At 37.5% G+C, this 71,728-nt stretch overlaps 6 protein-coding genes across 6 annotated transcripts in view; 4 read left to right on the top strand and 2 right to left on the bottom strand.

The window, feature by feature from the left end:
- Positions 1-2,920, top strand: part of LOC145779741 (uncharacterized) — an 11,605-nt gene extending 8,685 nt beyond the window's left edge. Inside the window, exons 5-6 of the mRNA XM_082591380.1 lie at positions 64-123; positions 798-2,920. Coding sequence (XP_082447506.1) covers positions 64-123; positions 798-976 — 239 coding nt within the window. The 3' untranslated portion in view covers positions 977-2,920. The remainder of the gene's footprint in view (positions 1-63; positions 124-797) is intronic.
- Positions 2,921-9,417: 6,497 nt separating this feature from the next.
- LOC145780181 (1,4-alpha-glucan-branching enzyme-like) lies at positions 9,418-16,565 on the bottom strand. Its single transcript, XM_082591887.1, has 14 exons — positions 16,453-16,565; positions 16,192-16,358; positions 15,471-15,580; positions 14,686-15,050; positions 14,233-14,442; positions 14,029-14,147; positions 12,959-13,086; positions 12,674-12,772; positions 12,212-12,322; positions 11,824-11,986; positions 10,791-10,975; positions 10,486-10,616; positions 10,147-10,264; positions 9,418-9,849 (listed from the first exon to the last, which is right to left on the bottom strand). Exons 1-14 carry the CDS (start codon positions 16,563-16,565, stop codon positions 9,418-9,420), a joined length of 2,451 nt encoding a protein of 816 aa, XP_082448013.1.
- A 1,959-nt stretch (positions 16,566-18,524) lies between these two features.
- Positions 18,525-27,892, top strand: LOC145780180 (1,4-alpha-glucan-branching enzyme-like). The gene is made up of 14 exons (XM_082591886.1): positions 18,525-18,637; positions 19,617-19,783; positions 20,034-20,143; positions 20,400-20,531; positions 20,838-21,064; positions 21,717-21,926; positions 22,012-22,249; positions 22,477-22,575; positions 23,075-23,185; positions 23,537-23,699; positions 24,946-25,130; positions 25,231-25,361; positions 27,026-27,143; positions 27,476-27,892. The coding sequence occupies exons 1-14, from the start codon at positions 18,525-18,527 to the stop codon at positions 27,890-27,892; spliced, it is 2,421 nt and encodes an 806-aa protein (XP_082448012.1).
- A 13,761-nt stretch (positions 27,893-41,653) lies between these two features.
- LOC145779437 (gamma-secretase subunit Aph-1b-like) lies at positions 41,654-43,295 on the top strand. The gene has a single exon (XM_082591027.1). The coding sequence runs from the start codon at positions 41,806-41,808 to the stop codon at positions 42,511-42,513; it is 708 nt and encodes a 235-aa protein (XP_082447153.1). The 5' UTR covers positions 41,654-41,805; the 3' UTR covers positions 42,514-43,295.
- A 318-nt stretch (positions 43,296-43,613) lies between these two features.
- On the top strand, positions 43,614-50,392 carry LOC145780178 (uncharacterized). The gene is made up of 2 exons (XM_082591885.1): positions 43,614-45,135; positions 47,300-50,392. Exons 1-2 carry the CDS (start codon positions 43,614-43,616, stop codon positions 48,331-48,333), a joined length of 2,556 nt encoding a protein of 851 aa, XP_082448011.1. The 3' UTR covers positions 48,334-50,392.
- Positions 50,393-50,462: 70 nt separating this feature from the next.
- On the bottom strand, positions 50,463-67,750 carry LOC145779436 (translation initiation factor eIF2B subunit epsilon-like). The gene is made up of 16 exons (XM_082591026.1): positions 67,598-67,750; positions 66,537-66,682; positions 65,721-65,885; positions 65,208-65,388; positions 64,486-64,644; positions 63,917-64,079; positions 62,916-63,104; positions 61,143-61,267; positions 60,762-60,854; positions 55,584-55,698; positions 55,255-55,392; positions 54,842-54,918; positions 54,347-54,475; positions 51,768-51,893; positions 51,260-51,376; positions 50,463-51,124 (listed from the first exon to the last, which is right to left on the bottom strand). Exons 1-16 carry the CDS (start codon positions 67,718-67,720, stop codon positions 51,068-51,070), a joined length of 2,103 nt encoding a protein of 700 aa, XP_082447152.1. The 5' UTR covers positions 67,721-67,750; the 3' UTR covers positions 50,463-51,067.
- Between the last annotated feature and the right edge of the window lie 3,978 nt (positions 67,751-71,728).

Genomic DNA, 71,728 nt, shown 5'->3' with positions numbered 1-71,728 from the left:
TGAAGAGGCAGCATTTGTCTACTCCTGTAGAATTGCCAAATAATCAGTTACTTTAAATTTCAGGTTGCACAAAAGCCTACACTAAAAGTTCCCATTTAAAGGCTCACCAAAGAACCCATACAGGTAAGCATTAAGCCAGTTTCCTAAGAATTCGAAACGAATAATTAACATTTTGTTCATAATTATGGATGTTAACATTTGGTAAATGACAATAATTAAACATACGAATGCACATCAATCTTCAGCGGTCAACTAATCGTTAGAATTTAGATCACGTTTTCTCTAAGTCTGTAAAATTTTCCGATGTCACGGCTTTCTCCGACATCACTGTGGTTTTTGCCAATATCATTTTTTTGCCATGTTTCGCCGTTCACAATTTGAGCAGCTGCCTACGTGCAGCAGTATGACGCGAATACGACCGCAAGAAAATCTGCTTTGCGGTCAGATGCTGCTGACATCTGTTTAGCTTTTTTTTTGACATTGCCAATCTGAAGTGGTAAACGATAGATCCTCTCCCCTAAAGGCTCAAACAAAGCGACAAGTGTCACTGAAAGTGCTTTTGATAACAGAATTTGGTTTATTGACAATAATGAGTCATTTTGAGGGACAATGAAAGCTTATCATTGTCATTGGTTTTTAGATAAGTTGCAATACGTTTTATCGGCTCTCAAACAATCAGAGTCTTTCACTACATTGTTCAATGTTACCGCTTGTTTTTAAATCTAAAGGATTGGATTGTAAGCAATTGTTTCTGAGGTTTTAAGATCCTAACGTTCTGTATTGCTTTCGTTTTCCAGGAGAAAAGCCATATACCTGCAACTGGCAAGGCTGCGACTGGAGATTTGCGCGCTCTGATGAATTAACAAGGCACATGCGCAAGCACACCGGAGCAAAACCATTCAAATGCCTCGTTTGCGGAAGATGTTTTTCACGATCCGATCACCTTTCATTGCACATGAAAAGGCACCAAGCATAATGAAACGCCTTAAAAAGTTTTCAACGCCGCTATTGACTCAATGGCAAAGCGATGCTAGCCTATTCAGACGCCAACCAAACATTCAACTTCTGTGAACCAGTTTTCTTTTGCAATACTTTGTTTCTATGCTCACTTGATGATGAATAAAATCTTTTTGTGCTTAAATTTAACCGTTTCGCTAAAATTATTCTGAGGTATTTGTTTTCGTCAAACTGAAGTTCTTTTCAACTGCAATTGAGGTTTTCTCTATGATGACGCAATATTTACAACCGATGGAAATTTAGAGCTTTTGAGAAAACGGCAAACATTCTTTTTCTTCAACTGTGTGTGTTTTTCTTCAAAATCCAAAATATTAACGAAAAACTTATTCCACATTGCAGTTGGGGTATCAACAAGCGCTATGCTTGTTTGCTTGCTTAAAACTGAAAACGACAACAAAAGGTACCGTTTTGTGCCTTTGTTTAAACTTTTATGACTCAACGAAAGTTTTTGCAATATTGTTTTTTCAGATGTTTGAAGCTTTTTTGTTCACGACTATGCTGACAAAACTTCATTGTTGCTGAAGAACGTAATTACTTTCGCGTAAATGTCACCTCAAATGATGCTGTATAAATACAGTGAATGTGGTGATATTACTCTATGATGATGGAGCAAAATGCACTTTTCCTCGAATTATAATCAACGAGCTTTTGACTTTGTCTACCAAGAACTTAGCAATCATATAGCAAGGACGTGTACGTAGAGGCACTGCCTCATACCAATCCAGTTTCATTTTTCTAATTTGCAGAAATTATTGTGTTTTGGTATGACAATGACACCAAAAATATAACTCCGCATTTCATTTTAGCATGAAATGCTGTTATAAAAAAACATTACATGATATACGATTCAAGAAAACCGACTAAAGCATAGAAAAACTTTCAAAAACGAAACTACTCTAAACGAGCGTTAGCTGCGTTTCGAATACAGAATTCAATTCAATTTTTTACACCCCACTTTTAATTAACAAAGCGTAGTTATAGTCTTTCTTACGATTCGTTGAGTCAAAAGCCCTAAACCGATGTTGAGTTCATTGAGCTGGTAGAAATATATTTACCCCAATCAGTCAGTGTCCATTTTTTATCTGTTTTTAACATCTTATTGTTGTACATGCGTGGTTTCCTACAGATTATAACTCGTTACGATTAATTTGTGCTTTGTATATCCGCACCTTACGACAACAGTGACAGTGGTCATCTGGCAGCTTGTACCGAAATGTAAAAATGTTATTTTTACATGTTTTTACTTTATTTAAATGTGTTTACTTTTTTACCAAGACATTGCAAGTGTATTGTTTTTATTACAAATGATTAATTATCGACAAGGAAAGTGTTGCAATCTTTCAACAGCTTTTGTGCGTTTGCAACTGTTTTTCCGCTTTCTCCACTTTTGTGATCACTTTTTATCGCGCAATGCAAAAGCGTTTCGCTGGTCGCTCAACCAACTGCGTTACTTTTGCAAACTGAGCGTTACCACACGTATCGTAGACGTCAAGTGACAAAACTGATCGCCTAAAATTTACTAACACCACTTACTTACTCCTATGCCAGGTCACAATCTTTCGATGGAGGCCTTTGCATTGGTACACACTTTCCCAGTCAGCACATCACTTTTTTTGTATTGATTCAATGCCTGCGAACGTTGATTCAATGTAAAAAAGGTCTGAGTTGTTGGCTGGGTTACTAACATGCTTTACTTTTGATGAAGGCGATTTTCTCGCCAAAACAAGTTGCCAAAATTATGTTTGTCTTCAAATGTTTCGTTGATCTTTGCAGTAAATCGAACAACAACTGTCTCTGTGTTCGTGTCAAATTGCAGAAAAACTCGTATTCGTTCCGTTAGTTCGAAGCTTTTTTGTCAATTAAATAGTGGTGACTTTGAATTAAAAGAAAGAGAGTCATACAATCTGTTCTTCGGATCTATCCTTTGCATAGCTTGACATAGTGCGGAGGACTCCAAGTATGCAACGCCTGTCGTGCTTAATTGTGACGCGCAAATTCAAAAATAAACAAATGAAAACACATACCAACCTGTCTGTTTTGGCCAAAATAATGCGATTTCACGGAAGTAAGGGGAAAGGATAGCGAAGGTCGTTTCAAAACCAAAAAGGTAAATCCTGTAAATGTAAAATGTTAAGAGACAATTTGAATTTAGGCGTATTTTTTGTTAGCTAAATACGTACACCATCTGGCTTTTATTTTATTTAGACCAACGATTGGTAATTTTTAAAAGCGCAAGTGCTGATAGGTAGAGCGAAAAGCCTGCTGTATATGGAAAACCGAAACCGTAACTTTCTTCAATTTGTTCTCTTGTTAAAGAGGGTGATATGAGCAAAATAAGTGAATCCACGAATCTATCCATGAAAGTTTGCTTCTCAAGCGCAAACCCAGTTTAGGTAGAGAAATGGAGTGCTTTTGCATTTTTGAAGTTTGCAAGACCTTGAATTAATGTAAAATAAACCTATTTTCCTAGAAGATAACGTTGATAGAAAACAGTAACACAAAGCCTTCATTTGGTGAGAATTCGGGTTGCTTGTTACTGAAGCAATTATCTCAACTGGCAAACCAGTCTATTCTTACATTGATTCAACGTTTATTGATTCAACCTTTAAAGACGTTAAATCAAAGTAAAAAGGGTTGGTATATGACTTTATTCCATGCGGTTTATCGGCATTGTGGCTTCATTTTTTGAGGCTAGAAAATAGTTGTGCTATTTGGAAGCTATTAAATGACATTTCTATATGCCTTGTTGAAACTTTGAGTTCAGAAAACAGTAATTGTGCATTAAGCAAAGATTTGCTTTGATTTTAAAGCCGTGGGTCAATCTAAATTCAGGGATCAGTGATCTTGGCTTGTCTAATGTCTTGAAATCGGAAAACGGTGCTTGAAGGGCAATGATTATGCAGACTAAGTGACTTCATATTTGAAAACTATTTCTATTTTATCTTCTTGGGTTTGTACAGTTTCATAATATTTTGTTATAAAATGTCAGCTAAGTTTCAAGTTACGCTACAGTGCATAAAAATGGATATGGAAATAGCAAAAATAACCTACATCGGAAGGACGTAGCCATGGAATAGCTGGAAAAAAGTAAACTTTAAAATTGCAATTTACTCCCAAAAATTGCTTGAGACTAATTTAACAATTTGTAATACTTTTCAACGGCCATTAAATATGAAGTCATAAAAAAAGCTTCTTGTACCTTAAATTTGTACTTGGTGCTTCTTGAATTTGACTTTATGACTAAGCCAACGTTTCGTCATGATGAAAACAAATCACTGATATAGATAAATTGAGTGACAAATAGCGATATTTGAATGTTATGAAATTTTGATTTTCATCTTGTTGAAAGTAAAAAAAAACGATCAATATTTTATTTGTTTTATTACTATTATATTCAGGAAAGGCATGTGCAACAACAGACATAGGTTTATTTGTTTTCGGATACATCTTATAGCGTTCAAACTCTCTGCCAGTTTGAATTGTTGTGGCTAACACCAGAAGAGTTTTTGTCACATTCCTCGACGGAGGTAGCATAGCGCCAAAGGTGGAAAGTCGTCATCTCAATTTATGTAAAGACTTAATATTGTCGTAGAATGAATTGCGTTTGTCACGCTGTGTACAGTGCTTTCGGCAATTTGATTTGCGTCACATATAAAAAAAAAACGAACACAAGCAACAAACAAGTACATGATATGAGGATGATGCGCAGCACGTTCTTTGCGGTCACGTAGAAGGAGGACAGATCACTCCCAAGAGGTTTTATATCGTGAGGTGCATGGCCATTGGCCAAGTCAGCAAATACTGTTTTGACATAAATTCCACCAGTATGGTTAACATGCAGTCTTCAATTCATTACTCTGCACAACTAAAACCTGCACAAGTTTTGTTGTTGTGCTATTGGAATGTTCAAGATCTTCATCAGCCTGTAGTTTATCATTTGGCTACTAGTCTAAGCTCCTATTGCATTTGCAATGGCAATGCGTTCACTGTCAGTATTTTGTGCCTTCACTTTCATAATGTTTAGGCCTTGTTTCATATGTCGGAAAGCTAGAATATGAAAAACGGGATGTTTAACTTGGTATTTATCTTCAGCAACACCAAAACTGTGTAACCTAAAAAGTTCAAGGTGAGCCCCCTGATCTGCTTTTCTTTTAATGTCGGCGAATCGCCATTTGCTAGAGTAAGCAGTCATAAAAATGGATGTCAAAAGTCATAATTTGATCTGCTCACATTCGAACTGGTCTACTAAAACTGTCGACAGAGTTTAACGCTCATGGACTGGCTGTAGAGTGTAGATCACCAGACTCGTCAAAAAGTGTAACTTAACTTCATATCGGAATATATAGGTGGTTGCAAGCAACGTGGCAGTGAATGTTATTGCAGTGAATAAATGTGGCCGCAGAGAATGTGGCAAAATAAAACAACTAACGAGGAAAAGCGTAGATTAATTGCATAATTAACAACAAACAAGGTCTATGTGCAAGATTGATCGATGGATTAATACTGCAAAAATTTGGGCAGTGTATTGCCTTAAGCATGTAACTTGAATTTAGCAGTAATCAGTGTAGTCAGAGCTTAGCTTTTTTAAGCTCATTGCATCATAAGTTTGTGAGCGTCTATACTTAGCAGAAAACATCAAAGCGCTGATTAATATAATAACAGGTTATTGAAGCTTCTGATGGCTGAATGTTGCAAAAAGACACGCCCAATTGTAATCCTTGCTCACACCTAGAATTGTATTTTTGAGTTGTTGATACGTGGTCACTGATGATGTATTAGTACGTACTATAGTCTATGCTTTCTTGCTTTCTCTGCAAGAGCAGAGACCTTGTGTTCAAGGAGAAGAAAGTAATGTAGTCAGCACCGCCGCTGTCCTGTTCGTAGGCCTGCATCCCGCTTGAGGGCTTGTCAACAATTAGGCTACCTTTGAAAAAGTCAATAAGAGTCTGATCCCATACCAACAAGGTCTGATTTTGTTGAAATGATGTCATATCGCTGTAGCGTACTACTTAACAAACCTTTTCCGGGGAATAATTTCATGCAGCCTTTGCTGTTTGTTGTTTTTAGCAGCAAAGCAAAGAGGCTAAATATAGTTATTTTCTACATAAATATCAATTTTTATACGCTTGAATGGCAGAAAATAGGCCAATGAAATGCAATGTTAGCACACTCTTTCTATAACTCGTCTATAAATAACACATTCCCCTTTCAAACATAACCGTTTTTGGACGCGTCCTTTTCGTGGTTCTATTGAAGACACATTTTTTACGGCTTTTGCTGTGGCACTTTTGATCTACAAATGATCTGCCCCTGTTATAGATGACGTCACGGTTGTTTACATCAATCATAGGCGGTTTGATACATACATTCAGATAATCCGGGATTTCCAAGATCCGTTGTTTGTTTTCCGCAAGCAGCTTCCCTTAAAAATAAAAAAAATATCAAGAAGCATGTCAACCGCAGACCGATAAAGCAGCTTTAAACGATCCTGGTCATGGCACGATTTTGATGCTGAATACTCGGTTTGGATTCCTCGACCACAACTTCTCTTATCAGATTTACTGCTCAATAATTGCTTATCACCGGCTCCTGTTGATAAATATTCGGACGTGCCGTACAGTTGCCACTCTTCCGTTTAGCACGCTTCAAATTTATCATCATTTTGCATGTATTTCACGTTTTTTGACATTAGATAAATGTGTTTTGGATGCTTTTCACAGTGATTAATTTTTCTTCACTGATATGTTTTTAGCAAAGATTTTGAAGAAAAGTTTTTCTTCGGTTAAATGCTTTGGTTTCTAAATTTGCTGTTTCATTGTTGTTTGATGATTGTTTGGTATACGAAGTTATGCTTGAAAACATTACTTTGAAAACGTTTTTTCTTTAGAAAATAGACTTTTAGTTTAGGGGCTGTCCATAAAAGACGTGTGCAGTCAGGGAGGGGGTTGCAAATTGCGGACTTTATGTTGACACCATGCGGACATTTTGCAGATATGGGAGGAGGGAGGGCATTCGGAAAGGGAGGGAGGGCATTCGTCAGGTGTACGTCGGAAGGCGTACACCGATGCATAGCGCTCAAGTCCGCTTTCCCGCAATGCAGGATAAAGATATGACAAACAAACAAACAAACAATTTTTTTTGCAATTTTAATAGGACGTCTCTTATGAACAGCCTCTATAAACAAACCTATGAAATGATAAAGCACAAAAAAGTAACACAATATAGAAATTGTGCAAATAAATCTGAAGTGGATTAATATAATTGGAGCATAAACTAATTTGATAGGTGAGATATCTGAAACGGAAAGGGAAATTTCATTTTCGTTTTAGAAGTGTTTGCTGGTTGCTACTGCTCAAAGCTACTTGCTAAACGTTTTCAATATTTTCAGTAGATCAAGGAGAAAAAAACAGTGCCAAAAGTGCGTTTTATATTTAATTTATTCAAGTTTGTTTATAACCGATATTGTTGGATACCAGGTCAAAATTATTTATTATTTTGTAGCTCAAATATCAAACTCAATTTTGCTCATTGGTTACAGTAGTTTTCGTAGTGTTTTTTTTAAATGCTCCATTTTTTACCAAGAAATATTTCAAAAATGACTATGCAGAAGTGTCTAGCTTCACTCTAGCATGCTATTGAACTGCCATCTTCTTCTTTTTCATTTTTAAGAAGCGAATAGCCTAATTGTCACAAGCGAATAGAATATAATTTTGGTCTGCTAACATTGGTCATACCAAGTAATTAGCTTTAATTACAGCGTTTAGTTTGAATTAATCCGGATAGACAGAACATGATTACATTCCAACTTCAATTTACAAAGTTAACGATTTTGCGTCACAGCTCACAGCCACAGCAAGTTGTTGTTATTTCAAAACACTTGAAAACAAGCAAAACCGACAAAAATGCACTTTCATATTCAAAATCTGTTTCTAGGCCCTTTTTCCTAGTAACGAACTTATAGGAAACCAACTTTTTCTGTTTAATGAATAAAACTTCTAAAATAAAACTTTATTCGCTGAGCTTAAATGTAACTTACTTTTGTTATCTTCAACAATGCACGATTTGCTTTGAAAAAATAATTTGAAGGTTATGATTGTCTTCCATACGTTATATTTGGCTAATATTAATGCAAAAACCACTGTGCAATCCGCAAGAGTTAATGGGATATGACTTGAAAGCGACAAAACCTTGCGATGAAATGAAGCCTAGATTTCTTGTGACTCAACTTCCTTATCTTTCATCGGCATTTCCTCTTGTGCTTTCCTTGCCATTGTTCTACAATAGCTCACCGACTCGTGCAATTTCCGCAAATCCTCTGTCGGGGACAACTAGCTACTTCCTACAACACTTTTTGATGCCAATTATTTACCGTTTCTTTTTTTAAGTTACCGCAAAGTCTAAATGCAAGAGAGATGAAACAACGTATGGCGACCGTTTTGCTTCTTCTGATGACCGTTTCGAGTCTTCTGACGACCGTTCACGATAGCTTTCATAAAAACTGAAATGATCCGCCACTTGTGCTGACAATCGTGTCCTTTACTTGCATTATCGTTTGCATGGCACATTTGTAATTCAGCAAACAAGTTAATTTTTTCAAGACATTATTGTTGCAATAAGATTGCATATTATTGCAAGAACTTAAACCATAATGTATTTTAAAGAACTTGAATCATTAATTTTTTGTTTGGTTGCAAAAAGTATGAAGTCGACAGAGACTTGCATGTTACCTCTTTTAATTTCTTCCAAGGCAAGATGTTCACAACAGCGTTAAAATAACTGACCAATAGTAGGATAATGCTCAAAAACGAATCTCTATCAAAAGTGATGTCTTTTGTTTAAAATCAATCATTTTTTTTTCAAAAGCTGGATACTTTTTCAGTATTGTTTTGTGTAGTGATAAATTGTTTCTCTTTTTCTCTTTTTGCGTCTTACTCGTGTATTTGTTAGGTACAAGATACCATTCCCCTTTGCTACAAAGCTAGAGTCATTATCCAGGCCTATGTCTCACCCTGATCCGCGTATTAAATACGTATCAGCAGCATCGTCTAGCGGCTATATCGGGGCTGATGCTTCCTCCTGTTTTTTGTTTTGTTTTTAAGACAAATAGAGTAAAATTTTCTTTTTACAACTCTTTATTATATTTAGAGACATCTATCACAATAACGCCATAATAAATACGCAACGACGAAGATTTAACACAAGAAAAATTATACGAATTTTTTTTGTGTGATTAGAATATGGACACATTCTTGTCTGATACAAATAAATAATAATAATACATCGTACACAAAACAATGTGGAAACTGATGTGATATCGCATACGACATACAACTATCGATAACACACAAATACAACAGATGCACACCACAATTTGTTACATCAATGAAACAAGTTTAATCATCAGTATTTCAGTCTACAAATATCGTCGTGTTTGTTGCTGGGTAGCCTACAGTTGTTTCGATCGCTGTATTGACAATCAGCTTTCAGGCACTTGCAGTCGCCACCAGCACATGCATTCGAACACGTGCTATCATGTCTGTCGTTGTTGCCATAACAACCTTGATGTTGACCACAACCGGCTCGATCAGAAAAGCTTCGTCGAGTGACGTCACTGCACGATGAGCGGCGTCTTTGTGCGTATCCACCATCGCAGTAGCTCCCGTCTGTGCATGGCTGGGTCGGGTATGAACGGACTGAACCGTACAAACTCATTTGAGATCTTGAATATGAATCTCCATATCCTCTCGGTTGCCTCGTGTTGTCCTCGTAGGAGCAATCCGAATTAAAGTCCTCGTTAACCACTACGAGACCAGTTTGAGATGGCAAGTTCACCTGTTGGCGAAGAGTTTTATTAGATACTAGTACGTTTGGATTATATTCAAACATAATTCTAAAACAACGCACAACGAAAAAAGGTTTTAATGTGGAAACATCAAAGGAACGGTTATGAAATTTTTAGCTATAAACGATAAATATTTTTTTTTTACATTGACTCATAATTTCAGTCAAAATTAGGTGTTTTCAATCATATAAGAAATATTGCATCTTTGTATTTAAAATCACCATCGGACCATGATTAACAACAGAAAAGTGACTCAGTGAAGTCAATTTCTTTTTCAAATGTTTTACCCTAAGTGAGTTCGATCTGTGATCAAAACAGCACGGCTCAGTGGCGAATATCATGCATGGCTGGATCCTTCCTTTTCCACCGAAGTGTTTGTCATCTGTATCCAAAATTACCTTGTACCTATAAAGATAGTGTAGAGTTAACAGTTGCTGTTACTGGAAACCTGAAATTTTTACAGACGATTTCAAAAAATTGAAGTGTTGTTTTGGAAAACACAAAGTTTCAACTTACTCTCCACTGCGGAAAATTTTCATGTAAAATTTTAATTCATAAAGACGATTGACTTCCAAAATAACTGCCAATATTTATTTAGACATTTCTACTACTGACATTGTTTTTACCTTCCAGAATGTTCGACTCCAACTTTGTAATCAAAGTAACTTTGCGTTGGATGAAAGTTGAACATAAACAGAAGTCCTGCTCTCTCGTAGACGAACACTTTGTTTTCATTGTGCTTTTGGCTCACGAACGCCTGCATACAAGTTGTACTTGAACTTTCAAGTATTTGATGGTTGCTTTGAAGAAAGCAGTAAAGACGTTTGCATTTTGTAAAACTTTACTAAACAAAGTAAAAAAGTGATAGGTTTTAAAATGAAGATGAGATTAATCAAATCAACTACGAGAGGACACCATCTCAAATTCTTACCGGGGCCTTTCTGAGCCAACTAAATCGTTTTTCAGCAAGATTCATTGCTTTGTCAAACCGATTGAGATATTTATATCGAAGACTATTGTTATCCGCAAGATGAAATTGTCCTCTTGCTCTTTCCATGCTGTTGTTGCTGCTTGGTGACGACAATTCCATCAAATCGGGATGACCAAATTCGCTCCCTTAAAATATAGAAAGAGTAACCTAGTTATTCAATTTCAAAAATCGCATCCAGGATTGATCATTCGCTAAAACAATGCGATGGACTACACTGGTCTACAAAAAAAGAATTTTTTTTTGCTCCATGAACTTTGAAGACTGATTTAGAGTAATTTTGGGGTGCTGAATCCGAATCTGACCTCAGATTTATCCTATCACGTCAGGTTTGTGAAATATGATAACAACAAATAGCTACTTTCGTCAAAAGTGGAAGATTTGGCGTTGCGTTTACCACCAACATATGCAGTGCTGTAACGAAAGGTTAGTGTTAGACAGGCCAAAACAGCCTAAATATGGTTACTGAACAAGCATTGCCATAGGCTTGCTTAAATCTTTGTGGTTTCATGCAAAACATTGACGGGGGGAGGGGGTCAGTTACACTTATAGCCTCCCTTTTAGCTTGTTATTACTGTCTTGTTAAAAATGTTGCTTAGAAAACAAATTGGTATCAAAATTATAATTGGTAGGTGTATTTCAGCTACTTATGCACCACATGGCCTGGATTTCTGGATCTTGCACAATGTGTATGTGCAATAAACGCAACGTCAAATCTTCCACTTTTGACAAAAGTAACAATATGCTGTTATCATATCTCACAAACCTGACGTGATAGCATAAATCTGAGGTCATATTCGGATTCAGCACCCCAAAATTACTCTAAATCAGTTTTCAAAGTTCACAGAGCAAAAATCGTGTAGACCAGTGCTATCATTAAAGCAAACTTACTCGTGTATCTTTGGGTTGTAGTCTAAACTTGTCAAAAAAAATAATTAGGCCACGCACTTTTGTTTAACCTACGTTTTGTTCTTACCCATTATAGTTAGGTATCCCTCTCCAGCAAGGGAATGAGTCATCAATCGAATCATTTTATACAAACTCAAACCCCGATCAAGAGCAGGATTAGGATGCTTCATGTCGGTCATGTCCTCGCATCCGAAAAGAAGACAACTGAGAGTCGTTTTTCCATTTTTGACCTAAAATTTCAGTTTCAAGAATTAAATGATGCTAGTATCTTATGCACATTGCACAATAGTGAGTATATAAATAATACAAGTCGTAATAAAAATAAGAAAATACTCTACTATGTCGATCCATTAGATTCGTTAGATTTTATGCTAGACTAGACTATTGCTTATAGTCTCTGCAGCATTTTGTTTTGTAGATAGGCAAAGACATTTCTATTTCTTTTGTCAACAAACCTGCTCATAAGTTTCTGCGTAAGCGATACATTTTTCATCCCTTTTACGGCTCGACAGTATTTTGAAAAGATGCTTCATGTCCCAGTCTTCATCTCTTGATTCGGTAAGAAACTTCAAAAATGATTAACAAATTAATGGCTTCATAGAACTATGTTGTGTGCTAGTTCATCAGTGAGGTAATCCCGAGCCTCATGTGCAAAGCATGCAATTTTATTTAACAATCAGTTTAGTAAATGGATTAGGCAATTATATTTTCTTTTTTTGAAGATTTCGTTCTTTTCAGATTTATAAACCTTGACACCTTGCACAAATGAACGAGTTAAGCTACTCGCGCATTCAGCCAGTTTAGTCCGTGAGAAAATGTAGGTTGCTATTTCTACTTTGTTCTTCATGTATTAACCATAGTAATAAAAAATTAGTATCAAGGTTCACAGTTTATGCTATCAAAAAAAAATCCCTAACTTTTCGCCAAATATCAGGAACATTCATGGTTGCTCTGTAATCAAACCCGATTCCTCCTTCATACACCGGGCGACACAGGGTGGGCGTTGCGGAATAGTCCTGCAAATACACAATTGCATATTTAATGGCTGGAATCCAGGATGCCGTAATTGGTTGGCACATTCAAATTGAATATTATTCTATTGAAATACAAAAAATTGCTTGCTCCTAACAACAGAACTATAAACTAGCAACTGCTGATACGTTGCTCAGTTTTGCATCTTGCAGTTTAACCAACATACCAACCTCAGCGATGGTGATTGTATTTGGATACAAACGGTGGATCATGTCGTTGACAAGCATGAGATAAACCATGGATTCAAAATTCATTTGTCTTCCAGAGTAATCTCCACAATTATCAGTGTAACCGCAACCTATGTAAAAAGTACAGTGAATTAATTAATCTTTCAATGTTTTCTTTCATGAACCAGGGAAATCAAGAACATATCGAGAAGCGCAATTTACACCATCTTGGTTCTCAGAATGGGGTGTGTTATGAAAAAGTGTTGCCATATTTTCTGCACATTTTCAGACAAAAAAGGCTATTTTTAATCAAGCAGCTCAAGAATCAGCCAATGATTTCTAGTCAAGCCTCGATTAAAATTTTCAGGAACAGTAGGAATTATCTAGATTTCTGGAGTGATCTATTGTTTACTTATCAATCTAGTGTAAGCAAAGATACTAAATGAATAACTAATCAAAGTATCGATATTGATAAATTTAAAGCAATTATTTCTACAGAAATAATAACTCAAAAAGAAATCACAAATGTAGCAAATTTTAAACCCATTTCTTGATTTGTCCAGTAATGCTATCTTTACATAATCTAATGATGTTGCACAACAATAGCTTATTCGATAAATTTATATTTTTTTAAATTGTAGCCTAATTGCTTTTAACATCTTAAAATTTTATCAACAGTGCTGCAATGATGAGTTGATAAATCAAAGTTGTAATGTTTTTGGAAGTTTGTGTTAGCGAATTTTCTGAGTTGATTTAATAAACAAGCATTAATTTATTTTTGAGAAAGTCAAGAATATAATGTATCCTGAAATAAAAAAAATAAATTGAAACACTATTATTCAACGCACCCTACTCTAAGAAGGTAGTTTTGCATTCCCTACTTCTAGAAATTCATGCCTTGGACCAGTGTTTGATCGAAATGAAAGTTTTAACAAAACTCGTTCACAAATGAACAACTGTTTAATGAAAATATTATTTAATAAGAATTCAAGATGTAATATTGTTCAAGTTTACTTTATAGAATAAGTTTTGAAAAGAAGATTTGTTCAATTCTATAACATCTGAAAAGTTACATTCAAATCCTTGATTGCGATGCATCATTGATGTTATTCCATTGAAACGGAATCCATTGAAAGAAAATTCTTCCAAGTAATATCGCAAGTTCGACATAAGGAAACGAAGAACTTCCCATCTGCAAATGTATTGCAATGATCTTTATTCTTGTGATAAACATTTTCTTTATGATAAGACACATGAATGCAAATGTAAAATCCTACTTTGTGCCATCAAAAGCCACTCCATCGTTTTCTTCACTGAAACCAGTCCTTCGGTGATCAAGATAACATTCCTCCGATCCATCGAACATGTTTATGCCATCCTGGATGTTCTTCGATGCTGGATTGTGCGTCACATCCATGAGCACATACAAACCCATGTCATGAGCTACTTTTATCAATTTTTTCAAGTCTTCTGGAGTGCCACAATGACTAAACACAAATTTTAAATATGAATTAAGTTCAGAATAAATTGCAGGGTGAGTTGTAAAACTAGTCAACTATGGCGCTCAATGCAATGTTACACAACATATAGTGCGACGTGCTTGTTTTTCACAAACAGAACTTTTTGTGATTAATATGTTGATGCATTGATGTTTAAGGTTTATAATAAGCTTTAGTTGATATGCAAACCTTAGCTGTGCTTGTAACTCTAGCAAGCTGGTAGGCTGATACCTGGAAGGTGCAAAAGCGTTTCTTGCTTGACATCCACGGCTGAAATGAAATGATTGATCCATGATCGCTGTAAGGAGCACACAATTGTATCCCAAATCTCGAATTCTTGTCAGAATATTTTGATTAAATTTCTGATTGGTCGAAACCTCATGACCCTTTGAAATGTTTCCAATATTAGCTTCGTAGATTCGAAGACGATCAGGTTTGGGCATGCCAATATGTTGATCTTGTTGCACCCAACGCTGATTTCTTAGTGGATTCCAAAACTTCCAAGCGACCTCCGAACCTTGACATCGATGCATCACATATTTTGCCCATGGAGAAATCCTTTCGATTGTTTGATGACCTTTGGTTTCAATCACCAGCTAAAGAAAAGAATAATGTCATTGCAAAATTTTAATTTTTAGAATAGATTCTTGTTCATTTTGTAGTTAAATGACATTGAAAATACCGCTTTTGTTTAAAAAATTGAATATTTTAGACCTACATTTAGATGTTTCCAATGTATGGGCAAAATATTCTAAACAATCGCCACACAAAAAGAGCTATTTTTCATGGAAATTTTATTCTATATTTGAAAAACTTATTAAAAGTTCGGGAAAAGAATCTTATGTACAAGACCATGATAAACTTGCCATCACATGATAATTAGGCTAGGCTAGATGAAATTTAAAGCTTGATTAGTACAGTAATAAAAAGTATCAAGCGATTTAAAGAGTTGAAGGAATTGAATAGACTTTTTGATAGAATCAGTATTATTATAATTTCAATTTTCGTAAACTTACCTTCAATTTACTTAAATGCTGAATTGGGCAAGAACCATCTCGATTAGGGGGAATTACCAATTCCCACATTCCACAATCTTTTTGCTTGTAAGGTACTTTCTTCCAGTTACCTGTCATGAATGGCAGACTATTACAGTAGTCACATCACCAACAACTGCATTATCGATTTACATTCATATCTTACATTCCACAAAGGTTTTACGGCTTAATGCATTTCAAATGGCAAAAATTGGACGTGATTCTTACAGTACTGTCTGATTGCCCTTATTGCCATAAGAAATGCTACTAGAAGCAAAATAAACGGCTAGAAATGTATGGGTAGTGCTTCACACAAAGAGTGTTGAAAATAAAATTTCTAATATTGTCAGACGTCGTTGCACAGTGCGACTTGTTGTGCATTGCAAATAGTGCTGCTTTATCAGAAGCGAATCTTTGAACTAGATTCTCAAACAACAGCAAAAGTAGCAAAAAATACCAACTAATGACTTTAGCATGCTACATTCAGCTTGTGTTTGGTAAATCCTGATCTGAATATCTTACCCTGCACATACATGTAATTTTTTTGTGATACCATTTGTTTTTGAAGCCTATAGTGAATGACATTAAATGTTAGATCTATGTATTTACTGCAACTATTCTGGCTTCAATTATAACCTTTATTTTATATACAATAGCTTTGCAGTAATATTACTCTGAGCTTAAGTGAAATATATTTTTTTACTGAAGTCTCCTTGCAGATATAAAGCCAAAGCATTTGGCGCCCATTCAACGCATCTCACTCCACCATTCTCCATCATTGCAACACCGTATTCTTCATAGCTCTTTGTGAACCGATCCATTCCTCCCTTCTGTTCAATCGAGCGTTTAATGGCTTCAAACATTCCATACCTTCAAGAAAAACAGACAAAATTCAGCTTCTGATAAACTATTTCAAACTATAATTGCGTTGACAAACGACAAAGACTAATATGAACTTTGATACCTTTTTTTAATGTCCTTTTCAAACATGCGTAGTTCAGGATCGGAGTTGAAGAGATTTTCCAAAGCTGGTGCGGTACAGTCCTGAAAGTTGCTGTTGAAACTTATACAATCCATTTTAGTTGCACTGTTTGCTTGCACAGAGGTAACCTTTACTCTTGATTGGTTTGCGTTATCTACAAACTAGATAATTCAGCATGTTTCTGCTCGGTATATATATGCGAAAACAGTGCAATATAAAAGCGATAAACAGATTTAAAATTTAAATTACATGTACAATATCTTTTTACAATCAAAGTTTTTAAAATAGGTATTTATGTAGCCTTAGGCTATCTACAATAGATTATAAAGTGCATTACAGATTTTCAATTTCCGCTTTAAATCTTCAAATCAGAAATTATAGTCAACTTAATCTTTTAAAAGCTTCAAAGTAAAAGCTATCACTAATGAATGCCACGCGTGGTGTGAATTAGCCTCCTGCAGCTTGCATGCCAAATTCTAAGCAAGACATATGCTTTTTATTCTGGACTCGAGTATAGAAAATCAAAAAATCATTTGAAGTTCAAAATGTAGCCGCATAAGTAGAAATTTGGAATGAATTGTGTTAACAAAAACAAAACTGACTTTCATCAAGATCTACGATAGAGGCCGACAACCTTTTTTTGCAAGCGGCCACTTGGGCACCAAGAAAAGCTGTGGCGGGCCGTAATAATACATTTTTGATTAGGTTGAATCTCATGCTATAGAAAAGAACGCATTTCGCACCCAAAAGCCTATTCAACGCTACATGTTGGCAATATTTATCTTACCGCAGCAATAAAACTGAACTTTGCAGCAACAAAAATAGTCGAACAACGCAAGACCATAAGCCCTTATAACTACAGTTTTAGCTTCTTAAACAAAGACACTTGTTTTGTGTAGCCTACTTATAGCAGACAAGCGAATTCAATAGAATATATTGCCAAGCAAGAGCAGGCTAGTGTTATCTATTTCCTGCACAAATAGGTACGGAACTTTTTGAATAGACTCCAATCCAGCGCAGTTTTTTTAAACTTCGAAACCTAGCGAAAACACACGACAGCGGGAGAAATAGAAAAATGTTATTGAAACACTCAATCAATCCCAGTCCCACCCGACTCCTGTTGGCCTGATAAAACAATTTTTATTCATTTTTTCCTTAGGCTATATCTCAGTAACAGTAAAAAATAATTATTCAACTTAGGCTAAATTTGCCCGTTCTACCTTTAAAAATTACTCAACATGGAGTTTTGGTCAATGCTTTTCAACGGCCCGGAAGCAATTTCTACTTCTGTACACGTTTTTACCAACCCACTATAGGAAAGTGTGGCTGGATATCGCATTTGAACAATTTAACGCTACGTCCTCCTAGAATTACAATTTGATTGGTATATTTGGTCATAGCCTACTTTTGTGTTGATGCCTTCCGCGGGCCGAACATAAATGCGTGGCGGTTTGCCAATTGGTGATTCTTGATGTCCAAAATATAATAATTTTTTATATTACACAGCAATCGCTTTTTTGTTTCATCGCAGCCGAGTGGAGCAAGATTTGATAGCGATAGACACGTGTTTCGCCAATAATGCTATAGGCTCATCAGTATCGCACCATTAATTCATGCCACAGAAAATGTCTTGATGGCTATAGTGTGGAGCTTACACCGATGTGAGTGCCATGGGTTTAAACAAAGAGTGTGTCTATTATAGACCACCGTAAAAATCAAAATCCACACCCACAATCTCACGTTGTTGGATTAAGCCCATAAGATGAGGATGTGATAAAGTGCCCTGGTGCAATATCGAGAATTTAAGTTCTTATTGATCCACGTAATACCTTTTAATAATAAATATTCATTTAAAGTGATTATAAAAAAAAATTAGAGTAAGCCCTAAATTAACATCATCAACTCCTTCTTAGTCTTTTTTAATGTCAGCTTTAAATAATATTACAGACACTTCGTATATAAAGAGGGTTGATACAATATGTTTTCATCATTTGTATACCTAAACTTATTGCAAAGACCAAGCTTCTTTCAAGCAACGCAGCATCTCAGAAATAATGGACTCTTCTAACTTCAATTGCGACTTTGAACATTGGGTGGTCCCTGCCATAGATGGTCTCTTCAACAATGACTCCCAACTTCGAATGTTTGAAAAGGATATTCGAAAGAGGTAATAAATTTTTTTGGTAAATGCAAAACTGATGTAACAAATGTGACCATATCCAGGGCCGTGAGAGCACCATCTTGGGCATCTCCCGAAATCCACAAATGGGCACCTATGTTTAGTGATTGCGCTTAAAAACAGGACAAGAAAGCGTTTACAGCCCCAACATCTTTCAATGTGAGGAAAAATTTACATTTATTGTTTTATCAAAGAGTAAACAACTTTTAAAATTTTATAGAAAAAAAAGTTAATAGGCTATGTCGATAATACAAAAGGGATCTAGAAAAAAGTTAGGAAGGACCAAAGTTTTAACAAAGTAAAATTTATAACATAAATGAACAATGCAATGCAAAACTTAATGTCTAAATAAATTAAACGAAAAGGTGGTGTAGGGGCCTTGCCCCCCAGAAAATTCTGACAAATATGATTTTGTTTTGATCACTTTTTCACTTCATAACTTATCTCGATTCACATTGAAATTTATCAAATTATTTATTATTAATTAACTATAGGCTATTTGAGTAAGCAGTATTTAATTCGGATATTGCATCTTTTTAGTTTTTTTTTTTTACACACAAAAAACTTTTCACTCCCTTTATCCCCAACTACGGTTACCCAAAATTCCCGAGATGAACAAAATGTCGTTGAGCGAGCAAAGCGAGAGAACTTTTTTTTACAAAAATGGAAAATTTTTTAAAAAGTACAAGCCGAAAAACGCTGCACGAACTAAGTAGCCTATGAGTGGGCCTTAGTTAAAGGTAGGCCCCCAGTCGTAGGATTGGAAAGCAGTACGGCCATGCATGATTTAATTAGCTATTGATTATCGAGTTTCTTTAGTATTTTTTTCATTTTTTAAACAGTCAAAAAACATTAAACAGAATAAAATGAGGTCTTCAAATCTTCTGTGGACCCCCCGGCCGAGGGGTACGGGGGCGGTCAACACGGCTCTGACCATATCATAACATTAATATGTTTTATTTTAAAGGTACGGAATATTCGAGAAGACAAAACGATCAATTGAAGACAAAGAAGGCATGGACAGATTTACAAAAAGTTATGAAGAGTACGGAGTTGTGCTAATGGGAGACGGAGGAGTGAAATGCGTAGAATGGGCTCCAAATGCTCTTGCTTTATATCTGAAAGGAGAATTTAGTAAGCTTTAACACAAATTAACAATATCTTAGCATACGGCAGTCAACCGTAATATTATTTTCACCTTACGCTTACCTTCATCTCACATGTTGTGTTTGTGATTTTGCTTTGCATGTCAGTTACTTCAATGAAAACTTAATTATTATTGCCAACTTGTTACTGCAGGGCAAAGCCTACAAGCTTGACATATTTTTTAAACTGTACCGTTCTAGTAACTGATAAGGATGACTAATTTTGGTTGTGAATGTAGGTAACTGGGAAAAAGTAGCTTACAAGCAGCAAGGGTTTGGGAAATGGGAACTACATATTCCTCCAACTGACAGCGGGCTCTGTCCTATTCGCCATTTAAGCGAAATAAAGGTAGGTTTAGTATCACAGCCAAAACAGTTTTCAAAGTAGCCTACCAAGATCTGTTTCTCCTTTATCCAATATTTTTGCATGTCAGAATGAAGCGTTTGTGTTTACGTCATTATTTAGTCTTTAAAGTATGTTTTGTTATCAAAATATATATTTGCGTTCAATCTTTAAATCAAGGTTTGTACCATCAGGTGTCTATGGTTTGTACGGTAGTAGTGGATTAAATAAGCTTTAGTGCTTAATGACTATTGTATTGCAGTTGGTTATCGAAACCAAAGATCACCAGGTTATGGAAAAAAATTCTCCATGGGCGAAGTATGTCATTCAACAAAGTCCTGGATCTAGATTCAATTGGTTATTTTGGAATCCATCAAAAACTCAAATTTGCCAGGTTGTTAATTTGGCAGATTTATGAAATAAGTTTCAAGTTTTTATTAAAACTACCTCGTTTTCAAATATATTCGAAAATATACGTTCAAATGTCAACTATACAGTACTGTAGGTCTACTATTGCAAGTGAAATTAGAAGCTCCAACATTTTTGCATATTTTAGTCTTTACATGAGCTGAACTTACCTCTACAAACTTCAAAATCAAACGTATATTATTACTTCGAAGTATTTTGATTAACTCCAAGATTTTATTGTGTTCTGTACTTCTGTTACGTCTACTAATATGGTTTTCCATTTGCATTTTAGAAACAAACCTTACGATTACCCAAACTCAATGGTCTTCGGATTTACGAAGCTCATGTAGGGATTGCTTCAGACCGTTGCGAAATTTCAACCTACCAAAGTTTTACGAGGAATGTTCTTCCAAGAATTCGAGATTTAGGATACAATTGTGTGCTTCTCATGGCAATCATGGAACATCCTTTTTATCCAAGCCTAGGATACCAAGTCACTAACTTCTTTGCTGCTTCAAGGTGTGAATGTGATAATGCAATAACCTAAACGCTAGCAGTAAAGCAAACTACGGTGATGCCAGCTTTGTAAGCCTATATGTACCCATTTATCAAATTCAATGTTTAGGCTACAGCAAAAATTAGCGCAAAAACATTTTGAAAAAAAACAACATAATCTAACTTGTGAATTGGACGTTTTTGAATTAACTGATGGTACATTTTCTCTTGTACTTTAATTCCAAATCCTTCCAAGTCAACCTGTGATAAGGATCTGTGATTATCTCCATTTATCATCTTATGACATCATCCTGTGTTGCAACTTGGTTGCGTCACTGTAGAAGTTAAAAAGTTGAAACCAACGAGACAAAGCAAAATTTATGAAACAAGACTTGTTGGTTAAACTTGGTTAGACGATTTTAAACTTGAAGAAACAACATACGATGTTTCATAAATTGCTTCTTGCAAACTACAGGCTGTAGACTACTGTCAGCTTACGTGTTGAACTCAGGAAATGAAATAAATGGTTGGTCTGCCGCTGTTTCACAGTACGCTACAGTAGCCTACGGGTAAATGAAACAAAAATGAAACGACGAGCTTTACTATCATATTGCCATATTGGTAACGTAGGAAAAAATAAAAACTAATTAAACTGTTTTACTTTAAAATGTTTTAGTCGTTATGGCACTCCAGAAGACTTGAAAGAATTGATAAAAGTAGCGCATGACATGGGTTTGTATGTGCTCATGGATGTGACGCACAATCAAGCTTCAAAGAACATCCAGGATGGCATAAACATGTTCGATGGATCGGAGGAATGTTATCTTGATCACCGAAGGACTGGTTTCAGTGAAGAAAACGATGGAGTGGCTTTTGATTACACAAAGTAGGATTTTACATTTGCATTCATGTGTCTTATCATAAGGAACATGTTTATCACAAGAATAAAGATCATTGCAATACATTTGCAGATGGGAGGTTCTTCGTTTTCTTATGTCGAACTTGCGATATTACTTGCAAGAATTTTCTTTCAATGGATTCCGTTTCAACGGAGTAACATCAATGATGTATCGCAATCAAGGATTTGAAGGCAACGGAAATTATCAAGATTACTTTGGAACGCAAATGGATTTTAAATCTATGGTTTATCTCATGCTTGCCAACGACATGATCCACCGTTTGTATCCAAATGCAATCACCATCGCTGAGGTCAGTAAAGTTGTAAGTTTATCTATTGTTAATATGTCGTAATTTCAAGTATGACAAGGTATGAAATTACATTATGTTGGACCAACGATCGACTGTAACAGCATCATACCATTAACTGACATTCAATCGAAGCGGTGATTGCGAATCAAAACTTGTCATAAAACTGTTGAAAGGTTATCTCAGAACGTAACTTGTTACGTTCTTTATGTTTCATTTATGTTTCTAAGGACTATTCGGCCATTCCAACGTTATGTCGTCCTGTGTATGAAGGGGGAATTGGATTTGATTACAGAGCAACAATAAAGCTTCCGGAACTTTGGCGTAAGGTAGGCCAAGAAGAATCGTAACAGCAACCTACATTTTGAAGACCTCTGTTCTGTAGCACTGCTTTAGCCTTTTAATATTTTTTTCATGCATGATCCTTGCAAAATATTGCTGAGTAGCCTATAAACTTTTAACAGGTTAAAATATATTGAGGAGTTGTAGACTAAATCTTGGTTAACGGTAAAATGAAACAAACTTTATGTTTGAAGTGAAATCCTGAATGCTCTTTAAAGCATACAGAAGACCAACATACACGCTACACTACATTTACAAGTGTCGAAATTTTTAAAAACACGAAATTGGATTTTTCCTCAAAATGTATTTAGAGATTATGAATAAACGGTTTTGATTTTTTGTATCTTGTGATAGTGCAATCTTTTATTCTTCTAGCTTTCAAAACAAAGTCAAGAAATTGCCTCCTTATTAATAATTTACGCCAGCATGTATTTATTAACTAATTCACAAAAATTGAAGACACGTAGGCTATGTTACTTTTGAAAGTTTCTTGCCGAGAGGAGGGATGAAGAGTCGGATATGGAATTTCTTTACAAAATGCTTTCAAACAGTAGAAGAGGTGAAAAATCCATCACTTACTCAGAAAACCATGAGCAGGTTTGAAAACTAGTCTCAGCTTTACTAATATCTTACTACAGTCGTCAGTACACTTTTACTATAATATCTTGAAAAATGAAAGTGAAGGGTTTATGATCCTAAATCACTATGTCTGTGTTGCTTAAAATGTGATAAATATACAGCAATAAACAACTTAGACAAGCCTATTTTCGGAACGTTTTCGGCTATATTTTAGATTAGATCATATCGGTAGGCCATGTATATTTTGGCTATGTAGATTCTTTAAATGCAAACAATCTACGTTTTAAATGCGGTAACTTAAAAATCATATATAGGCAATAACACATAAGACAAGTTGTTCTCACCTAACTACAGTATAATAAACTGCAGAGTTTAGTCGGAAGAATGACTCTTAGTCGTCATCTTTTCGGATGCGAGGACATGACCGACACGAAGCCTCTTACTCCTATTGTTGATCGGGGTTTGAGTTTGTATAAAATGATTCGATTGATGACCCATTCCTTTGCTGGAGAGGGATTTATGACCTTTATGGGTGGGTAAAAAGCAAAATCTGTCATTTGTACATTGATTCAATATCTGCAAACGTTGAATCAATGTAAAAATGACAGATTTTACATTCTACGATGGTGTTATTAGATTCAATCAAGGCTCAATTTCACTAACTATAGGCCTACATGGATAGGATAACCTATTTTTGTTATGACGGCTATAGATTGCCTCATATTTTTTTGGCATGAAGATAATCGTCTAATCGAGTTTGGTCAAACTATGCAACAACCTGTACGCTTACATTAAGGGGACGTGAAGACAAGAAAACTGTTTAGCATGTTTTCAGATGTGCATCAAAATCTTTTCATGGTCGTTTTTCCATGGTAGTTGCTGAATAATTATTATCCGTTTCATAAAACATCTGGAGACGACTTGCAAAGACAATGTAGCCTATAAAGGAATTTTTGTGATTTAAAATTTTGAAAAAGGTTTATCTATATAGCAAGAAACGTAGGAGTAACCTATGTAGCCTAACCACACGATAGTGGCATCCTCAATGAAAAGTCATTCAGCCTCATTTAGCGACGCTGACGTTTCGTGTAATTTCTTTTCTTCTCTTCAACAAGGAAAATATAGGTTCTACAATCTATATAGTAGCCTACTTGAAATAATATTAATTTCAGTCAAAAAAATTTTTGTACCCCCTCAAAACGTAAGGTAACCAAAGTTATCCGGTCTGCTATTTCAGAACCTTTGTATTGCTTGTTAAACTTTTTAGTAATCATGAAAAGAGTTGCATTATTGTTTCGTTCTTTACAACTTCCATGAGTAAATGCAAAGGTCAGCAAACTCATTTTGGACTTCGCAACAATTGCTTCCACTCCAATGTGATGAGGCCCAGGGCCGGATTTAGCTGATGGGGGGCCCGGGGCACTTTTAGATCTGGGAGCCCCCGCGCAAAAAAAATTTTGCGCCTTTGGCGCGAAAAACCACCTGTACGTCTACAGTAGAATTTATCCAGCACTGCACAGCATTTTGCAGAAACTTCAAAGGCTGAAAGAAAATAAAAAATAATAACATAAATCACTTTTTTTCCACGTACGAGGCCCTTCAAAAGTCGGGGGGCCCGGGGCACTTGCACCCTCTGCCCCCCCTAAATCCGGGCCTGAATTGAGGCCTAGCCAATCTCAAGTCAACTCATGCTTTCCTATCCGAACCATCTTTACTTCTAGATTTCAATGATCAAGACTAAGCTTTGTGGCTCATCATTTACAAACTTTGTTTCACAGGAAATGAGTTTGGTCATCCTGATTGGGTTGAGTTTCCATCACCCAGCAACAATAACAACATGGAGAAGGCAAGAAGGCTGTTCCACCTTGTCAATGATGATAGTCTTCGATATAAATATCTCAATCGGTTCGACAGAGCAATGAATAAAGCCGAAGAACAGTTTGGTTGGCTCAGAACAGCACCGGTAAGAAAGTATAGGCCTATGACTTTGCATGGTTTCATTGCATTGAAGGAAGCTAAGAAACCAACAAATATAAAATAACAAAACGTCATTATATTACCAGGGCTGCGTGACCAAAAAACATAATGGAGACAAAGTGTTTGTTTTCGAAAGAGCAGGACTTTTGTTTGCGTTTAACTTCCATCCAACCCAAAGCTATTGCGACTACAAGGTTGGAGTTGAACGAGCTGGAAGGTTTGTATAGCGTTAAATGAAACTCAAAACCGTAGTCTAAAGGGGAAGATCGGGTTAGTTGAGCCACTGGGTTAGTTGATCCACCCCTTTTAATTCTTAAATGTGGTGAGGTAACCACATTTTATCATCACGTGATCTTAAAGTTTCTCATCGCGTGGTTTCCCATCTGGTTTGAGTTGACGATTGATATTATATGATGATATTATATAATTCCTGATGAGGACACGCGTACGTGTCGAAAACGTTTGAGTTTATTTTATTTTAATTATGTTATATTTTGTGTGAAATAAAGTATGCTAAACCCGCTAAAGTTACTATGTTTTATTGCTCTATGATATTATATGTGGTGCTGAAGTTAAAAAGTTGTGTTTTGACCTTGGAAAGTAGATTTTGAAAATAGAGGTTTGTCCAATAATATTTTTTATACTTGGTTAAGGAGACAGTTTCATTTAATATGTTTGGTAGCTTACCAAACAAGCTACGTTCTGAATAAAGAGCGGCATAGGGTGCCATGAAGTTTTGCTGTAGTACCGGTAGTGTTAACATTTTCATGGCGGTACAGTTATAAAGTGTTAGTTAAGCCAGTGCCTTCGGTGTTAGTTGAGCCAGTGTAAGAAGGGCGTTATAATGCTTACGATACCTCCACACACCTTAGGCTACATTGATTGCAGCCGTTGGATAAGTCTGTTTACGGACTAATAAATCTAATTGAACTACAAAAAAACTCAACAAAGGCACATAAACTTGGTCAAGCTTTAATGAAATGGTGTTATTTGGATGCCGTAGCAATACCTTCATTATTTGATGTGTAGCCTACATTGAGTTACGAGCGACTCTTGGAACAATTGTTAACCTGTTTTCATATATATATTGATATTATTATTTTAAATATAAACTAAGGCTTGGAAAAGAAACGTGTTTAAATTTGTGTTTTCAAAAATAGTAAATGAGGCTCAACTAACCCCAGTCTGTGGCTCAACTAACCCTCACCGTGGTGTTAGTTGAGCCATTTGACTACTAGTTTTTAAACACCTGTGGACCCGGTTGTCGTCGTTCGATAAGGCTTGTACTTCCAACAAATATTGTTTAATATACCCAGAAGGTAGAGCACTGTGAATGAAGAAATAAAAGCAACTCATATAAAAAAAATTGCAAAAATGCAAAAAGTGGCCCAACTAACCCGACCTTCCCCTAAGCCTGACCTCACAAAATTAAAGAATATTGTTCCTTTCAAACGTATAAACAGTCTACACACTTTCTTATACATTTTGTTGACGTTTTCCACGGTCAAATCAGTTTGGAGAGCACCTGTTTTTACCGAGGTACATTGGTATTGCTTGCAGACCAAGGCTACATGTGCTGCAATAGTTTGGAAAATGTGATTTGAAAACAAACTTGCCCCTGAGACCAGGCCTGTAGATCAGATGCGTGAAAATGCAGTAGTCTGTCTATAGTGAAGCCAGGGATGATTGAAACAAGACAAAGGATTGTTGTTAATTTATGGGTTAGAAATGTTGATAAAGAAATCATTTGCAGCTTTCTACAAAGAAAAATTCTCACTTTAAGGCAAAATTATCTACAATCCCTAGGCAAAATGTAGAAGCCAAATGCCAGCCTACTAAAGGTTTGGCCCTGTCATGAAAACTTTGTTTGTTCATTTATAGGTACAAAATTATTCTCGATACTGACGACAAATTTTATGGAGGTCATGGAAGAAATCAATCAGGTGCCACCTTTTGCACTGAGAAGAACGGGTCCGACAACCGATCCAAATCACTGAACGTAAGCTATAGGCCACAATACAGTAAGCTGCACAATTTAAAGTTATAATTATGCATCTAAATTGAACCCAAACACATCAGCCGAAATGCATTTGAACATAAGCTGCATCTTACTCACGGCCCAGAGATCAACCGTTGGTGGCCTATAAAAATAGGCATCATTAGAGCTTGCAAAATACAATCAAATGTAATACGGTAACCACATTAAACTATTTTTTCCATTAGCTTGCAGATTTTGTTTTGAACGAAAGTCATAGCCTACATTTAAATAATTTCAGTGAATTAAGTTTAGTGAATTTGTGAAGACCTAAAAATCTTTGCAATTATTTTCAGGTCTCTCTTGCTTCCCGGACCGCAATTGTAATGGCAAGTGAAAACCACATTTTTTTTGGGCATAGTGATTTCAATAGACGGGAAAACTTCAATACAAATCAAGCTGGCAATTACTTTGAATCACCACAAGCCTCATGTAGTACGGTTCAATCGTTTACTGTGGATTCGCCAGGACGAGGAGGATACAGCAGAAAAAACGAAAGTTATTCTCGTCACGTGACTTTTAATAACGCCAACCAAAATCCATTTTTTGGTGATGAAGGTTGCAACCATCCGCAACGTTGTCAAGAGAGTGCGAAATGCAAAGATGGCCAATGTTTCAGAGCAGAGTCCCATTGGAAATGCGATTGTCAAAAGAAGGCTGATTGCTCAGCAAGCAGCGATTACGTCTGTCGGGAGAGAAAAGGATACTGGTAGATTTCAATATCAAGCTTATCGATGTTGGCTGATTTATCTTTTGTATAAGTAAACTCTTCAGCTTTTGCCGTAAATTTTAAATTATAAAGCTTTGGTAGAGACTTTTCTTTATTGAACAATAGACAAACAAAACAAAGTATATTGCAGATTAAAGTAATTCTTCATGAGGACACACGTAGGCTACGTGTCGAAAACGTTTGAGTTGATTTTTAATTATGTTATATATTTCTTTGTAATACAACATGTTAAACCCCTTAAAGTTTCTTTGTTTTGTTTGTCAATTTTTAATTAAAGAAAATATTCTGTAGTTTGTTTGGACGTAGGCTCTAAATCTGTTGGTGTAGGTTATGTATTCTGTAATCTGTATCTTATGTGACATACTATGAAGCTGATGTAGTTGCAGTAGCCTCTAGCCTAGCTTCAGTTATTTAAACATGTTTGCTTCACAAATTGATGTTGAAAAATAAACGCTGATCATTGTGAAAGGCTTTAACTGTGTGTCTGATGTTTTGATGTGTTAACTTTATCTGAATCTGATGCCTGGTCAAGGAAGATTGACTTCAGATGTTAAGACCTGAGTTTGTTTGTTTGTTTTTCATATATTTATCCTGCATTGCGGAAAGCGGACTTGAGCGCTATGCATCGGTGTACGCCTTCCGACGTACACCTGACCCACGCTGCAGCCGACGGCAATGTCTGTTTCCGGTTGTCTACTCTACTTAGCCTATGACTTAAATTTTGTACTACCCATTACTCGAAATCGATCACTGGATAGAGGCAATTGTCGCAAAGTTTCTTGCCCAGAGAAACAACAACAAGTGCGGGTGGCTGGAGTCGAACATGCAGGCTCTCGACTGCGAGCCCAACGCGCTAACCACTCGGCCACTGCTGCCGACAAAACTGCTTCCACAAAAAATGGAGTCAGTGTTTAGTTTAGAACAGGAGTGTTCAAATTTTTTTCCCTAGCGGGCTAAATTTGCTAATGCAGAAGTGCCCGCGGGCCAAAAATCTATGGTAATCTTGTTTTGCTCGAAGTATGGTGCATTAAATTATATAGTAATATTGTGTTATTTAATGCAGGTTTAAGTAGGCTATTTTGTTGTGTTGAGTGTTGTACAGCTGTGTTGATATTGTTACGGACAATCGTTCCCCAGATCAAACATAAAACCTTTAACGTCATAAATTACATTGCGTCTTACGTCATGGAATATTTCTGTAGGCTAAACGATGAGGTCTTGCATCATTCCCACTCAATTATGAAATATTGCATCATCCAGATTTAACTCGTGTAAATTATAAACTATTGCATCATCCAGGTTTACCCCTTGTGAAATTACCCAACAAACATCTTGACTGTTACGTCATAGAAGCAAGTTGTGTGCGTTTGAAATATGGCAATCGTTTTCGTCATTTTGTAGATTGTCGATGACAAAGCTGGTCAGCTATTAAACAGTTCTGCTTTGCGTACTAGCTAGATGAAACTTCCGTTCTTTATCCAGAAATCTGTCTTGTGGGGACAAGTTGTTTTTTGCGTAGTGCATAGGCTAAGTGTTGCGCTATCTCTTGTAACAGCCCGTGAAGCTGTCCTGTGTCCTGAAATACAATTCGTGAAAAGAATTTTTCAGAAGAGAGTTTCTTTCGGTCATCGCATACAGACGAAAGATTTGGGAATTTCATCCTACAACTTTTCCACGGAGGTATACACGGGCAAAGCCATTTCAAGCGTAACGCACCATAGGCCTTGCACAACTCACAAAATAGTTACAACTTGACGATACAAAAATACCGAAAACAAATAAAAACAACATCATCATCTTGCGGAAATCCAATTAAACCCAGGGATGTTATGTATTGCAGATATCGAGCGTACTTTGATAACTCGTCACCAGGGCCTCTGAGAGAAGTTTTCATCAAGGGTACGAAGAGTCATTCCGGGCCCCCCTCTCACTCCGGGCCCCCTTCGTTTTGGCAGTGGTGCCGAAGTTAGTTGAGGATTGGGGGGGATAAATTAAAATTTTATCAAATTTTTAGACGATTTTGAACATTGGGAGGGATGCTTATTTTTATACACAATTTTAGTGGTAGGCTACTAGTATTAAGTTTATTAAACAATCACCGGACCTCGGTAAATTAGCTGCTAACAGCATAATATACATATAAGAAATCATGGAGATAAAAGTGCTCTTGTGAATGACTGCCGCAAGATTAAGAAAAAAGCAAAGAAAAATTGGTACCTTCAGCAGGATTCAAACCTATGACCTTCCAATGAATATTTAGTTTTTCCAAAAAAAACAAAAGGTATAGCCTACCTACTTTTCTTCTTGCCCTCTCCTTCACTAGAATCACAACACTTAGTGCACTATAGGACAAAGTCACTAGTCAGGAGACTGAAAACAATCGAAGCTACAGGAGAACATCTTCAAATTTATGGCAAAAATGACAACTTTCAAACACATCACAAGAACTAGTTACAACCGATCATATTGCGTCTTACGGTAGTGCGCATTGAAAACTCATTAGCAATTAATTAATTAGCACTGTTATTTATGATGATGTCATTAAGAATAGGCTATTGTCGTGAATTGTCGGCTCTGTCTAAGCGGCCGCCTTCTCGGGAAACGTGCTCGTGGCAGACAAAGAACAACATTTATATCCAATTTCAATACATCAATCAGCCAACCAAGAACACTTTGGGACACTGCGCGACAAAGGGAACACTGGAAAAATTTACGAACTGAGCATCTAGTTCATCAAAGGCCGCATCGGCTATGATACTGTTGATGATTGTCGTGAATGTTGCAAACAATGCTAGCATTCAACCTTTCCTGTCCCAAAGTATTTCTCAGCCAGGTTTTCAATCTACGAAGATTGGAAAAACACCTCTCACAAGCAGCAGAGCTTAACGGCCAAACTAAGAGGATCTTAATCAGCTGGAGTATTTGAGAATAGAGAGGTTTTTCCAACTAGGACAATGCCTGGTAAGCTCTTTTAGCATCGTACAGAGATTTTACTCCTGTTGCCTTTCTGAATGAATCAGTTTGATAACTCATCGATTGTCTACTGTTTATTCAGCTCTAGGTAAGTTTTGACCATTTCAGGAACTAAGCCGGTCTTGAAAATACGTGCAAGTTCTTTATACTTTTCCGAATCACAATCCAGGCTACTTTCAAACCGTTCGGTCAGTTCAGAGATAACTCTGTCCATGAACTGATTGTAAAGTATTTTGTAATGCAGTTGAGTGTCTGCAGTAGCTCGTAGCTGCCATCGAGCTTCCACCCAATCTTTCTGGGACTCTTCTTTGCCGTGGTGCTTGCAAAGGCGTGATAAAATTAGCAGCAAATTTTTCCAGAAGTGAAACTGCATTTTTGTAATTGTTTTCAAACTCCAAATCACGATATTTCTCTCGAGTGATTTTCAAGGTTTGAAACAGCTTTTCACAAGAGTCAATATCAAGCTTTTCTCCTTGCAACATGATACTAAATTGCTCTATAAGTGCCAAAGGCTTGAAAATCAGCACAAGTCCCAAACATGTTTCTGCAGTTTCTTAATTACTGCAGTACCGTGGCCAGTGGCCTGGTCCAACTCGTCCTTAATACTTTCAATGAAGGTCCTTCATTGTCTAGCGTCAAATCGAAGACAATTTTGAACTGTGATCAAACATCAATAAAAGAAAAACAACAGCTGTTCCAGATGCTTAAAAACAACTAAATCGAAGTAAAACTTCATAGCAAATTTTATTTTTTCTAATTATTGGGGGGGATGCTTCCAAAATATTGGGGGGATATATCCCCCCCATCCCCCCCTACTTCGGCACCACTGCGTTTTGGGCAAAGCGCGTGATGTTTGCTTCTAAAGGCGTACCGCGTATTGCACACCATACAACATTTTACTGCAGAATTAGACATCTGTGCGATATAATAGTATCAGGCTGCAATAAAACTATTACTTAATTTTAATAGGCTATGTACAATAATATTGAATATGAAAGATAAATATGTCACTTACCAGGCCTACCCTGCCCTGCTGCCAGATAAGAAAAAACTGAGCATCATAAAATACAAGTTTATAGGAACAGAGAATGGGATTGGCCTATTCTAAATTAAATTCTATTCCTATGCATCTGAATAATGACAGTTCAGTTTATTTTTGTTTTGTTGGCGAAAAAGAAAAGAACAAAAATATACAAAAACACAATAAACACAAATAATTCACACAACAAGGATGGCAGCGAAAGACCAAAAGGTCACCAAAGTCAGCTGCCACCCAAACATTTAAACAAAAGACCCAAAATTAAGAATATTAACACATATAGCACAATACCAGCACTTTACATAATACATTAACAGTGGAGTAACACAGGGCAACATAAAAAAAAAACTGTGCAGAGAAATAAGCAGATGATATGTTTCAGGAGTGATCATTGTACAAATTCTTTAATAAACATTTATATGTAAATTTAAAAGCATTATAACACTTTTCCTGTATTTCTTTTGATATTTGATTCCATAGTTTCACTCCATTAAAACATAGCATCTTCTTACCAGAGTTTGACGTTGCAGAACATAAATGACCGGGCGCCACAATGCTCTGCACCTAAATATGGTGACACCACAGTGTGCGCGCCTATTTGACCGGCGCCTAATTGTCTGCACCTAAAAGACGTGGACCACATGCAGCCAGTAGGCTATTATTGTACAAAGAGGATAATTTGTACAGTTTAACAACTACATAACAGTATAATGTGCTATTACTGTAGAACTCTGATGTAATGGACCAACACTCTGGTCAGTTTTTTTTTCTCCAAGGCATTTGGATGTAACAGATGTCAGATTTCTGATACAGGAAAGGACAAAAAATGCTGCCCATGAATAGTCCATTATATCCAAATTCTGCTAAACATAAAAAATTCACTATTTATATATAGTTATTAAACAATCAGTCCGTCATTTAACTTGAACATGCACAAAATTTTGCTGAGATTGAGAATGACCGTCCAAAAGCAAAAAAGCTCAAGTAGGCTACTTTCAAAAGTTCACGTTTCAACAGGCTCAAGAGCATCAAATTAGTAGCTGTAGTATGGTATGATTGCAAGTTACCCCACAATCAAAACTAAATATACTTTAACACTTGTACTACAATAACTTCATGATCGGTATTTAGTTACTAGTTAGCATAACAGCTTGTTTGGACTTTTCTTTCAAAAACTTTTATAACTTGGCCAAAATAAACTTTGTCAGGGTCTTCTTTAACTCTTAGCCAATGCTTGCATGTCAACTATATACCAAAAGCAGTATTTTGTACATCGCTGAGTTCATTTATTCAGCAAAACAGATTTTTCTTGCCTTTTTTTCTGCAAAAACTTTAATAACTTTATCAAAGTTAACTTGTCTGGCTAACTTTGATTCTATGCTGAGCCTTGCCAGATTGACTAAACGCTCTTCACCTGTTGTTGATCTTAAATAATTTTTGATCAGCTTTAGTTTACACAAACTTACCATCTTGCTTTCCGTTTTTAATTAGTGGTTTGTGTTGTGCATATCGTGTGAATTGTCACACACAATTTGTGTTTGCTAGTTGTTGATGGTGCTGTTGAAAGGTGTCGCTTGTACAGCTTTAATGTAAAATTTTCAAACTACAAAATCGGCTGCAGAGAAACATATTACTTATTTATCTTAGATGTAGCCTATAATTATTCCGAATGAGGACACTATGTGGTGTCGAAAACGTTGGATTTAGTAGTTTTTTATTGTTTTTTTTTGTGTTTAATAAATAATGTTAAATCCGTTAACGTTACTGAGTGTCATATGTATCTCGTACAACAAGTCAAGCTCTCTACCAATGCTCAAACACAACATCAGGTCAAAACATAATCAAATTAATCATCTGACCAATAACCTTTCTTCATTAACTTTTGCATTCACCACATGCTTAGCAGAGGTGAATGAAGCCACTTTTTTTTACTTTGGCTCCGCTCCAGCTCCTTTTTCAAATAGTTTTTAAAAAAAACAAAAACACCCGGGCTTTTAAAAAAAATCTGGCGGGTTAGGCAATCTCAACCTTGCTTTTGCTACGCTATGCCCCCTCCCCCCCGGACAGGAGAGTAACTAACTTTTATGATATAATTTAGGGTGCTTTTAACAGAACATTTTTAACGTAAAGCATTAAATCACCACTTTGGGCCCCTAATTTGCGCACAATGCACTTAGTTACCTTTCCGGGCCCTCTTGCTACATTACGCCCCCCCCCCCCCCCCAGGACTAAATAATAACAACTTTTATGCTTCAATTTAAACGTTTAGGATGGTTTTAACAAAATATTTTTGCGCGTAAACTATAAAATCACAATTCCGGGCCCCCCAACAATCACAGGTCTGGGCTCTCAAGGGTACGCCGTACCCTCCGTACCCCCCTCTCGTAGGCCCTGCTCGTCACGTCCTCCTAAGAGCTTGTAAGGCATAAACCAACCTGAATATGGTTTCAGTGGCTATACCGTCCGATTGTGACCATTCTAGCACTCAGCCAGAGAGTTGATCAGTGCTTTGAACGTTGTGTGGTAGTTACAGAAGAAAAAAGAGTTATGACAGGAGTGGTAACCGAACCCAAGTGTATTCCTATTGCATTTTTATAAGAAATGACTTGATTTGGGTCCGGAGGATCTCATTGGTAGCCCAAATTACAGTGCCCAAATTAAACTTATCCTATCAAAGGTCCTGATGGGCAATACAAAAGTTCATCTTCAAAGAAATGTAGGCTGAAGCCATAGAGATCAGGGAAATTTGTCCCAATCTCCTTCTCGGTCTGCTTTAGGCTTAATTAATAGCCTACGAGTGAAAAAACATAGCCTAAATGGCCTAAATTACCGGTAGGCTATATCAAAAGTTTTCGAAAAAAATGAAATCTTATTTCAAACTAAAATTTCTATTTGTGTTGACTTCACTTTGGCCAGAATTAATTTTTGTCTGAAAGACTTTGATCGTGTGATTGTCATTGCTCATTGTTCTTGTTGGGTGGCCGAGTGGTTAGCGCGTTGGGCTCACAGTCGAGAGCCTGCGTGTTCGACTCCAGCCACCCGCACCTGCTGTTGTTTCTCTGGGCAAGAAACTTTACGATAATTGCCTCTACCCAGTGATCGATTTCGAGTAATGAGTAGTTCCAAATTTAAGTCATAAGCAGAGTAGACAATCGGAAACAGACATTGTCGTCGGCTGCAGCGTGGGTCAGGTGTACGTCGGAAGGCGTACACCGATGCATAGCGCTCAAGTCCGCTTTCCGCAATGCAGGATAAAGATAAACAAACAAAACAAAACAAACAAAGTCTTTCTTTTCATTTCGACCGGGGATATAGATAACTCAATATGTCTCCGATTTCGATGAACAAAATCTACCACTCTCAACAGCCTAGCCTATATATTGCAGTAAATAACTTTTATTGATAATTCTAAGGCTAGTTCTAATGTAGCCTACCAGTACGTTCAGTAGCTTAACTAATCCATGTTAATCGAAATGTAACCCCTAGAAGAGGTGGGCAGTAGCGCGCTACTTTTGTAGCGGCGCTACTTTTTTGGTAAAAGTAGCGGTAGCGGCGCTACTTTTTAGTTGGAGTAGCGGCTGCAGTAGCGGCGCTATTTTTATTCCAAAGTAGCGGTAGCGGGAGAGGCGCTACTTTTTTTCAGTCGCACTCCCGCTACCCGCTACTTTTTAATTTAAATTGAAAAAAATGCTTGTTTTTTTGCAATACTGGCGTGGTCAAGCAGCTATATAATCGGCTTGGTTGCAAAGTTCCGGTCTTTTCTAGCTGACGTCAACTTCTTCGGCGAATATATCCGTGGGATGAAGCCTATCTGCCAGGCTTTAGACATTCTCCAGGGCAAGTCCAAGGCATTACGGAGCCTTGCTTCCAACCATCACAATTTGCGGAAAGAAGTTGACCGAGATCAGTGATCTTGTGACCTGTGAGGAGTTGAGAGTGAAAGTCCTTGAAGGGGTGAAGAAACGATTCAACAAGTGCTTCAACAACACGAAATGCCTTATGGCATCATGTCTTCATCCCTCCTTCAAGACGCCGTGACTACAATTTCTGCACTACGTTTCCACGGATGATGCTGACGCACTGCGAGAAAAAGTCAAGACAGATGTAATTCGACTGTTGCGGGAGACATCAAGCCAGGTTGATACCGAGAAGAGTGACACCAACACTAGTCACGACTACGAGGATGTATTTTTTGAGGTGTTTGCGCCATCCCGTGAAACGTCTGTGCAGAAGGAAGCAACAATTGTGGACGCCTTTTTTTCGGACAAGAGCAAGTGCTTGAGCTTTTCGAATACCGAGTTAAAACCAGGGAGTCAAACCGTTTGATTTTTCCGGTTCGGGTCCGGTTCTGGTTCAAAGATTGTTTCAAAATTTGGTTCAGTTCCGGTTCAGGTTCGAAGAAACTTAAAACCGGTTTTATAAGTTCCGGTTGGGGTCCGATAAAATTAGGCCTAGGCCTACTATTGACCAACTACTAACTAGCCCAATTGGGCGTGAAAACCGCAAGGTTGGCAACACTGATCTCAACACTGCTTTGCTCAATAGACCTTTTGCACATTCAAAATCACCAGAGCGTGACGTTTGAGTTACGCGGAGTCCGAGAGTTAAGAATCGCTTGTTTTCTACGGTTTATGAAGGCGTTTCTTGTTATTGCAAGCAAACGTGAGGTCGCTGGCAGATGAAAGTAAATTTTTTGTGTTTATGAATTGTTGTAGGTTATCGATACACTTCAGTTTTTGTTCGTTTTAATCATAGTGTTGGCTAACAGACTAGGAAAGGCAATTTAGGACGGCATTGTGGAGCGTGTGCATTTTGATTTGACCGGGAATTATGGATCACGTTAGTGGTACCTTGTCTTGCAACATTTTATTTTCATTCTGCATAACATATGCAACAAACCAACCCCACTTCATTGGTGATGCCAAGCATAGTCACTGGTATTTTCCTGTCGAAGATGTGAAATTGACGATTTTTTTTATGGCCCACTCTCTACATGAATGCGATGACGTGCAATACTTCGTGTATTCAACACTTTGTCTTCACTCATTTGAGGCTTACCTAGGAACGGTGAGATATTCAAATGTAGACCAATACCATGGCTAAATCTTTTTCTATAAGAAACCCTTTTTCGGCCATAATCATTGAAGTGCAGTTCATTAGCAGCTATTTTCTGCTTCAAAAGGTGAAAAATCCACTCCTCTGACATATTTCTTTGTCACTCACATTACCAGTGTACAACTGAGATACAAACATAATACCCCCATTTCTTGGATCAACTCCCACTAATCTAATGCCTTTGCAGTGTTCATACTTTTATAGTTCGAGTACGTTTGCGACTGACGGTGCAATGAGGATGGTGTTTCGAGACGTACTTCAGTGCAGTCTATGATGATCATGGTGGTTGAGTAGTCCTTTTTGAAGTCTGGCTCCATGGCTGCTATGATAACATTACGATGAGGGAATATATTCAAACTAATCAACCGTAAATACATGAGATGCATTTATGAATGAAAAATACGGTGTACAGTACGAATGCAGAACTAATACCAAACCCTGTGCCTAAGTCTGTATAAAACAAACCCAGGCGAAGCTTCATCAACACCAAGAAAAATTCATCTTCCACCGCTAGTCTATGTAGCCTAGATGCAGTGCTCCTGTATCATTTTGAGGTATTTCGAAAGTAGCATCGTCATCAAGTTCTGCATCAACATTTTGATTTGCATGCTTAGCTTTTGAAGCTGTATAATATAGGAAATCCTTCCTATCTTTGCCGGGCAAGATCGCTTCCAATACAGTAAAGAACTGGTCGAAGGTTAACACTTCTGTAGCCTAATTTTACAACTTAAAAGAGTTTTATTTTATTGAAAATTATACTGAAAATCTGAAACACTGATACACGCTTGTAAAGACCACAAAACAAAAGCTCAAGCAAACGTTAAACAATTTATTCGCCTGCAAACTACGCCACTAACCCTATCGCACAGCATTGCAAACAGCGGCTGGTCGTTCACGACTCCAACGTCACGCTCTGTTGGTTTGTTATGCAAAAGGTCTATTAACTTGCCTTTGCTGTTTGTTGCAAAAGTTACAATCAAACTATATTGTCTATGATGTCACAGAACAGAAGTTGCTTACCTCAAAAAAATCCTCTCCAAAGCATCGATGATAGTGGGTCGTGTGTTACGGAATAGGCTATAATTCACTCCTACAATGTGGCCTCCAAGATAACAACATGCTACGTACAACTTCACTTACCACAATGCGAACAATGACGTAATGCTAGAGTAAACCGCTTTTTTCAACCGGTTCGGGTTCGGTTAGGGTTTAAGCTAACTCAAATTTTCGGTTCAGTTCCGGTTAAGGTTCAGACAAAATCGCACCAAAACCGGTTTACAAAAATCCGGTTCGGGTTCGGTTCGACTCCCTGGTTAAAACATCTGTTCATTAAATACAACACCCCCATTCCTTCCAGTGCTGCGGTGGAAAGACTTTTCTCTGTTGGAAAAGATGTGCTTAAGCGAAAGTGCGGGCAGGACTTAGTGACTCTCATTTTGAAATGCTCGTGTTTTTGAAAGATGCGTAACAATAAATTTCCCTTAGAATGTGTTTTCTATAACGACGTCAAAATGACAGCGTAAAGCCGTAAATGAATAATAACATTCGTTTTCAAGGTCATTTTTGCGTCACTAGGGACTTGAGCGTTTCCTAGTGTCATTTTAGACAAAAGTAGCGGAAGAAGTAGCGGTAGCGCGCGCTACTTTGGCCCGAGTAGCGGTAGCGGGTGTAAATTGGTAGCGGGTAGCGGTAGCGCGCGCTACTTTGGCCCAAGTAGCGGTAGCGGGTAGCGCGCTACTTTAAAAGTAGCGGGTGCCCACCTCTGACCCCTAGCCTTGCCCTCAACCTACTAGACCACGCTGGCTATGGCGGAATGCTCACTGATTTTGCTTTCTGTGAGAAATGTTTGCGTTTTTTACTGTTACACCTGGAACTTTCTGATTGGTTGAAACGCTGTTTTTGTAACTTCATATAGCCTAGGTTCAATGATTCGTTTGTTTTACCAAAACTTTCATGTTTAAGTGCTTAACAATGTTATCAACCGCACCGTGCGAGCACAGCGCAGAACAATCTGAAAATATGATCAAAATTGTAAAAAAATGTTGTTTTAAAAATCTTTTTTGCTCATCTGGCAACTTAATTTTTTAAATTTGTTGTCTTATCTCATCTGGCAACGCTGCTATTTCTATCATTGTGATTATGAACATGATGCTGGGTAAAATCTTTCAGTCTAATAATAGTCTTTCAAAAATAGCCCAGAATTGATCATAGTCACCACAGTTGATTGTAATTGTGTAATAATTTGGTGGTATTGCTGTGTGTATTAAAATTACAATAGCGTATTCTGTGATTGCTGTTTTAATGCCATATTGCATCCAACTGCAATCCTCTTAATAAAACAATCCGTGAAAAAACATATATATATAGGGTCCCACGAATTACCCATAAGCCCCATAAGTACCCATAAGCACCATAAGTCGCGTCGAATTACCCATAAGTCGCGTCGAATTACCCATAAGCCCCATAAGTCGCGTCGAATTACCCATAAGCCCCATAAGTCGCGTCGAATTACCCATAAGCCCCATAAGTCGAGTCGAATCACCCATAAGCCCCGTAAGTCGCGTCGAATTACCCATAAGCCCCATAAGTCGCGTCGAATTACCCATAGGCACCATAAGTAGCATTGAATTACATAGAAGTAACGTCGAATTACCCATAAGCCTGTAGAGCGTAGTCTATAGCCGTCTAGAAGCCTAGTAGTCGGCTGCATAGCCGAGTGGTGAAGAGCACGGGCTGGGCGTTCCAAAATATAGTTCGACACCGCTCAAGAGCAGGACACTTGAAGGCATGCCTAAAGGTGGACACGAAGATTGGCTTCGTTGCCTTCCCGTCCGCTTATGTGTAATCTGCAGTTTGCTGCAGCAGATGGAGTGTTTTGTCCGATAAAACACCTTAACATTGGACAATTTTCCCTATGAACCAGGTGACTGCAGCATAGCAATCGTTCTCGCACTCAGCCAGAGACTTAATTCTTGCTTTAAACTTGATAATTAAAGAAAAAAAAGAATAATGGCAAGGGTGGGAATCAAACCCGTGTCACCAAATTCAATAGCCCTTCGGCTATACCATTCCGCCACGCAAGCGCTCGTGAAATCTTCGCTTAATTTGGTTTATATCGGTAATGTTTCGAGAACGCTCACAATATTATCAGTTTAGTTTGTTTTTATTTCTGACCATCACAACGAAAAAACAATATACGACAAACTTGGCAGAGGTCTATAAAAGGTAGAAGCGACAAAACGCGGACGTTATAACGTGCATGATACCAAAGCAGGACAATCAGTTTAAGTGACACGATCGCAAGTCGAAACAGCGACTTGCAGATTACATATACGCTGACATGAAGGCGTAAGTAATTCCACATTGCTTATGGGTAATTCGACGCGACTTATGGGTAATTCGACGCGAGTCGAATTACCCATAAGCCGCGTCGAATTACCCAAATGCCCCAAAGGTCGCGTCGAATTATCCATAAGCAATGTGGAATTACTTACGCCTCATGTCAGCGTATATGTAATCTGCAGGTTGCTGTTGCGACCGTGTCATGTTAAACTGATTGTCCTGCTTTGGTATCATGCACGTTATAACGTCCGCGTTTTGTCGCTTCTACCTTTTATAGATCTGTGCTAAGTTTGTCGTATATTGTTTTTTCGTTGTGATGGTCAGAAATAAAAACAAACTAAACTGATAATATTGTGAGCGTTCTCGAAACATTACCGATATAAACCAAATTAAGCGAAGATTTCACGAGCGCTTGCTTGGCGGAGTGGTATAGCCGAAGGGCTATTGAATTTGGTGACACGGGTTTGATTCCCACCCTTGCCATTATTCCTTTTTTTTCTTTAATTATCAAGTTTAAAGCAAGAATTAAGTCTCTGGCTGAGTGCGAGAACGATTGCTATGCTGCAGTCACCTGGTTCATAGGGAAAATTGTCCAATGTTAAGGTGTTTTATCGGACAAAACACTCCATCTGCTGCAGCAAACTGCAGATTACACATAAGCGGACGGGAAGGCAACGAAGCCAATCTTCGTGTCCACCTTTAGGCATGCCTTCAAGTGTCCTGCTCTTGAGCGGTGTCGAACTATATTTTGGAACGCCCAGCCCGTGCTCCTCACCACTCGGCTATGCAGCCGACTACTAGGCTTCTAGACGGCTATAGACTACACTCTACACTATACAGGCTTATGGGTAATTCGACATTACTTCTATGTAATTCAATGCTACTTATGGTGCCTATGGGTAATTCGACGCGACTTATGGGGCTTATGGGTAATTCGACGTGACTTATGGGGCTTATGGGTAATTCGACGTGACTTATGGGTACTTATGGGTAATTCGACGCAACTTATGGGGCTTATGGGTACTTATGGTGCTTATGGGTAATTCGTGGGACCGTATATATACAGTAAATAATGCGATGACAGCAACAATTTTTTATTAGGATTTTTTATCATTTCTTAAATCCTTTTTTTTGTGAAAAATAGAATCTTTTAAAATGCAGTTTCAAAACCAACAAACAAGTCACATAGTTGGCGTAAAAAGGTAAAGCGCACACAAGTTGTGATAATATTATTGACAAATAAACTGTTAAATTTTTTTCTGTTTTCTATTTTTAATGGCAAATTATTTGTGAAGTAGACGCAAATTCGCACATGGACCCTAGTAGTAGTACATGTTCATTGTTCATTTTGCAGTGGTGTAGAGAAGACTTTAATTCAGTGATCATACTAAACTTTTTGAAGAATTTTTTAAAAATACCAGGGCATCATGCCAGCAATGGTGTTTTTCGGTTGTTTGTTTATTGCTTTGGGTCCCTCTCTTGCATTGTTTTTATTCACCATTGCCAAGTTTCCATTGAGGATTATACTGCTGATTGTTGGAGCATTCTTTTGGCTGCTTGCACTTCTATTTTCGTCTCTTTTGTGGCTTGCAGCAACACCCGCACAAGAAGAGCTTTCATTTTCATTGGTGTTCAGTGTGGTTTTTCAAGAGCTAGCTAGATTTGCCTTGTTCAAGCTAATGAGCAAGGCTGAAGTTGGAATGGGTAAAGCTTTCAGTGAAAAGGAAAAGCAATCTATTGCTGGGCACAGGTTGTCATATGTTTCTGGGTTTGGATTTGGTTTGATGTCTGGATTATTTTCGCTAGTTAATGTTCTCTCGAATGCTATTAGACCAGGAAATACAGGAATAACTAAATCATCTGGTAGTTTTTTTATGATTTCATCGTTTTTAGCAAGTTGTATGATACTTTTGCATACTTTATGGAATGTTATACTATTTAATGCTTTCAAGAATATGCAACTGCGTATCATTGCAATTATAGTTTGCTTTCACATGTTGGTTTCTTGTCTGACACTCATTAATGCCACCTCAGAGATTAGTTTTGTGTCTGTCATTGTTTTGTATTTAATGTTAGTTTTTTCCTCTTCGTGGGCATATATAGTGGTTGGAACTAAGACCAACAAATGTCATTAAACCAGTGTCTGCTCGTAACTAAATGAACTTCATCCATGGCTTTTCCATCCAGCAACTTGCAATTTTATACATAATCTGGCAACATATAGTAGCTGAAGTGGCTTTGGGAGTTTTCTATCATAGCCTTGAGCACAAACTATTGCATCCTTTTAAAAACAGCCTATTTCTTATGAAGGCGTTTAATGCATTTGTGCATAAGCACTTAAGCAGGCTATCCTATTTATTTCTTAGTCAATTCTGTTGATATAGAAAATGTGTTTTGATTCTTGATGCAGTGTGCTATGTTGGGTATACATTTTTATAAATTTTAGTTCAGAATTTTAAAATTATTTGCTGTATTATCTATTTACTAGTTTTTATATTATACACTTTATTTATTGCAGTATTAATTGCTTCAAATTTTTGCTGCTTTGCATATTTCTTGTGTAATATTTGTTTTTGTTTGCACATTTTATCCAACGCCTACCACTGTCTTGTTTTTAATGAATGTGTTCTGCAGTATTGGAAGGTTTAGTTTTTCTATTTAAATATATAACATATGTTGCGTTTTTTTTAATACTTTGAAACGGATATAGTTACTGTACTATAAGCTAAACATCATGTATATATATATCATATTTATTTTGCAGATTTAGAGTATTTACAGTATTTTGCAATGATAGTCTTTTGCGGTTTAAGTATTTTGTCTTTCTTGAAAGATATTAACTTTTGAAAAAAAGTGTTACAAAATTGTAGTGTACCAATTATACCACAAATTCAATTCGGACCAACAACATATTTATTTGATTTTTACAATCAATGCAATTTGTTTGTTGGTTTTGTGTCAATTTTTATTGCTTTAAACTGAATTTTAAATTTGTATTCTACATTTGTAAACTTCAAGTTCAATGAACTCAATCTTTGAGCAAGAAAACTAGATTCCATTGAATTTTAGTTTTAAAAAGGTTTTCATAGAATGAAATTTGTTACGTTTTTCTGTAATTAGGAAATGTGATGTAAAAAAGATTAACACAGTTTATGGTAATTTTTAAAGTTTGTTTATTGCATGTGTAGTTGTGTACCTTAAACTACTGGTTTGAAAGTTTCCGTCATTCATGGAGATGAGTAGAAACAAAAATAGTTATATTGCAACATGCATGGAAGAACTTGGTCTCCCTGGCAGCCCGTGGCATAGAGTGCATGATTACGTTGCTGAAAGACTTGCTGATCGACTAAAAATTGAAGGTCTTACTCATAAACAACTCAACACAGTGACCAAGTTTGTTGGTAAAGATTTTATTAAGAGCTACAAGTTATATGACTCACCAAATCGCAACACTACTTCTGACACCACCTCGACCAGACTGTCAACAGATGAAGAAGTTCAAAAGTTTCTAAAGGACTTAACTTTGAAAGCTGCAAAGGATGCTGAGTGTAGTCTGCCCCAAGAAGTTCATTCTGACCAAAGTTTTGTTGAAACAGTCAATCTCATAAAAAACATTCATGGAAGTAGCATGGAACGATCCTGTTCACCTGACAGTAGTTCAACTAATAAAGTAGGCATATTGGCAGCTGCAGTCATTGAAATTCTCCAAAGTAATCCTGGCAAGGTTACTAATGTTATTTCACGCATGCAAGGAAGGAGTCTACCCACCAGCTTGCGCAAATACTTGTATAAAGTAACTTTATTAAACAAGAGGAAAAAATCCTCTGAAGGTTTTCAACAAAGACACTTTGGTGCCGCTTTTGCAAGTGATGTGGAATTAAATCAGAAACAAATACGAGAAAGCTTTGCTGCTAATGTTAAAAGCGGCATGCACAATTTAAAAATAAAAAATCCCACTGAAACCCACTTATCCCACCTGATTAGGTCTTCGATAGTTGAAGCGTTTAGTTCAAATCTAGGAATGCAATCTCATGCTGAAAGCATTGTCCTGCAGCAAGAAGCCAGTCGGGTGTTAAACATATTTTACACGTACAAAAAGAAGTTTGAGTTCGTTTATGTGCTTTGGCTTTTTTCTTTGCAAATTGCTTTGGAAAAAGACGCACCTTTAAAGGAAAGTGACTATGAACTTGCTATGTGGTTTGATTTGCTGACTACAGAAGCCGTTCTACAATGGCCTGAAGTTAATCAAGTTGTGTTTTCGGCTTGGTTTGACGCGTTGCAATTCAGTCAAAACTCCTCAGCATTTGATGGCGTTGATTTGTCAAAAATCTTAAATTCAATCGGAATTTCCACTAAAGAAAGTGTGGTGAAAAGTTTACTTCAAAAGAACAATGACTTTAAACAACGGCAATCTATCCCTGAACACAAATCCTCAGTAAATCAAAGCTATCCCAATCTTGAATCGAGTATCATATCTCACCCTGTACTATACGTACGTCAGTGGGTCGTGCAGTTATTTGTAGGCAGCACTTGCGTTCCCACAACCATGTTTCTTTGGGATCAATTGTTTTTAAACGGTTGGAGTCGACAATGTTTCGAACGTGCATGTTTGGTATTGATTTACTGTTTAGCTTCAAGCATAAGATCTTGTAAAAACAAAGCAGATTTGCTTCAAGTGTTTAGTCAGAAACCATCTTCCATTGATCTGCATGAAATCACCTTAGCCTGGAAGAAGTTAAATGACCTCTTCCCCTTTTGATCGCCATTCTTCAAATGTTGTTAAATTCTCGTTTTATGGTGGTTTTCCCGCTGACGAGGGGTTTGGCTAATTTTTCTCCCGTAGTTATCGATCTTCCGCATTTCATCTCTCCAGCCTACGGGTCTGCTACTATTCGGTGAGTTCCTAACCTCTAACCCCAACCCTAAAACGGCAATGATAATTAGGCTATGGAACCCGATAATTTAAAAACAAAAATTGAAAAAATCACCGAATAGGGATCGGACTCACCGAATCGGATTCACCGAAACGGGCCATTCCGCCAGCCTACGACGCTACGTATCTCTCCACAGCACTTATCAGATTTAAGCTCTATCTTTCTCTTTCCATGTTACCACTTCACAAAGCATCACATGTTTGACACAGTCTTTAGAATCCTTTCAAAAGTTATCTTCAAATTATGTTGACGTAGCATTAGTAAAAAAATGATGATTTTGCAGTCATCTTTTCACTAGTCCAGTTTTCAATCTGAGATTTACGAGACGAGAACAACGCTTTTCATGTAAAAATCTGTAAACTTTATGTCAGTTTGAACGTGGACAACACAGGAACTAATCACTACTTTCCATCAATTCATATACAGTATGCGAATACAAACAACGATGAACAGTTTTGGTATCGTACACTTTTGTACATGGAGCAGAACCTAATGTTTCAATGGTATATTACTGTGTTTTGAAGTTGTAGAAATACTGAGTGAATTCTTGAGAAAGTTCATTGTGCCATGCCACTAGCATTTGTATTTTTAAGATACGATTGTTCTTTGAAAAATGAAAACATGCATCATAACCATGTAAACGAAAGTATTTTCTTCTCGGTGCTTTTCTGCATATCCATTACACTACAAATGTCATTTATTGCCTGAGTTACCGTAGCATTTTGCCACTGTGAACAGGATTTCACTAATTTGTGTATTGTACAAGTTCTTTTGTCTTTTTTTTTATTTGTTGAAATAATTGGTTGTTACGTAATCTCGAAAGCCTAGTGACGTCATTGTTGTATGACTCTAAATATTGTGATAAAGTTTTATGTGCTGAAAATTTAAATGAATTCAAAACTCGCATGAAAACATCATATGTTTCTGAACATTATGACCGAAAGTACGGTGTTATTTTATTACCATTGTCATGTTCAGTGCCCAGGAGCATATTTGGACTATGGATGTGGCGATGCTGTTATTATCATTTCGCGTGTATGTTTTGATTGACTAAATTAGGGACAGTGGATTACCAGGACGACTCACTTTATTGGTTGTTCTGCGATATAAACAGCTGGAGGGTCACTGCAAAATTTGAAATTAGCAGAACTGCAAAAGGTTTTCTTTGCATTTACATAAATTTATTCTCATCAAACGAATGAATGCTATACAGCAGAGGTTCTCAACTGTCCACGAAGCGTTCTCTGGGGGGCCACGATAAAAGGCTTCATTAATGAATTATAACATGTATTAATTGACAGAAACGTAGAATTGTGACACAAAAAGCACTCATGTAGGTGTTAGTATCGTAAAGCTAGCTAAGAGCATGTCTTTTCACCGTATGTTCTATGTCACTGCATGTTGCATAATGTTTTGTGATTGTAACGTAACAACTTGATTTCGTTAATCGTAACAACATTCATTTCGTTTCGTTCGTTGTTCTTTAAACAAATAATTTTTTATTTCACCCAAGGGGGCCACGGTCTTTTAGAGCCACAGTCTGGGGGGAGGGGGCATGACTCAAAAAAGGTTGAGAACCATTGCTATACAGGTATTTTGCTTGAAATTTAGGGTGTTAGAACATCGGCAGCATCTTTCTGCAGCAATGTGAGGCTATCTACCATTACTACTGTACCGTGAAGTCTACCGCTGCATTATCATAACTTGAATACTATTAAATAAACAATGGCATCAGTTATCACATATTTTCATGCATTTATTTTTGCAATAGGCTTCACACTTTAGACACTCGTGAGTAGATCACATACGCTGCACCTGAATATGTGACGTGTGGCGGTAGACCTCAAGCTGCAGTTGCAGCAAATTTTGTCATAACACTTTGACCCTCCAGTTGTCCACCTTCTTTTTGAGTGAGCAACCCCCTACTTCCACCATCCCTAGACAAAATTTACCTAATAACTACTGCTATATTGATTCTATTTTTCAGTTATGGAGATGCTTGAAGATATGATAAATAAACGTAAATTAAAGCTACTGTGGAGGAATAATGCATTCAAAGCGTCGGCTGGGTTATTTGTCGTGTTCATACTTGTTTTCATTATTTTGCAAGAGTCAGAACAGTCACCTCACAAGTCCAGAAAGCGACCTAAAGAGTATGACTTTAATGACATAGAGTCTGAAACTCCACTGCTTCTTGCTGTTTTGATAATGACCGGTCCTGGTAATGCCGATCGCCGCAATGCCATTCGGGAAACGTGGTTGTCACGTGATGCCATAACATCGATTGCAAAGGACGTGAGACACTTTTTTGTGATTGGTGTCAAGGATTTGTCCAGCAAAACTCTTACCAGTTTAAAGCTTGAACAAAATCTTCATCGCGATTTGTTACTTTTGGAAGATTTTGAAGACTCGTACAATAAACTTACAGAAAAGTTGGGTCGCATGCTTCAATGGCTGGACGAGCATCACAGCTTTGAATATCTTTTGAAAGCAGACGATGACACGTACGTACGTTTAGAAGAAGTAGTACACCAATTGAAGACTGACGTTTGGAAGAAAGGGTACAAGAATTTGTATTGGGGTTATTTCTACGGCCGAGGAAGGGTGAAACATAGCGGCCCTTGGAAAGAGACCAATTGGAAACTGTGCGATTACTACCTTCCTTACGCACGCGGAGGAGGCTACGTTCTTTCTAGTAACCTTGTCAAGTATGTGTCAAAGAACTGGCATCAATTTGAAATGTACATGAGCGAAGATGTGAGCTTGGGAACTTGGCTTGCTCCTCTTAAATTGAATAGAATCCACGATGTGCGGTTTGATACCGAATACAAAAGCCGAGGCTGCAAAAATTCGTACATTGTCACTCATAAGCAGAGTATAGACGATATTGTAGAAAAACACAATAACTTAAAATCTTTGCAAAAGATGTGTATGAAAGAGACTACCAGTTTTCCTGGGTACCAGTACAATTGGAACGTATCCCCTTCACAATGCTGCGTGAGAAATGACGGTATACCGTAGCATGTATATTTTATGGTAACTCTTCAATGTTTTAAGTTTTAGTTCGGTTTTATATTTATTTATTGTTGTTTGCTGTTGAGCTCAGAATCCAATTGTTGCAATATGCTATAGGCTACGTTTCTTAAAAAAAAATAATTTTTCAATTTTTAATTCTCTCTTTCCGTGCTAAGTTTCTTGTCTCTTTTAACAAAGGCAGACCAAGAATGATTTGGACAACAGATATCTCTAAATAGTCAAAAATAAGTTACAGTATAAAAGTGCAGTACGAACAGCTCATGATCGAAAACTGGCGCATTGTAGGTTATCCAACCCTCTATACGAAGAATGAACGTAATGGTGATGATGAATACACAAAGTTAGATATATTAACTACAAGATAGCGAACATATAAATGAATGATTTGTTTTTTTATAAAATCTGTTCTTGTGATGGCTACTGTTTTGGAGTTTACGTTGATGAGCTTTCCAAAGTGTATCATTGTAACGCAATTGTAGCATATAGTTGGCCATTATCAAAATTCACAGAGCAGCAGTTTGAAATTTCTACAACGTCACGAATGCAGTCCGATTTATGCCCAGTTTGGTCTAGATTTACTCCATTCCTATAATAGCCTACGAAAAATCATTTTGTAGCCGACCCAAAACTCTGTAAATCTATTTTCGAATGCAATTTCTTGAAATTTTGAAAACTCGTCGCAATTGACGTGTTTTAGTTTTTCGATTGCTTCGTTACGCTGCTGATGTAGTCCGCAGTTTTCCGCCGTTTTGTCATACACCATTTTTGCGCCAGAACCAAGTGCAAGACAGCTGGTCATTGATGTTGTTCCTCCTCTTGAATTCTTTTAAGAACTAGGCAAGAGAAAATTTCTTGTATTTCATGATTCATGTGCAATGTTAACAGATTCAGCAAACTTAAGCCTTATCGCAGTTCGCTATAGTTATTTGTGCGCACTGGAAACGGCGATAACTTCCTTAAAACGGCCACCCCATAATCATCCTTTCCCGAGGTGGGGTTAAGTAAAAAGGATTACAACTGTGTCAGGCATTCGTTTAGCTTATTTTTTCGTTCATGCTTGATGTCACACAACGGGCTGTGCTTTATAAAAAAAATTATCAGAGCAAATCAGTGGTGGAAGATAACATTTGTAGGTTATGTTACTTATTGAATCTCGTCCATGCAGCTTTTGAAAAGAATAACTGTTTTGGTTCTACGCAACCAACAGGCATTGATTGTTCCGATTACCCTATTGCTGTCCAACACGACTGAGTGGGGTATCATGTTGTGTGTTATCCTAAGTCCATTCATTCCTATCAAGCCTTAAAGCAGCCGGCGGCCATGGCCGCTAAATAGTGCTTAAATGACCGCCGGTGCTACTTCTTCAGTCGGCCAAGTTTGGCCGCCGGTTTCTTGTAGCCCATTATTTATTTTCGCAATAGAATGATCGTGGATTAAATGCTGAAAATATGTAGTATCAAAGAGTGACGCAGAATTAGGTCAGCGTGTCATAATCACCACTGTTGTATTGCACGGGAACATTTGCTATTGTATTGAATATATCCAGCTGCGATCATCAGCGCAACTCCCGACGTTAATTTTAACAAAGTGATAATCCGAAGTGCTAATTTACATCCGCTGGCAATATTGTCGTTTTTACGTCGATTCAATGTTGTCGGACATTGAATCGTTGTTAAAAAGAAGAACTAGGTTAGTTGACATCCGAGGGGAAGCACCTGTCTTCATAGTTGAGAACGCTGTGGGTTAGTGGACTTTCACACCCTCAGTGGTGACATCATAACGGAATAAATGGTCAGGTTTTATGAAAGGCGGTATTCGGTATGCAGTTGAAACAATTATTTGTATTTTGGCCGCCGAGAAGGAGCTCTCGGTAGGCCACGATGGCTGCCGGAAAAAAACACGAGTTTTAAGGCCTGCCTATGCTTACGTGTTACTTTTGTTTCATAAATGACTTTAATCTATTAGTGAATTATTATAATTCAAGCATTTTAAGGTATTTTAATGAGCGTTCTAGATCAAGCGGAAGCCTACCGGGTGGATTAAATAAATACAGAGACAAGAAATGGTGACCGAGTCTGCGTCAGTGGTATAAAGCAGTTACAGTAGGATTAAGCATCCAGTGCAGTTTATTTTTATTTCTGACCATCACAACAAAAACATGTCAAACATAGCAGGGGTCAAGAAAAAGGTACGTATAAGCGACAAACGCGAACGTTATAGCGAGCTTGAGATTGAAATAAGATTAAGATAACCAGTTAAAAACTTGGCGCAGTCGCAACACCTTAAGGGCCTTTCTCTGGACAATTTTTACAATCAATATAAACTTTGTCATGATGCGCTAATATCAAGTTTCAAAAGCGTCTGGAACTACCGTCTTGAAGAAAACACCACCCGGGTTCGATACCGGATAGTCGCAAATCAAGTTACCACAGAGAGGTCAAAAAATCGTTACGTTGATTGTTTACTTCAAGTTCAATATTTGCCAAAAAATACACTTTTCACACACACCTAACCCCCGATTAACCGATCATGAAGTCCAGCCGTGGTAAATTGCAGCATACAAAGGGAACGGCTTGCACCTTCAGGCAGTCCACCTCCTTGCCATGCTTTTATTCGCATCACAAGTAGACTATTACACAAAGTTATACCGTGATTGGCAAAATGAAGCATTTCTAAATCCACGATGTAGAATTTTCTAAGCAACCAACAAATTTAAGCATTAATCGTCGGAATCTTCTTCTTCCGCCTCCTGCAACCACTGAATGAACTTCGATACCTGGAAATAATGGTTGATGAAACATGTAATTGCATATTAAAGGGTAAAGATAATTGAAACCATATGTCAACAAAACGCGATAAGTTAACGTACAGGTCAAAAACACAAAAGCACGTTGTGATGCAAATTGCCTACCTTTTCCCTTATTTGTTCTGGCGTGAAAATCGCTAAGTGTAATAAAGTAGGTTTTGAATGCCACATTAATATGGCTTGCTCGGACAAAACATCATTTTCATAGAGAAACATCAATATCTGAAACAACAATATTTTCACATTGGATTAAAATGTCCATCTGGCATCTCATCGCAAATTGTTTGTGCTCTTCTGGTGACTTTTTCACAACACAGACATTATACTCATAGGCAGGATGTAGGTAAATTTGAGTTTACTGTCTCATGTGGTTTTAATTCAGTTCTTGTTTTTTTTTTGTAAATTTGCAGGGTAATCCAGAGTTTCAATTGCTGAGTTTCTTTCGCCACTTAAATTAACCGAGGAATTGTAGGGTTAGCTCTGGCATATTTGCATCCATAACATATCGTACTCATAAAAGCAGATAGCTTAAGCCTTAACAAATTAGAATATTGCAATTTGTGGGAACCGTTCAGCACCATTTAACAACAAAATCCTTTTGAGGAAAACTTACTTTAATCAAACAATTCGCATCTCGTTCGTGTGAAGAAGCATGTTCTTCGAGGGCATACAGGCAATCTAACTGAGACGACGCTGTCTTGTTGTACTGGAGCAGAAGGGGGAGAAAATATTCCAGCACCTTTCGAAAACAATGTCAGTATTGAAAAGTCAAGAGCGGTATCGGTTACAATGCAACAAAAAGTGCTCTTGTTAAACGAGAACGTAAAAATTATCCTTTGATTGCCCTCTACAGCAGAGGCGTGCAACATACGGCCCGCGGGCCAGAGCACGGCCCGCGGTACCCATTTACGTGGCCCGCACATTCTTCATCAAGTAGCCCATTATTTTTAAATACTTTTCACTGTTAGATCGGAGGATTTTGTTATGTGTAAGGTCATCATTAGCATTATTGACTTTTAGCATTATTACATCATTAGCATTATTGTTGCGTCATTAGTAAGCGTTGCAGAAAACCGCATTGTTCCTCTGGCAATAATTCAGTAACATAAATCTTACTTTGTAGGTGCAGTGTGGTGAATGATTAATATTTATTCTACAAAAAGCTTAGCATAGTAAAAATGTCTACAAGTAAGAAAAGGAAGGTTGATTATGAAAGGCGGAAGTTCAACAATGAGTGGTGTATAAATTACTTCGTTGTTCAACACAATCAAGATGTTGTTTGCCTGATTTGTCAAAACACTATAGCAGTAATGAAAGAGTACAATATCAAGCGACACCACTGTACAAAACACTCTGCTAATTATGATAGCATTGTGGGTCAATTACGGGTTGACAAACTGCAGTAGTTGAAAAAGTCTTTGAGCAAACAGCAAGAGGCAGTGGCGTACGCAGGATTTTGTCAAGGGGGGGGGCCATTGACAGTAGCGTATAGCCGTAAAAGAGGGGTTTGACAGGGGCGGGCGAAGCCCGACAGCGTTTTTGCCTGAGAGGACACCCAGCGGCGGGGGGTCTGGGGGGCCTCCCCCAGAAAATTTTAAAAATTACTTTGAATTTGGTGCATTCTGAGAGCATTTTCAACAAAAATGTGGGTATGAATATTCCTGTAAAATGGTGCTGTCAGGTGGCATAGCAAAAGGATAAGATCATGTTTTCTTCGGCATTTTTCGGAAATAAAGCTAAGTCTCTATGTTTTCTAGTTGCTAATTCCTGGCTGAGATGTTTGAATGTTAAGCATCATTCCCAAGCATAAAGAGACTGAAGGCATGATTTTCAATATCGTGATGTCACACGCGTGCCAAAGGGGGGTTGTAACCCCCAAACCCCCCCTGGCTACGCCACTGGCCATTGATATCCCAGACGTCTTCATGATATCCCAGTATGGTTTTAGTTTAGACTTTATCCATTTTTTTCTCACAATAATAGGCTTACAGAACACTATGCCACATTGGCATACCTGGGGTGGGGTTCGTGGATTGGGCCATGTATTTCGTATTAGCTTAGTCTATAGAACAACATTGTTAATTGCTCTGACAGTGCAATCCAAAACATATTAAATGCCTTAATCTACGTTGTTAACTACTAAAACATTTTTAAGGGGGGGGGGGGGGCATGGCCCAATGCCCCCCCCCCTGCGTACGCTAGTGGCAAGAGGTATTTCACGGTTACAAGAAAGACATTGAGCTTGTTACAAAACTGAGCTTCAAGATATCTGAAGCAATTGCCGAAAAAGGAAAGCCGTACAGTGATGGTGAATTCATTAAGAATTGTTTGGAGATATTTATCGAAAATGTGTCTCTGGAGAAGAAATATTTGGTAGAGCAAACAAGTCTGTCTCGTTTTTCAGTGGCTCGCCAAATAGATGTTCTTTCGGAAAATATTGAAGTATCTCTAAAGCAGAGGATAAGCAAATGCTCTGCTTTTAGTATCGCTTTAGACGAGAGTACAGACTTGAGCGATACTGCTCAGCTAGTTGTTTTCATACGAGGAGTGACAGATGATTTTGAAGTAATTGAAGAATTTTTGGATATGGCAAGTATGAAATCAACAACAACTGGTCAAGATATTTGCGAGGATGTAATAAAATTGATGAAAAAATTTGAAATAGATTCAAACATTTGACCTGGTTGTGGAGAATATTCCATCTAGCTTTCATTTAGAAATACTAGAATTGCAAGCAAAAATCGATCTCAAACGAGCCTACAATGAAAATGATTTGCTTACTTTTTACAGAAGCTACGTGTATGGAAATTACACAAATCTAGAAAATCACGCGAGAAAAATGATCTCTCTTTTCGGAAGCACATACTGCTGTCAGCAGTTCTTTTCAAAAATGAAGCTGTTCAAGACAAAATGCAGGAATCAGCTTACAGATGAGCACTTGTCAAGTCAACTACGAGTTGCCACTTCTTCCGTCAAAGCTGACATTGGCAAGATCTTTGGACAGAGAAGATATCAGACATCTCATTAATCACTCACTCAGTGTGTAACTGGATTGTGTGTACTTTTCCATTAAATAAGTTGTTCATATAAATTCATGTGTAATTCGATAGACTGGCCCTCAGCATCATTATAATTGTACGTTGTGGCCCATTGCGATGAACAGTTGCACGCCCCTGCTCTACAGTAACACACCTTTTTGAGAGTCGGGAAATACCGGGTGGCTTCGGGTTCTTCAAACGCAGCAATTTCAAAGAGTGTCTTTGTAACGGCTTGTACTACTTCATGCAAAGTCATGTTGTAAGCGTACTTCGACGAATTCACCTAAAATCGATGTAGCATTGTCATAACTACCAACTTTTCAAACATTCGGTTCATGTGCATTGTAGAAGTCAAGGGTATGATAATGAGTGTACAAACTCTACGTATCTTGATTTTAGTCATTTCTTCCAAACGACCATTGTAAAACTGTGTTCTATCACTTCATACGCAAAAATCCAGGCATTTAATAGAGAAAAATATCTTTCGTCTGATAACTTGTCAAACGCAGCCTCCAAACGAGAAAAAAGTTGTAAATATGCGCTGCAAAAAGTCTGAAAAGTGCAAAGTTTAACTATAGAATAGATGCTCCGATAGCAACGTTATGGTGACGAAAGCATACGTTACGTAGATATCAGCAACATCACCCACCTCAAGAATCAAGTTATCGCATTGCACCTTCTCGGTGAAACCTCCTTGCAAGCTTTCCTTCACTTCACGTTGGAACACTAAATAACACAATGTTAGGTCAAAGTCATCGACGTGGCATATCTTGCTAGTGAACTAATGTGGAACACAACTTGATTTTCAAGAAATTTTAGAAATAAAGGCGTAGTGTACAATATACACGAAGTAAAACTAGTTAGAGAAATAATCTAGCAAAGCGTCAAACTAATCAGTTTGAACTCTTTTCGCAGTGGAGTTAGTTGTTGATTACGTAAGTCTCATCGGTCGACCCGACCTACATTGCAAGTAAATTTAAAAACGCTGGAATTACTTTATTTCCTAATTCTACAAATGATATCGTTTGGTATAGATTATAGAAGCATAACAATCTTCCTCACTGGAATAATCGTCATCGATCGCTATTGAGTCCTGATCATCGTCATCAGACAAAGAGATCGATGAAGCGCCGCTTTCTGTTTCGTCATCTTCTTCTTCACCATCCATCTTCATCTTGTTGTGCTTCAACAACGACTTTCCTGTAAATTCAATATGAAGGATAACTTGCGCACTGATGTATTGAGTTTACAGCAACTTCAATCAACTTTGGATAAAAAAGTGGTTACAATATGTTCACAGCTTGTTGGTAGTCAATCAAGCAACCAAAGATGTCTAGAATCAACGTCAAAAACGACTGATTCGCTACGTGGATAATGATGCATCTCCTTACCCCACAATCGCTTCCCCAGCAATAGATTGGTATCCACTTCACTGCCCTCGCTATCACGCCAAATGTATCCTTTCGCTTTCAAACCAAGCTCCTCAACTTCGTATGGCTTTTCTTTCTGAAAACATTTACCGCAAGGTCAAACAAGATAGCTGTCGGTAGGTGGCAGTGATCAGCAGTATCGCGTCACAAGCTACTTCAAGAACTTGAACGATTGAATCGCAAGTTAAACTTTATCAGAGCAAAAATAATGTAAATATAATTGTTACGCTTGTAGGTAAACGTAAAGGAATTGAAAAGAGGTCTCAACACGAGTAGAGCTAGAATGAACTAAGGGCAAATCATTGTGTGGCTACCAAGAAGTCCTGCTGCCGTAATTACCAACTACTCACAGCCACAGGGCGGCACGACGTAATCAAGTGCACGTGACCCGGTGCAATGCACTAGGCAATGACCATAACACAAAGTAAACGTTACTAACTGTATCACTCCTCCCTTATAAATTAACACTTAGCAGTAGAGATAAAACATTACAGCTAAGGGAGGGTGATACTAACCAAGTATTCACGACTTAACATACACAAAATATATAGTGCTTCTAACAGATCACTGCAATAATGGTCGTATTACAATTAGGGTCAGAAGCACATACGACTAACAAACGTATTGACTAAGCCTGATAAAAATCAGGTTTGCGTCTGTTTCGAACTGGATAGCGTCTCTGTGGGACAGCTTTACTATGCCCAGAGTGTTCATTGGTATCGGTCGGTTCGAAATCTTTCTTTGGACTTGGTGCAACCTTAACTTTACTTGAATCAGACAAATCACTTTTACTTTCAGTATGAACGTTTTGAAACCTGGGCTGAAGTTGATTTATGTGTCTCTTTCAAACGCCTCGTTTCGTTCGTACGTTGTACAGGACACGTCCCCGTCTTTTCATTACCGTACCCGGGAGCCACTTCGAACCAGATGCATAGTTTCGAGCATAAACTAATGAACCTTCTTCATAGCTTCGCTTATGAGATGCAAGTTCTTGTTTTGAATTACTCTTTTCCTTTGGCAAGAACAAGGACAATAGCGTTTTCGGCTGGCGCCCATGAAGAACTTCGGCTGGAGTCTTCCAGTCAAGGCATGGGTGGTGTGCTTCTGTACGTTGTGACTACTAAGAGATGAGCATTTTGCTTGCTCACTTCTCCCTTATAGTTTTTTTCCATCGCCCTTTTAAAGGTTTGGACGAAGCGTTCCGCTTCGCCATTTGATGCAGGATGGAACACTGGCGAGGTGATGTGATGTGATGTATTCCTAACTTGATGCAAAATGTCTTGAACTCTCCGGACGTAAACTGGCTTCCGTTGTCTGAGACAATCGTGTCCGGAGAGCCTTCTATCGCAAAGATTTGTTGAAGTGCGCTGATCGTTGCTTTAGAAGTTGCCTGTCCGATGTTCTGCATAGAAACATAAGGATATTTTGAGTGTGCATCAACGCAAATCAGCCACATCTTTCCTGAGAAAGGTCCAGCATAGTCAAGATGAATCCGCTGCCACGGCTTTGTTGTTTTCGGCCATGCTTGGTACTCTTTGTCCGGAGCTTTTGCGACAAGCCTGCAAGGTCCGCACGACTTCACCATCTCTTCGATGCTTTTGTTGAACTCCGGCCACCATACGTATCTGCGTGCCATCTGCTTCGTTCGGGTGATTCCCCAGTGACCTTCATGCAAGAGTTTTAAAACTTGTGCCTGCAAACATTGCGGAATTACTGCTCATGGAAAACCGTCACGTTGTAATAGTATTACATCATTTTCTACCCACATCGAGTCTTTATACGAAGCATAGCAGCGCAGCTTATCATTGTCAGGTAATCTTCTAGGCCAACCGTCCTGGATATACGACAGAACTAATTTTAAGACCGGATCGTGAAGCGTTTTTGTTTTAAGCTCGTTCGAAGTTAAAGGTAAACCGTCCATGGTTTCATCTACAGAATGAGAAACCTCTGCATTCTCTCTCTCCTCGTTTTCGTCAAACGTTTTGTCTAACCCCATAGGCAATCTAGACAGTCCATCTGCATTACCATGTAGATTAGTTGGTTTGTACTGAATATCATATTGATATGCCATTAAGGTAATAGCCCATCGTTGAAGACGCTGAGCTGTTAGGACTGGTAGATTCTTTTTTGGTGAGAAAATCGAAACTAGTGGCTTATGATCCGTAATTAAAGTAAACTTCCTACCGTACAGGTATTGGTGAAACTTCGTTACTCCATAGATGATAGAGAGCGCTTCTCGTTCAATTTGTGAGTACCTCTTCTGCGTTTCACTCAAAGTTTTCGATGCATGGGCGAGTGGACGTTCCACACCATCGTGCTTCTGCATCAAAACTGCTCCTATTCCGTACTGGGATGCATCGGTGGCTAGTATGAGTGGTTTGCTCTCATTGTAGTGACTTAGCGTGGTTGCATTGATCACGTCCTCCTTCAGTTGTTGAAAAGCGAGTTTGCAATGTTGTGTCCACCTGAACACTGCTCCTTTCTTCAACAAAGAATTTAAAGGTTTTGCCTTGTCTGGAAGATCTGCTATAAAACGACCATAATACTTAATTTTCCCTAAAAAAGCTTAAAGTTCTTGAAGGTTTTGCGGCTGGGGTAATTGTTTTATTGCTTCGACTGATGTGCTCGACGGTCGCTTGCCGTCTTTGTCGATTACATGACCAAGATATTCAACCGAATCCTTGAAAAATTCACATTTTTGTACTTTAACACAAAACCCATACTCGCTTAAACGATCCATAAGCTTCTCTAAGTTATTCCAATGATCTTTTTCTGTCGGTCCCGTAACTAAGATATCATCTAGATATGCTGCTACACCAGGGATTCCCGAAATCATTTTATCCATGCAACGTTGAAATTGGGCTGGGCTTGACGCCACACCGAAACACATACGATTGTATTGGAAAAGACCAAAAGGTGTGTTTATGACACAAAGTTTTTTTGCTTCGTCATCAAGCTCTAATTGCAAGTAAGCATCAGACAAGTCAATTTTAGAAAAGTACTGACCTTTTCCCAGCGATTCCAGCAACGTGTCCAACGTCGGCAACGGATGTTGATCCACTTGTATTTGCTGGTTCAGTCCCTTGAAATCGCCGCAAATTCGTATACTTCCATTTGCTTTCGACACCGCTACGATCGGAGCTGCCCAGTCGCTATAATTTATTGGCTGCAAAACGTTGCGCTCCACAAGTCTGTCCAATTCTTCTTTGATAGCTTGCTTTTTGGAAAATGGAATTGGTCGTGGTTTGGAAAAAACGGGCTTTGCTTCCGGTTTTAAGTGTATAGAAACTTTTGTCTCAACACATTTCCCAAGATCAGACGAAAAAACTCTGGAAAATTTGCAAGTTAAAGCTGAAACTTGCCTTTCCCTCTGCTTTAGTAAGGATTCTTCTGTCTGCTGAACTTGTGAAGATACGAGATGTTTTTTCTTGTCTGAAACTTGATCTAACACCGAAATGCCCTGACTTGTCAAGCCAAAACTGTCACTCCAGTCTAGACCCATTAGGTTTGTGCCTCTGTTTTCATTTAGTACGATTAACTTCATCCTTGACTTTAGTTAACCTATTTTAACATTTACGAAGCATTGACCTTTAACATGCAAAGGCCTACCACCATAAGCATGTAGTGAGGTTTCTGATGGATAGCACGTGGGAGAACCTAACTCATGATATCCATCTAATCCAACCATGGAACATGTTGAGCCAGTGTCCCACTGGCACGTGAACGGTTTGCCGTTAACTTCGGCACGGATCCAAATTTGCTTTCCGATGCGTTGGTAAGCTTTTGAGTTCCGCTTTTCCTTCCATAGAGGTGTCTTTCCAATTTGGTTGCAACTGCTTACATGGCCTATAGCTTCTACTCGGTCTTTCTGCTGGCGTTGTAACCCCTTTCTACTCGGTCTTTCTGCTGGCGTTGTAACCCCTTTGCCTGGCACACAGATTTGATGTGCCCTTTTTTTCCGCACTTGTAACACACGTAACTTTTGAACGGACATTCACCCTTAGAATGTTTAGAAAAACAATCCTGACATGACTTCCACGCCTTGCGACCTTGATTCGTGGAACCAACTGAAGGCTTCTTTCTCTTCTTAATGTAGGTTGCGGACATCTTATTAACGACAACTGCTTCATCTGATGTCCCTTTCCCTCTTAGGATGTTATCAGTTTGCACAGTTCTGATATAAACTTCAGCTTTGTTGAGAACATCATCAAGTGAAAAATTTAAATTCGTCAAACATTGACGCCTGACTTCAGGGTGCGGGGTGTTTAATACAATAACATCTCTAATCTGCTCGTCGACATAGCTGAGATGATTGCACTGCTCACTTTTGCATATAAACTCACAATTTTGAGCAAGCCCTCGTAAAGTTGCTGTCCAATCTTTATAAGACTGACCCACTTGTAATTTACAGTTGTAAAAACTATGGCGCGCTGCTTGAACATGGATGGTTTCTTTAAAATGCGATGCTAACTTATCTGAAATTTGGTTGAACGATTTATCACGTACGTTTTTGTCACCAAAAAGATTCTCAATCAAGCTATACGTCTCGGGTCCAACCCAGGATAACAAACATGCCTTTTTCTTGTCATCAGTTGCAACATTGTAAATGTCCATGTGATGCAAGAACCTTTGCATATACGGTTTCCATTTTTCCTTATCCTGGTTGAAACTTTCAAACTTTGGCGCTGATTCGTTGGTTTGCATTCGACTAATGTCATTTAACGTTGATAAAAACTGTTCCTGCTGTTTCTCCATTGTGGCTAGCATTGCTTTGACTGTTTCTTCCATGACTAATTTGTGCAGAAACCACTGCGACAATGTAATAATCTTCTCACTTCAGAAAACTGCCACGTAGATTCTATTTTACTTCTGACACCACTGTTACGCTTGTAGGTAAACGTAAAGGAATTGAAAAGAGGTCTCAACACGAGTAGAGCTAGAATGAACTAAGGGCAAATCATTGTGTGGCTACCAAGAAGTCCTGCTGCCGTAATTACCAACTACTCACAGCCACAGGGCGGCACGACGTAATCAAGTGCACGTGACCCGGTGCAATGCACTAGGCAATGACCATAACACAAAGTAAACGTTACTAACTGTATCAATAATATACACTTAAATTAAGTATAATTAAAACACCTTTGCAGTGTCATCTTCGAATTCATCATTTGACGGTCCTACTAAATATACGACGGTATCGGAGACCAGCGTCACTGACGGCCCAACAGAAACCTGTGCGAAAATGTAAAGGCTTAAAAACTTCGTTATTGAAAAAAAAGTTGTGAAAGTGTGCAGGAATCGCAGCATAAAGTTGCGTAATCTAGATAACCTTTTGTAGATAAAACGCAATCTACTTAAACATTAAAATATATACTTTGTATCGTCTAGTTTAGATTAAATGGGTAATACTTAATCTAAATTTCCCGGTTGTGGTATGGAGTCCTATGGACGATAGCAAACTCTTGTTTCATATTCAGAATTCACATTCACAACTTTACGAAAAAACTGAAACAAAAATACCTGATCACACAGAATGCAACCACTGTCAAGTACCGTTGACTCGTGTACGGTGACTCCATCACAAACCCAAGAATTATTAATTTTACAACTTTCTTTCACAGTGACATTGTTCCAAATGTAGGAATCTGCACATACATACAATCAATTTCAATGAAAAATCATAAAACGTAAAGTTTTCCGCACGTCCATAACAACTGAACTCACTGAACAAGCGCACAAGCAGGGCTGGAAAAGATGTTAAGCTTCCCGGGCATCTGTTTTTCAGCGAAAAAATTTCCCGCGGCTTACGATCACGATAATGACGTCATAATTACACATTGTACAGTTTTTCGGCGAAAAGCCTCACTCAAAAAATATAGACGGCCATCTGTAGCTTCATAGTTCCAATAAAGAATCTTGGTATCCTATTCGTAAGCAGGCATGGCGCACTGTTTGTGCCTGATGTGCCCGCTTTGATCGGAATACATTGGCCAACAACAATAGGCTTAATAAATTAGAGCCGCATGCTTACAAATTAGATCCACTGACTCACCGACCACCATGTGAATATCATGAAACAATACGACATCACGAGCCGCTTGTTACGTACTTGACAAGTTCACAGTATGCTTCATGCTCGAACGAGTTGATAGTTTGTGCAATGTGCATAAATAGCATAACTAATTATTAAGCGATATAGGCATATGGCACAAAAAACGGCCAGACGGCTGAATGCACAAGTTTCGCTGAGTGAGAACACAAGACGTTGGGAAATTACTTTTGTCACCAACAAAACAACCAGTCGGTTACACGAAGAATAACGAAACGCATTAATTAATTTGACAACAAAATCAAAATTACGACGCTAAAACAGCTGTTTTTGTAAATCAAAGAAACTGCAAGCAAGTTTTGCCCATGCGAAATTACTACAAATACATTACCAGGACATAAAAAATGGTGACGATTTCTTGTTGTTTGGTCTATCTACCACAGCAGACACTTTGTACATTTTCAAGCGAACATCATTAGTACTAAAATGCCATAGTTTTTCTTTGAAATGTAGGTTAAGAGCCTGTTTCACGATGCTATTACACTTGCTTATGTGAGGCCCATTCCAGTGAATGAGCAGGTAGTTGCTAATGTCTTTATTTATTTTTTATTTGTGGATGTTTTTGTATCTCCACAAACATTTCGATTTTTTTCAATTACACTTCCCATGCTTTTTACGACGCTTTCGGGCGGACTACTGCAATATATTTGCGCAATTTTGCTAAAAACTTGTTCAGCTCTGATGTACAAGTTGGAAATTGTAAATACGCACTACGCAGTGATAAGAATCAGTGTCGGAACTGCAATGTGTCAGCAAATTACGATGACGGTTGACGGTGAATGAAAGACGTTAGTAACGTGATTCTTACAGTAAAAATTTCCCGCAAACCGACAAATTTCCCAGGAATGTCATTCCCGGATTCCCCATTTTTTCCAGGCCTGCGCACAAGTTTGCCACTAAACTTCCAGCAAGCACAAATGGGTTCATATACAAATTCTTAACCTTTACTTTAAAAGAATATCTCGTTGTCTGTCTCAAGACAACCCCTATAGAACTTGATACACTGGAGATCTTATCCGGCACAATTTAACAGATATCGAAAATCAACCTAGTAAGGATTGATTTTAGTAAGTGAGTCTGCAGAATCAATTAATTGTGTGCAGTAAGCACGCTTTTAAAAATGTTGCTTCGTTAGATTAGAGCAATTTATAAAGATATTTTTTAATTGAAAATGTTGTTCCTACCGTTTACAATGCAGTCATCTCCAATATGGCACCCGCTACCTATCACTGTGTTCGTGATACGACATCTTTTACCAATAGTGGTGCCTTCCCCCACCACGGTATTATTCAACACAACACTGTCGTGCCCTAGCACGCACGTTGAATGGAGATAAACGTTATTTCGCAATGATCTATAACCTTCGGCAACACCTGCAAATAATTGTACCATGGCAACGTTTATTATACACTGGCCATGACAACGTGCATCTTAAAATTTGACTGAAGGGCGATCTGTTAGTAGCTAAAATCGCTAGTATAAGTTGATAATTTGAGTGTTAATTAATAAATATTTTACGTTACTTCTGTGCTATTGTTACCCTTCAAATTTATAAACGGAGTAAATTTTGGCAATTGTGCTAGAAATCCAAAAAGCGTCTGGCAACACTAACAAATGGGAAAGTTTGTAATTTTTTAACGTAATATTACGAGTTTTGCAGTTTTAAGATTCAGTGATCACATTTTGTTAATTTGGATTATCAAAACTATCATTTCAAAGTAAATTTAGCTTAGATTTCAAAATCATATTTACATCGGCCTTCAGTCAAGCCCCTAGTTTGCACGCTGTCAAGGCCTGTATATGTAGATCGCTATGAAATGTACATTGCATTTTGAATGTTAGAAGAAACGAAGTTTTGCGCATGACGTTTTAAATTTGCCTTTATATCACAAAAAAATTCAAAAAAGACAATCAACTAATGGCTAATCATTCAATCTTTGCACGTTAACTAAATATGGAACAATTGTTGCGGAAGGATATCAAACAAATTCACAAACGAAGTGACTTTGACCTGGCAGAAGAGTCTGATCAAAGATTTGCCTGAGATGATCGTTTCTGATTAGCCAAGGCATTGGTAAGGCCATCTAAACACTCTATCACGATACTCAAAAGACACCATCGTGGAACATAACCTGACGGTGCAACGCTAGTATCGATAAAATGTGATATAAACAACTTGACTTACCTTCAGCAGTCACAGAAGGTTCTTCGAAGACTAGCTCAGGCACAAACGGGTAAGCCCTCCGAGATACAAAGTCACGGCTAACAGTATCGTAAGAACAAAAATGATCAACTCTGGCACAGAATCTTGATTGGGCAATGTGCATGTGTATTTGCTTTCCTAAAAACTGAAAAAAATGTGGAAATCATTGTAACGAAGTGCAAGTCAAAAAACAAATTTCGAACAAGGTGTGGAAAAAATTCCTTGATGGACATTATTTTTCCAGTGTTTCATGTTTAGAAGTGAAATTCATTTATTTGTATTTTTGTTTCAGATTCAACATGGTTCACATCATGATCAAACAAAAAATAAAACACCAGATTATAAGTCTAAAAAGCTAAGCTATAATGTCGAAAAAGAGTCGCAGTATTGTGTTTGATTAACACAATATACGATGAAATGCAATGTGCAGACAAGAAAGCAAAGACTGTGTAAATTAATCAACCACGTGTATGTAATACGTAGCCCTCAAGCTCACTGCATGCAAATGCAGGCAAACTCTTCTTTTTAATAACTTCCCTAACAGCACTAACCTCTTCATTGAGTAAAATTCCTTTTATGAAATCGTCTCTAGTTTGATAATCAAAGTTGTCAGTAAAAAGTTGAGAAACTTGAGGTGTACAAATCCAAATTCCAGTGTCAGTTAAATCATAGCGAAGTTCAATCTCAGTTGTTTGTCTTTTCAAGAGATTCTAAATGTAGATTTTGCTTACAAGAAGTACTTTTGACAAAGAATATACTCATACTCGTATGTTGCATTACCAGCGCCGCTACTTTTTAAAAGGGTGCCACACTTGTTTTACTGTAATAGTAGTGATGACATTTTTCTACAAATGTAGGGGTAACAGGATAGGCGCTACATAAATTTTAATCCCAACTTACCGATTACTTTTACGTTTAGTATCGAAAAATTTTGTATGCGTTTCAAAGCTTTCGAAATGATCAGCAATTACAAAAGTACATTTTAAGCAAACTTGTTCACCGTCATTTCGACTTCACAAGGTAATTGAGTTGTACAGATACAGCCTTCAGTGTCAGAGAAAGCGTAATAAAGTTGTGGGAGGGTGCGTTAGTTTTAGGCGAATAGCAGAAATGAGTTATTTGTTTATCGACAATTTGCGAGAGCCCCCTGTTTTGGCATATTGTATTGTAGCAGTAACGAGAACGCGCTAGTTTTAAAGTAGCGGATGCCTATCTCTATTTTCACCTGTCACGCCTACGCGAGTTGGAAAACGAATGGATGTGTTGAAATTACCAGAGGAATGTCCATAGACTTTGTGGTTTCAGATATTTTGTCATAACGGAGAATGCGATTTGTTAGTTGATCGGACACAATTAAAATATCATCTTGAAATAACCGAGATCGATAACTCGGGCTAGAATCCACCATCAGCAATGTCATCAATGGGCTGTTCTTGTCTTTGGACCGGCGATCTCTAAAAACAGAACATCATTAGAGCAGTTTACTTAAACCCAACAAAAACTCTTTTTTAAGCCGTTAAAATTATCTGATTGTGTGCCACTGGCAGCTTAACAATTCTAAGATTTTAATACTTCAAAATCGTAAAAAAATACTGTACAATGTTTGACTTTTTGTTGTCCCGCAGCACATGTACGACCCATGAAGCCCAGTGATGTTACTATTGCACATATATCATATTCTAAAATAATGTTACATTAAGTTAAGAAAATACAATACACCATTACACCTTCACAGTGTTTTTAATTTACTAAGTTTGAAACACAGCGTATGAGACACCATTCTTACTTGTGTTCATCAAGAGCATCCTTAATATTAACATTTGATATCACATCCCCTGGAACTAAAAGGTAATCGGATTCGAAAAGTGCCTTTTGTTCAACATCCCTCAAAACATCACCAACGGATGAAAAATCAGCAGACACAATTGGAGTGACAATACATGGAGACGTTCTTGAAAACAAAGAATAATTAAGAAATTATTTTCATATCCAGGCTTACGCCCGGTGGTCAAGATTTGGACAAGTAGACGAGAAGGCATGGAAGCTTGGTGTATCTTGGTGCCAATCTTGGTGTACCGTACTGTACACTTTTCAGGTATGCCATTTAAGTGTCCTACTAAAGACACAGCTGCATGTTCTTCAGCGGTGTCTAACCGACGCTCTTTCAAGTGTTGTACCAGGACTCTCACCACTCCATTATACAGCTAACTAGAGTTGGCAAAAAGAGTGTACAATACTAGGCTAAGGTATGTACAACACTAGTATCTTAGGCTAACACTATTTTAGATGAAAAATAATTTTATTAGCATGTACAAAACCAACTGATTTTTTATACTTTTGAAATAGGTAACCAAGGTAAGGTAAAGTTATCAATAAAAATTATCAGATCTTAGATGTAACATGATAGTTGCAATTTTCAAATGTGTATAATAAAATCACAATTGAGTATGATGCAGATGCAAGTACAAACCTGCATTTCACTGGTGTTAGATGACTTTGACTTTTATTAACTGCAGCAGTAATGAACAAAACCATAAAGGCTACTTCTTAACAATAAACAATTAAACATACATCACATATTACCATTCAAGTATATACTCACTCTTTCATCCATTTACTCTTCTGAAGATACTCTTTAATCTGATCGGAGCAGTGGCAGCAGTATACATAAATCTTCTTTACATTGCATGAAGATAAAAACTCCAAAGTGTATGAAAGCAGTGGTTGATTGGCAACTGGGAACAAGCCCTAAATAAAAACAAAAGGAAAAATAAAACTTTTATGGTATGATAAATATGATTTATTAATATAGAAACATATTTATAAGCATTGTTTTTGAAAGAATAGCGATTTTAATGCAAACCTTCCTGTCAATTTTGCCTGTGCATATTTAAAATCAACTCTGTTAGGTTAGATGTAAGTTTATGCTCCTCTGAACGAGCACCTTCATCGACTGAATTGAAGACCTCCATTCATGTCAGTTGCTTGAGTTTCACAATAAAACTCAAACAACACACAGCCACATCTCTAAATCTAATTTGGTGGACCATGACTGAAAAAAAAAGGACAAAATACAACCAGGCTCCATTTTTTGGTTATGGTGCCAAACACTTAACCTGTTCCTAATGCAACAGGCATGGGTTTGCTATATCTTCAAACAGACACTTTGCTTTTCTGCTGATCAAAGGTGATAGAGTCAGGTTTTCTAAACTCCTGCTCCACTCTGACTACAAAGTCTGTCTCCAAATCCACTCCTGTTATAAATATCTTGGGAATGTTGACTCCAAACTCCAATCCAACCCCAAACACAAAACATTAATTATAATCTAGATTATTTCTATAGCCTTCAACGTAAGACTTATATATATCTGCTCATGTTCTGAACGATAAAAATGTTATATAACTAGCTACAATAATCGGTATTTCAGCACAAATGGTGTTGGAGTCGAAGCGTCATTTTTATGTTTTATACTAAGATTCCAACACTATTTCTCATAGCACATGCCTAGAAAAAAATGTTTCGACAGCTAGTGTAAAACGTTACTACCCTAGCGAATTTGCAGCATTAGGCTAAAACAGGTCATTTGTATCTACATTTCTATAGTAGAAATAATTTCAAATTTAACTAAATAGGCTAGTAAACTGAGCAGTGCTTTCACTTACCCTTGGGCGTACAGAAGAAACAGGCCGAAAGTTATCATTAAAGCTGTCAGCAATGACAACTGCCTCCAAAACGCTTTCTTGCTGCAACTCATTGGCGTTGCTGGCTTTTTTCTTTCCAGGCATTGTTTTTGTTTAAATATAACAAAAAATCTATGGGCCTGTTCAAACTTCAAAATTAAAAACACAGGTACCATTGAAACTGGCAAAATCATGTTTTAACTGAAACATAGTCTATTAGTCAACTGCCAAAACATTTTGAACTCACTAGTTCAACTTAACAGCAACTTGCATCACATGTCTATTATTGCTATTGCAATGCACACTGCTATTGCACACTGCTATTGCAAACTCGTTTAATGAATACTTTGCTAACATAGGCAATAAAATGGCATCAAAAATTTCTGCTCCATCTCAAGATTGTTATCATGACCCTGTCTCAGTTATTCCTAACCACCCCAAAACATTTTTTCTTAAACCTATTACCACAGAAGAAGTATCAAAACATTTAAAAAACTTGAATGCAAATAAAAGCACTGGGATGCATGGAATACCAATTAAGTTTTTAAAAATGTCCTCTCCAATCATTTCTCCAATCTTAACTACCTTATTTAATGAATGTATTGTACAAACCACGTATCCAGACCAGCTTAAAGTAGCTCAAATTGTACCAGTTCACAAGTCTGGTTCATTTGAAACCTGTAAAAATTATAGACCTATATCACTTCTCTCCCCAATTTCTAAAATATTTGAAAAATGCCTCTATGAACGGATTTACAGTTATTTTGACAAATCAGATCTTCTGACTTCATGTCAACATGGTTTCAGGAGTGGTCATTCTACCTCACTCGCTGTCTCTCACATATACGATGAATTTATTTCAAATATAGATAAAAAAAACATAACTTGTTCAATATTTCTTGACCTTGCAAAAGCATTTGATACAGTAAATCATGATATCCTAATCAAGAAATTACAAAGATATGGAATACGTGGACTACCTTTGAAACTATTAGAAAGTTATCTCACACACAGAAAGCAATACACAATAATTAATGGTATGGCATCAGGTCTGCGCAGTGTAACATGTGGTGTTCCACAGGGCTCCACTCTTGGACCGTTGTTATTCATTATTTACATAAACGATCTTCCTTCCATTTCTTCTTTCCAGGTGAGCCTTTTTGCTGATGACACCAATTTAACAATGTCCAACAAAAATCTTTCTTCTCTAGAACAAAACGTCAATACAGAATTAATCAAAATTGACAACTGGATGAAAATGAACAAGCTCTCTATTAACTACAACAAAACTGAGTACATGATACTAACTAAACAAAAGCTCGATGTAAGGATGCACGTTACGATAAACGGAATTACATTGCAAAAAAAAAGTGTATTAAATATCTTGGTGTATTAATTGATGATTCTCTCAACTGGAAATGTCACATTCAAAATGTTTGTAAAAAACTTGCTAGAGGCTCCTGGGCCATTCTTCAACTTAGAAATTATGTGGATACTAACACACTGAAGACTGTGTATTACAGTCTTATATATTCTCATCTTCAATACTGCATATCCAGCTGGGGTGGAGCTTGTGACAATGCGCTGGATCATTTATTTAAGCTGCATAAAAGAGTTGTTAGAACCATGACATTCAGCAACTATACAGCTCACACATTGCAACTCTTTCAAAAACTACAGCTGTTAAATATACAAGAAATTTATAAACTAGAGATAGCAAAATACATGCACAGAGTCCATTTAAATCTATTACCAGAAACGGAATGTAATATCTTCCACAGACTATCTGAATGCCACTCACACAATACGCGCCAATCATCCAGCAGTAACTATTTTGTTTCAAGGGTGCGTACTGAATTAGGTAAAAGGCAGATGTTAATAAGGGGTCCTAAAGTGTGGCATGAGGTCCCAGGTGATCTCAAAGGTCTTTCTCCAACTTCTTTTAAAAGAAACTTTAAGCACTACCTTCTTGATTTAAACGCCACTGTTGAATAATAACTGTTTTGTCTATATAATTACATTATTCTATTTGCTCATCTCTTTGGTATACGTTGCTTTTTATCTTTTTTACTGATTAAAATTGTCGATTGATATCTCTTAAACTCCACTCACAATTAATTCATTCAGTAGCACGGTAAACCTGCTTAGTTTGTTTGCTTTTTTTTTTTTTTCTCTTTTGCATAATGAAAACATGTGTATCTGTATCACCAAATGCTTGATTTTCTTTTTTTGTATGTGTGTTTGTGTATTTACTGTATATATGTTATTTAGGCCTACATCACCAAGCTTGAGGTGGCTGCTGACTAGATGACCGTTTGGTCTTTTCGCAGTCTCCTCGTCATATGACACACAACCGATTATTATTGTATACTTTGTATTCTTTTCATGTTTGTGTTTGTGACAAATAAATGAACTGAACTGAACTGTCAACTAGAAGTAGCAATCGAGTTTTTCTTTGCTATTACAGACGAAATCGGTTAATCGAATCACCTATTTGCCAGACATTTTGATACGATTATACGATTGATTCGTTTAACCAATTTACTAAAAAAAGGTTTATTGTGAATGGGCGTAATGTTGAGAAGATGTCTGTGCTGACTAGGCTGCAACGCACATTACCACTGATACTTCCTACAACTGTTTACAATTCTGGTTAAACTTTAAAGAATTTCCTAGTTCTGTGTTAACATACGGTACCACTACGCTGTATGTCCCAGCCAGCAAAACTGGTCTTTTTTACATTGATTTATTGTCTGCAGACGTTGAAACAATGTAAAAAAGATCAGCTTTGCTGACTGGGAGAACCATCAAAGCATTTTTCTGCAAACTGCAGCAATCGGACTGCAAATCGGCAATCTTTCATATCACCGATCTCTGTGACGTCACAACGCGAACTTTGACGTTGAAGATTTTGAATCAAGCGGGCTATTTTTAGCTCTGTACCAGCTGTGTAGTTTTGAGTATGGAAAAGGGCCTACGAAAATAGTGGTATGGTGGAAAAACACAGCTCACACTCATTGTTTGTTTTGAAATCGCAAAGGTTTTGTTTTTCAAGTGTTTTGCCATGTCTGGTAAAATAATTAATTTGCAATGTTCTTCAACTGAACAATACTGCAACAAATGAAATTACGCACTGCATTTCACAACAATAGGCTACTTTTTTTCAGCAATTTAAAAAAAATTCTCCACAGTTTTCTGGTTTAAACTTTTAGACATTCTTTTCAACACTTCCCTCTCAAGCCGAAATAATTTGTCCGTGTCCTTTCCTTGCAAGGCCAGTCGCCGACCGATGACATCAAAAGCATTTAAACTTCTTTATTGGGAAGTGTGATTATTCCTTTTGTGTGCTCTTCTGTTTTAATGAAGTCCAGCTGTGCGAAAATTGGTTCTTTGTAGTGCGATGTCTAGCACATAAGATTATGGCCTGGGATTACAGACACTGGTCTTTGTTTTGATCGCTTGCGTCTGTCTCACCTTTGCTTCATTTCGCCTTTGAACATTGCAGACAATTATGCGAAGCAAAAAAGAGACATTCTCTTTTCGCTAACGGGTACAATCATACGATTAAATGAATGAAGTAGGCAAACTAGAAACAAATCCTGATGCTTTTATCCGACTTATTCTTTTAAGCGGTATACGCTTAACCGATGTTTTTACTTAACATTAGATTGGATTTGGTTTGGGATTTCAGGTTTTGATTCAAATAAACGATTGATACGTTTAAGCAGTATACTATTAACCGAATTCGTCTGTACTTCAAAAACTTAACCCAGCAATCCATCCAATTCAGTGAAGTTACAGTCTGGAACGATCTCCCCAAGAACATTAGGCTACTGAAATTGAAACTTTCATTATTCTGCAGCAAACTAAAAACTCATTTTTAAACTGAAATTTAAGCTGATTAGCATGCGTGTATTGTGCACTTGATACCACTTCTGTACATTTAATCTTTTAAGAACTACGGTAGGTTTGAAACAAAGTATCTGCCCAGCTTATTACAGCTGTCATTGTCATATGTCTGCCACCACCACATAAAATTGTTCAATTTCAATAGGCTCCAATTAGATGCCAATTTGTTACCAATGCAATACGGTTATAATTACCCAAACTACG

Source organism: Aplidium turbinatum, chromosome 11, assembly GCF_918807975.1.
Source record: "Aplidium turbinatum chromosome 11, kaAplTurb1.1, whole genome shotgun sequence".
In the NCBI taxonomy this organism is placed as follows: domain Eukaryota; kingdom Metazoa; phylum Chordata; class Ascidiacea; order Aplousobranchia; family Polyclinidae; genus Aplidium; species Aplidium turbinatum.
The sequence above is the reverse complement of the archived record's forward strand: the minus strand, read 5'-3'. Positions and strand labels throughout refer to the sequence as shown.

Bases quoted from the DNA above. Each gene is read 5' to 3' on its own strand.
- LOC145780180 (XM_082591886.1), top strand. From the start codon at position 18,525: ATGGACTCTTCTAACTTCAATTGCGACTTTGAACATTGGGTGGTCCCT. The intron at 20,532-20,837 runs GTTGTTAATTTG...TTTGCATTTTAG, and splicing joins CAAAAACTCAAATTTGCCAG to AAACAAACCTTACGATTACC. The intron at 22,576-23,074 runs GTAGGCCAAGAA...TACTTTTGAAAG, and splicing joins TTCCGGAACTTTGGCGTAAG to TTTCTTGCCGAGAGGAGGGA.
- LOC145780178 (XM_082591885.1), top strand. From the start codon at position 43,614: ATGAGTAGAAACAAAAATAGTTATATTGCAACATGCATGGAAGAACTT. The intron at 45,136-47,299 runs GATCGCCATTCT...TCTATTTTTCAG, and splicing joins AAATGACCTCTTCCCCTTTT to TTATGGAGATGCTTGAAGAT.
- LOC145779437 (XM_082591027.1), top strand. From the start codon at position 41,806: ATGCCAGCAATGGTGTTTTTCGGTTGTTTGTTTATTGCTTTGGGTCCC.
- LOC145779436 (XM_082591026.1), bottom strand. From the start codon at position 67,720: ATGCCTGGAAAGAAAAAAGCCAGCAACGCCAATGAGTTGCAGCAAGAA. The intron at 64,645-65,207 runs GTAATTTCAACA...ATCTACATTTAG, and splicing joins AGTCTATGGACATTCCTCTG to AATCTCTTGAAAAGACAAAC. The intron at 55,699-60,761 runs GTGTTTTAATTA...AAATGTTTTCAG, and splicing joins TCGAAGATGACACTGCAAAG to AAAGAAAAGCCATACGAAGT.
- LOC145780181 (XM_082591887.1), bottom strand. From the start codon at position 16,565: ATGGATTGTATAAGTTTCAACAGCAACTTTCAGGACTGTACCGCACCA. The intron at 12,323-12,673 runs GTTAGGGATTTT...TCATTTTTGAAG, and splicing joins TTCCTGATATTTGGCGAAAA to TTTCTTACCGAATCAAGAGA. The intron at 11,987-12,211 runs GTTTGTTGACAA...CTGAAATTTTAG, and splicing joins ACGCAGAAACTTATGAGCAG to GTCAAAAATGGAAAAACGAC.